The 62,846-nt window shown below is 36.5% G+C and overlaps 2 protein-coding genes across 6 annotated transcripts; both read right to left on the bottom strand.

Annotated features, from left to right (window-relative positions):
* Positions 1 to 8,580: 8,580 nt before the first annotated feature.
* Positions 8,581 to 15,561, bottom strand: LOC149827876 (putative ubiquitin-conjugating enzyme E2 16). 4 transcript variants are annotated; one of them, XR_016434974.1, is made up of 8 exons: positions 15,492 to 15,561; positions 15,252 to 15,355; positions 15,042 to 15,144; positions 14,867 to 14,930; positions 13,288 to 13,376; positions 13,054 to 13,174; positions 11,573 to 11,705; positions 8,581 to 8,746 (listed from the first exon to the last, which is right to left on the bottom strand). XR_016434974.1 is itself a non-coding variant. In XM_090019705.1 (7 exons), the coding sequence occupies exons 1-6, from the start codon at positions 15,513 to 15,515 to the stop codon at positions 13,079 to 13,081; spliced, it is 480 nt and encodes a 159-aa protein (XP_089875831.1). In that variant the 5' UTR covers positions 15,516 to 15,561; the 3' UTR covers positions 8,581 to 8,746; positions 13,054 to 13,078. The 4 variants fall into 4 exon arrangements, 2 of the variants coding, with proteins under 2 accessions (XP_089875831.1, XP_089875830.1); XR_016434973.1 differs by having other exon boundaries at positions 8,581 to 8,742; positions 11,569 to 11,705; XM_090019705.1 differs by lacking the exon at positions 11,573 to 11,705.
* Positions 15,562 to 32,674: 17,113 nt separating this feature from the next.
* Positions 32,675 to 60,280, bottom strand: LOC149827877 (serine/threonine-protein phosphatase PP2A-4 catalytic subunit-like). Of its 2 annotated transcripts, none has more exons than XM_090019706.1 (11): positions 60,097 to 60,280; positions 59,255 to 59,311; positions 58,731 to 58,814; positions 54,899 to 54,970; positions 54,261 to 54,332; positions 53,948 to 53,988; positions 44,291 to 44,357; positions 33,618 to 33,809; positions 33,446 to 33,535; positions 33,260 to 33,367; positions 32,675 to 33,139 (listed from the first exon to the last, which is right to left on the bottom strand). In XM_090019706.1, the coding sequence occupies exons 1-11, from the start codon at positions 60,187 to 60,189 to the stop codon at positions 33,074 to 33,076; spliced, it is 942 nt and encodes a 313-aa protein (XP_089875832.1). In that variant the 5' UTR covers positions 60,190 to 60,280; the 3' UTR covers positions 32,675 to 33,073. The 2 variants fall into 2 exon arrangements, with proteins under 2 accessions (XP_089875832.1, XP_089875833.1); XM_090019707.1 differs by having other exon boundaries at positions 59,255 to 59,322; positions 60,097 to 60,182.
* Between the last annotated feature and the right edge of the window lie 2,566 nt (positions 60,281 to 62,846).

Raw genomic sequence — 62,846 nt, forward strand, 5'->3', positions numbered from 1 at the left:
ACAAGCATGCTTGATCAAGATAATGATCAAAGCATTTTTCTAGAAGCCAACGATAGCTTGGTGCCTCGAGACGGTGCCAATACTGAAACTGCCAAAGCCAATGTTGAAAACGTCAATGTCAACACGGGTAACAATAAGATGCCTCAAGAAGGTGCCAATACTCATGACCAGCACATCTGAAGCAAATGTTGATAATAGGGTTAGCAGCGAAAATTGGGTCCATACCAAGTCAATATCTAGGTCGATCTCTCAAATGCAGCCTGATGTCACGACCAGCAATAATGATCATGTTCTTACTAGATCCATGCATGGAATTATTAAGCCAAATCCCAAATATCTTGGGTTACATGATCTTGTTGGATCCATTCCCAAAGAACTGGGAAGCATTAAAACTGCGGGAACTCATTCCTAAGAAAGCCAATGATAATGTCGTAGGCTCAAAGTAGTTCTATAAGGTCAAACTCAAACCGGATGGGGCTCTTGGCAGACTTAAAGCCCATCTCATTGCTCGAGGTTTTACTCAAATCAAGGGGATATATTTTTATGAAACTTTCTCCCCTATGATAAAACTAGAAAGCATCAAAACGGTGCTCACGGTTGCCGCTGTTAAAGGATGGAACATTCATCAACTTGACGTCAAAAGGGCTTTTCTTCATGGGTTTTTAAAAGTTCTTATAAAACAACCTCCCGGATATGAAGATGTACCTAAACTGGAGTACGTTTGCAAATTAAAAAAGGTTCTATATAGACTCAAACAAACTTCAAAGGCCTGGTTCCACAGACTAAGTGTTTTTCTCAAAAATCTTAGATTACTCTGTAGTACCGCTAACCCATCAATGTTTGTTAGCCATAGTTCCTATGAAACTCTTCTTTTGCTTACATATGTGGATGATATGATTTTGATTGAAAGTAATGAAGATCTCATAAAAGGATTTATTAGGAAAAGCGGGCAGGATTTTCCCATTAAAGACTTAGGACAACTTCATTTTTTCTTAGGAATTGAGGTCGACTATAATGATCATGAAATTTTTCTATGCCAAGAAAAATATGCTAAGGATCTTTTAGAAATGGCACAAATGCTTGACTATAAAGCCATAGCTAATCCCATGGCTCAAAAGCATCAATCCAACTTCACTAAAAAATTTCATGATGCAACAATGTCTTGTAGACGCCCTTCAATAGTTGACTATTACATGACCCGAATGATCCCACGATTGCTCATTTTCAAGCTGTTAAGCGGATTCTGAGATATGTCAAAGGAACAACAAATTTTGGTTTAAGGATATTAAAGCAGAGCACTTTTGATTTATACACCTTCTCCGATGCATACTAGGTTGGATGTCCTAACACTAGACGATCCACTATTGGCTTTTGCACTCATATCATGGAGTGTCAAAAAACAAAGTACAGTAGCATGATCTAGTGCTGAAGTTGAATATAGATCCATGGCTTCTACCACTGCTGAAGTCACATGGGTATCTTTTATTCTTCGAGATATTGTAATTCCTTTATATAGAGTGCCTTTGCTTCATTGTGATAACATTAGCACCCTGCATATGTCAGTCAATCATGTTTTTCATAATCGCACAAAACACATTCAAATTAATTATCATTATGTTTGTGACAAAATAGTTCAAGGAACCCTAGTCACTAAATATGTTCCTTCAAAATGTCAACTTGCAGACATATTTATTAAACCCCTAACCAAAATACAATTCATTAACCTAAGGGACAAACTGGGCCTATGTAAACAATATTGTTTGAGGGGGAGTATTAAGAAAGAATTTGTCATTCAAGGAAAGTCAGATCATCTGAAAAATCAGACTTCCCAACGTAAAGAAGGAAAGATGCAACCTAACTACAAGTTTAAGGAAAGCTACGTTCAATCATTCTGAAGAAGGTAAGCAAGGCAAGGATGATCTTGAGTAAAGATAAAAAAAAATTAATCAAAATGAGATTGATTCTGTTCAACAATAAAGCAAGTCAAAGAAACAAAAAATTATCCTGCAAAGGTAAGTCTTTCAAAGAAATTGCTAACATATGAAACAAATAGAGATTTCTTAATAAAAGATGCCAATATTTTGTCTTATAAAAATCAGCATCACGGAGGATCATCTAAGGCAATTTTGCATCAGGCTCAAAATTTAAAAATGGCGTCAATCAGGGGCTGTCGTCCCCCTCCTCTTGCACCTTGACTTCTCTAATGTCTATGTAAGTCTCTTGTATTCCACTGTATAGACATCTAAAAATAAACTTCAGTCCGTGGACGTAGGTCTCTGACCGAACCACGTTATTCTCTTTCTCTTTAAGAACATCCGCTGCCACCACAAGCAAGGGAAGATCTTCATCACTTAGGGCTACGCCCACTCCACCGGCTGCGTTGGTGTTGTAGGTGACGCTGGTAGGGCCTGTTCGCAGACCTCGCACATTCAGACTGGCTCGTGGCGGGGACACCAACTGATCCACCCGGTGTACCTTTCTGTCACAACCGAGGTAGAGGAAGGTCGAGTCGACCCTGCAAAAGAGGAGCATTGGCGAGGCCTTGCACAAGTCGCTGCCACAGGAGGACAGGGTTCACAAGCTGGAAGGAGGGCAACAATCTATTGTCCTTCCGCTGCAAAGAGTGGGAGGAGTTTGCTGGTGTCAATGGTTTGACAGAGTTAACACAACTGTTGCTCCAATTGGAGCTGAGAGTTCAAATCTCTTCATTTCCTGTTGGGCTTCCACAACTCGAATTCCTCGCATAAACCTGCAACCCAGAAATGTGAAACCCCAATTTAAGACTCGTGGAGTCCCTGTCTTTCTCGAAGAACTTGGTGAAATACTTCCCTGATGCATCTGGGTACCACATTCCCGACCTGATTTTGATGTTGATCACAGATGGGGGAGAGAGATGCCAGACAAGGTCATGGTGGGAGCCAGAGCCATCTGAACCTTCTAGAAGTTGGGTGTTGTAGGACCGGGGAAAGAATAGATGGATATGTTTGGGTATCTCGGAACTCAACCAGAAAGTTTGGTAGAAGCCCACCTGTTGCGACCCTCGATCTTGGTCTTGGAGCGGCTTGAAAAATCAGTTTGCATTGTCGATGCGGGGTTTGAGCTTCCCTTCGGTGACTTGGTGCCCAGCAACTTGATGAGCGGTTGCTTTCAGCTTCATATATATATATATATATTCACCACTCTTCTTTCTTCTCGTGTCTGCTTGGCACGATTTCTTCCTCCGAGTTAAATTAAATATACATTTTGCTATAGAACATGAATGATTATTGCTTTAAAATTGTTGAAAAAATAGTTTAAATGTATTGTAACACCCAAATTTTGTATTTCGAAAATCATGCTTTTTTAAACTTTGCGTGTTATTTTCCCGTCACATTCATTTACCGTACATGCATTAAACTCAAAAATTAAACATCCAAAATTGAATTAATGTTTATTACATCTCAAATTAAAATAATGACATTCTATTTAAAATTTAAATTAATAATCAGAGTGTAAAACCTGTAAATTTTTTAGAATTTAAATAAATAAAGAATTAACTTTAACTTCCAGTTAAAAATATGCTTTTACCTCCAATGTTGGGTGTTTTACATGCTTAATTATGTATTTCTTATAAAGAAAGGTAAAATGGTCATTTCAATAATTTTTGTAAATAAAATATTGTTAAAATATTCAATGATCATTTTAAAAAGTCACAAACTCACTTTGGTGTTTTTAAAGTGTTTCGAACTTAACAAGACACATTTTAATGGTTTTCGGAATAATTTCTTAAAAAAGGTATTTTGGTCATAAAAATTAGTTATGAAATATTTTAAATGAATAAATAATTGTTTGAGAGCCAAATTTTCATCAAAAATAAGGTGAATATTTCCTACATAGACTAAGTTTAGTTTATATGGACTTTTATGTCAACCTTCCGTAGATATACAAAATATTTTTTTCATTTATTCGCTTATATTGGGCTTAATTTTTTTTGGGTCAGCCTGCACCGGGTCCGATCCGGACCCGACCTGTTACAAAGTAAAAAGGGAAAAGGTCGGGCCATTCCTTCCTCACCCGAAAACCCCCTCCCGTCTTCTTCTCCTCCCTCTTCCCTCACTCCAGCTATGTCGCTGACCCACATCACCGAACGAAAACACCTCCTAGTCATCGGGGATCGGCCGCCTTCTCCCCTCCTTTCTCCTTCTTCCCCCTTCTCTCGTCTCCTCTTCTTCTTCTTTTTCAAAACCCTGTGCCGCAACCGTGACCCCCATCGCCGTTGTGTTTCATCGCCACCATCGGACCTCTGATCGCCTATTCATCGCAGGTCACCACCGCTCCACCACTGGTATTTCGTGTGCCCCTCCAGTACGTCGTTCTCCACCCAAATCCCTCTTTTTGCCAAGAGCTCAAGCCACTGACGGAGCCATTGAGTTTTTGTTGACATCGGCCGTCCGTTTCTCTGCCACTCTTTGCGCGTTTCACTGTTGCTGAAAGGGGTATCCCCTCTGTTTCCCCTTTTCTATTTTTTCTTTGTTTTTCGTTTTGCCTGTTGTTTTCTTTTGTTTGGTTGGAGTTTGAGTTTTGGCTCATTTGGATGTGGGGATTCCTTGGTTTTTTATTTTGGCTTTCGAATTTTTGAGATCTATAGTTGTTAGTGGTTGTTTTTCTTAAGATTGTAGTTTACGAGTGATGTTGTGAAGTGTTTACTATTCGGTTGTGCCATTCATTTGTTTCATCCTATTTGGAACATCGTAGTCATATATTGCTTTCCTCTGTTCTGCTTTTATTTTCATTTTGGGATTTCTCGGGTTTCATAGTTTAGGTTCTACTGCGTTAAATCTGAAAGTGTCATTTTGTCTTCTTCTTTTAAGGTATTCATGTTTTCTAAAGGAGCTAAGTACTTGGAGTTTGGTATTCAGCATTTGCTTTAATTGTTGTAGTCTTTATTATGTTTCGGGTTGATTAGGGTTTTATGGGCCATACGGATGGGCTCGGCATGTTAAAGTTTTGTTCATGCCTCAGTTTGTGTGCCTATTTTTTAGCATTGGAAATCATGCAAGGTTGCTATCATATGACAACAGGGGTACCCTTCGCGTTGCCAACATTCCCTGATGTGGTTTTCTTGTTTTGGATTGGATTCCCATAAGAATATTTTATTTTTTTTGGAACTGGGTACCTCGTTTTTCGTGCCATCACTTGGGTGATGCACAAGGCAGCGTTCAGCCGTGGTGTGTTGTCCAACCTTGTTTTGGGACTTGTTAGTGTATTGCTCTGGGGTTTCGCAATTGGGTTACTGAATTACACTTTGATATTTATCACTTGTTTGTAAAAGCCTATTTAGGTTGGAGTTTTGTTGTTTGTGCAGCATGGTAACACTCACTCATTATGAGGGGATGATTAGCTATTTCGAGTAGTTGTTCTTCGCGGGATTTTTGGTTTCTGAGTCCACTACCTCTGATCTCGCGTCATAAAGGTAGGATTCCTAAACTAAATTGGTAAAATGTAAATTGTTGTGGTTTGATAGCAAATCTAAAGTTTTTCAAGAATATATCAAATATGATTTATTACCTGTTTAAATTCATATTAGGATGTGAAATGCATTTAGATTAAATTAAAAGTCTTAGTCGTGGTATTAGAACTACATAGAGATATATATGAAATGCACTGTGATTTGTTTTTGAGCATGTACAAAATAATGCAAAAGAAGATTAAGCGATACTAGTTGTTAAGTATCGCTTGCGGCTAGAAATGCCATGCTCAATACAATGTGATGCATAAAAATGTAAATCGGGTAAATACCCGTGGTGAGTATATGGTGTAGTTGCACTATACACTATATTTATTTCATTATATGCAATATTTTTCTGCTTACACACTCACTTAGTTATGGATATGTAGGACTATTATGTTGTAGTTCATAGATCATGCTAAGCATGATTTGAATGTATGGGAATAGAAGTGATCGTATATATTTATTTCATTATATGCAACATTTTTCTACTTACACACTCACTTAGTTATGGATATGTAGGACTATTATGTTGTAGTTCAGAGATCATGCTAAGCATGATTTGAATGTATGGGAATAGAAGTGATCGTATTTTTGTAGTTCAGAAATCATGTTTGTCATGATTGTAGTTAACGGGATATGAAGTGTGTTTGCTGTAAGTACATATTTAAGCATGCATTATGTGAATTGTATGAATGTATGACTTGATATGATTTAAGATGATGTAAATTGATAACTAAATGAAACATATCATATGTATGAAGTATATAACATGAATGCATAGCATAGAATGTATGTATCATGTGTGGGAGTGTGAATGTGTGTTGATATATATCATGTTGTGTGTGAATGATGTTGTGATACGTAATATGCATGAAAAATAAAATCTTGTATGAAGTGTACATGCATAGTGACTTATGTGATAGAATCATGCATAAAGTATGTTGAATGTGATTCATACATGAAAGCACGTTAAAAATTAATCATGCGTGAGAACTTGTGTAGTTTAAATAATGACATGATAGGATCATGCATGAAAGTAAATATGATTATGTCATAATCATGCATGAGCACATGTAAGATTAAATCATGCATATGGCATAGATTGTTTTAATCATGCAAGAGAGCACAAAATGTTGATAGCATGCATGAGGGCATGAGAAGGATATCCCGTGAGATGATAATGATTGGCTTTGACCTATGACCTAATAATAAGGATAACCCTGGATCATGAGTCCATTTGAGGCATCGGTGAAATCGGGCTCTCTAAGATGGCTAGGTTCATCCTGATCTATTATCCTCTTAGGAGAAGGAAGGGCGGTCCAAGCCTCATGGGACATGTGTTTTCAATAGCTGAAGATGCCTCTTGTTCCCGTTCCACGGAGGTTAATGGACAGGTCTACCAGTGAGTCTTAGGTGGTAGTACCACAGCTCTGCAGAGTTAGGGATGCATGCCCATTTTGTTCGTTGACGATTTTTTTTTGGTGTAGGCCAAAACCGAAAACCATGAGTCCATTCTCCCAACTGTTGCATTACAAGTTTGAATCACTCGAAAAAGAATGGCAATTAAAATACTTAGAATAATAAATACTCCTATGTTTATTTATGGATGTCTATGCATTCTTTTGTACCAGATAGGTTTGAATAAACAAGAAAAACAATTAATTAGATTTTTTAGAATCATTGTTATCATATGCATAAACATAATTTTAGACATGTAGAGACTACTAAGGTTTGCATGATTATTGCATATGATTTCTTACATGTAATTGAAAGACATGTTATATTAGTCATGTGATTTGACTTGTTGATACAAGCCATGGGCTTTGTTGTTGCATGTGAGGTGCTTGTTTGTGTGAGACACGCAAGAAAGGTCGAATTAGGGCATGTTCCATTTATATAATTGAATGCAAAGTGCATAAATATTCTGAGAAATGACATAAATTTATAATTTAGATAATGCATATCTTAGTCATAAATTGAACATGAGCATGCTTCTTTTGAGGATAAAGAAAGTGAATTGTTTACGTTAGCTTGAATTGTTGCATTTTACTTCACTCTAAAGCATGCTAGAATGGTAAACATTCATTCATTTATGAGAACACTTGTCATGATTATTAATGATTGTAATGTTGAATGTCATGCTTGAAAAATAATATGAGTTTGAGTTTCATGCATACTAATTACGCAAATATGAATGCTATAGAATGAATTATGAAAATGAGATTGAATATCAAGTGCATGTTTCGATGTGGATTCTCTTGACTCTTATTTTAAAATGATGGGAATTGCACTTTGATTGCATCATTACAACTTGATTTGTATTCTCTCAGTTTAGTTTTGGTTTTCTACGGGCATGTAGTTGATGCCCTATAATATTTACAGATAACCTCATGGAGGATTGAAGCGAAGCACGAATTGCTGCGTGGCTGAAGGCTCCACTCTTACCTATTATGATCTCTAGAGGACCCAAACATTTTGGAATGGTTATAAACTTGTCAGAATTTAATTTTTATGTCTGAATCATTAAACTTTAAGAATTATAATGTTTTGGAATGAGAAGAATGTTGAATTTTGCCTTTTCATTTCTATAATGATTATGCTTGTGATTTGAAAATTTTGAATTCTTACGTAATTCATCAATTGTCTTAAACTTTAGATAAATTTTATCTTTCGTATTTTTGTATCTTTTTTACATGTGAGCATCCTTAGAGTAATAAACTCAATCAAGATGCATTTATGGATTATTTCGTAATGGATCTCATACTAGGAGGCTAATATACTCTTGCGCTTACGCCTAAGCGCTCAAGGGGGTCATCTAGTATTTGGAATGGTTGGAATGTAGACATAGATGAACTTGTTGGCATATTACTTTCAGAACTTATGTGAATTTCTTAATCGAGATGCGTTTATGGATGATTCTGTACTGAATCTGATACTAGGAGGCTAATATACACTCGCGCTTGGGCTCAGGTGGGCCGTCTAGTATTTGGAATGGTTGGAATGTGTCCATAGACGGACTTGTGGGATATTACTTTCAAGAATCATGTGATTTTTTATAATAAATAAAATGTTTAAAATTTTTCTTAAAATTTTGGGTTTGAAAAAGTTTTAAAAAGATTGGATTTTTTAGGGACGTTACACAGAGTCTTGAGCATGATAAAATGCTTGCAATCCAAAAACACTCGAAGGGATGTAAAAGGCTTGGCTCGGTCCCCGCCGCAACCTCCCATCATCGCATGTGAACTCACTCGCTACCTGAAAACAATTAAAATCAATAGGGTCAGACAATTAAGTCTCAGTATGATAGAGCTATTCAAAACACATAAATTAAAGCAAATAAAAAAGAATTACTCTTATCTTTCTTACATTCAAATAAGACTAAATATATCAAAATTTACATATATGAATATCTAACATATCATTCAAGCATACATTCACGAAATTATTTTCAATCAATCATTCACTTAAAGATGAACAATTAAAAATGCATGCACTTACCATTGCAGGAGTCAACTGCATGCATAAGTTATTTATTATTTTTAATTAGTTTTTTTTTCTTATATGATGCATGGCATGCCTATATAAATGCACAATCAGATTATATTACAATTCTTATCCCTGTGGGTGCAAACACAGGCAATAGTCTGATGTCAGGGCCATGGGTCATGGCTCAGGCGGTATTTTCAAATAAATGGTGGCTTTGGCCTGGTCGGACACCATTCACCAGTGTTGGGTGAGGGACGCCAAGAGCGAGAGAAGCTCTCACACTACCATCCTGATGCATCGCTCAATGATCTAAGAAATTAGAGGTTGTTTGCAAACATTGAGAAAAGAAAAAAAATAGAGAGAGAATCATATGATAATTTGTTGTAGTAGTTTGATTTTATGAATTATTATACAACTTCAACTATGGTCATTTGCTTTGATCTTAGTGTTACTACCTTAATCCATCAAGCAATCTCCTAGTTTGTCATCAAGAATGATAGAATGAGATATCTTGTGGATCTACCGTGGTTACCCATGTGCTCAGCGAGGTCCTATGTCAAGCTAAAGACCCAAGATCAAATCTCGTTGGCGCATGGGGGTTGTTGTTGCTTTATCTTGATTAGGGCGTATAAAGTTGGGTGGTCGTGTCCTCAACCTACATTTTTACCTCGCAGAGAAGCAAACTCATTAAGTGACCTGGTTCTCAGTGAAGGTTCCTTCATTATTAAAAAAAAAGAGATATCTGGTGGACATCCAACACATAAAGTAGCCCCTATATTTAAGTTTCGGGATCATGTCTCAATGTTCTCATCTTCTAATACCAATATGCTTGTGTAAACCTGACATCAATTAGTCAACCCAAACAAAAAAATGACAAATGGTTGTATTGTATGCCAAAAAAATGACATGTTTTTCGAAATGGCTTACAATTTTTTAAATCCGCCCGATGTCCAAATTTGTAAATTGTTGGTTTTAAAATAACCTTTTTACCCTTCACACAAGCAAATTTTCTCTAGATATGCAAACTTCATCCTAAAAATGAAAATATGCGAATTTTCTCTTAAATATATGAATTTTCTCATAAATATGTGAATTTTCTTCTAAATATATAAATTTTCTCTTAAATATGTGATTTCACAATTCATGGTTGCGAAGGTCGTACTATATTTGTGAATGTCCTGTATGTGCCAATTTTGTACGATGGTTCGCATATTTTGAGGACATTCACAATAAAAAAGCATGATCATTTTTCATATATATATATATATATATATATATATAGTGAGTAGTAGTTACCTATCACTCACCTGGTGAGATGTCACTGAACTTATGCATGATAAAATGTATGGCTAAAGGCTTTAGCAACACTTTTGCAAATACTAGACACAAAAGCTTGGTCTGACATGTCCAATACATTACGACATTCGCAACCATGAGATGCAAAGATCTCTATAATATGGAGAACTTTCTTTTACTAAAACCACATAAGAGACACATACAAAAAAAATCGAAGGTTATATATCGTGTTTTATTATGTTTTTAGGATGAATATCATATATTTGAAGAAAAATCACATATTTGAGAGAAAATTGGCATATTTGAGAGAAAATTCATATGTTTGGAAGAAAATTTTGCATATTTAAACGAAGATTTGTATATTCTCAGTTTTAGGAGAAAGTTTGCATATCTAGCAGAAATTTGCTTGTAGAAGAGTAAAAATGCCCTTTTAAAGCAAAAAAATTGTAAACTTCAAAAATTATAGGACATTTCAAGACACACATCATTTTTGGTGTATAGTACGTTGTTTTCTGAAAAAAAAAAAGTGACCATGACAAATTATTCCATACAAACTTTTTTTTTTGATACGTCAAGAGGAAAGAAACCCCTCCATCACTAACTGCACATGGCTGGCCTCTGGTTGGTAAAACCCTTGAAGGTCTCCCCTGTCCACCGGGGAGTAAACTCAGCTTCAACCTTGTGATAAGGGACGCTACTGTGGGTTTCAAACTTGGTGACATTCACAAGTCCCCCTACCAGATGAGTGGAGCCCTTGTGGGCTTCAATCCAAGTTTTTCCTAAAAAGCATGCAATTTTCTGATCATGTGATTTCAGTTTTTGAAATGATTCGCAAATATCTGACTAACTTCGCAAATTTGCTATGCCTTTGAAATGGTTTCCTGATCATATGATTTCAGTTTTCATGAATCTTTACCCATTGTAGTCTAAGTTATGGCATGAAGTGTACATTGAATAAATTATGGGGTTCGATTGTTTGGATAAGCCAAACAAAGCTCCATCTTCGCTACCTAAACTTACAAAATGCAAAACTTCATTTCAGGTCAGTCAAACTCCCAACATATTGCCATATACCAATGTTACAAATCTTGATATCGGGGTTTTCTAGATGAGATAAATCTCATGATAAACTAAAAAAAAAAACAGTTTTCAGGACAACCTCAAGAAAAATATTGGCATACATAGAAATTTTAAAAATATAAAATATGGTAAAATAAAGAATATGTTGACAATAGGAAGTAGTGATAAATAATATCATGACAATGTCACAATAGAGAATATGTGAAATTTTAAACATGCCACAATTTTCAGGATTATATGGGCTTTTGAAAATATTGTGATAAAAGTATTATATTTTATGCTTGAATGTGTGTGCGCATGCTTTGATGCAGAGGGCCCTTCCCATGAATGCTGAAATAACAGAACTCCAGATCTGATATAGAAAGCCAAATTCAAACACATAAAAGTTAGGATACACACACACAGACACTAGGAGAGATTTTTTGATGATTTTTTTTATTTTTTCACAAAATTCGCTTTCTTTAAACAGTGTAAACATTCACCTAAAAGCCCTTAAAATCAAAACTTTAACACACAAAGAACAGCTCATCAGAAAATTTTTAAATGAGGTGATAAGAGAGAAAATCAGTACAAGATAGTTTGAAAACCCATATAAACTAAAAAGACGCTAATGCAGCGAACTTGCCAAAAGATCATAAAAAGGAACATAAGAGACTTTTATAGTCAGAAAAGTCGTTAAAAGAATCACCATGAAATAGGTGAAAAATAAATGGTGAAGTACACCAGAAGAGAACACCAAGAACTATGTCAGTGGTGAATGATTAGCCAAAAATTAGGAACAGTAAAAATACCACCCTAAAATCAACTCAAACAATCAAAAAGGGCCTATAAACTATGATAATTTTCTCAGCGGATGGTGTGCTGAAGCATGCACAGAAATGAAGTATGTGGTTGGGTGGGCATTGTCTAAACCTTTTCAACTTACAGTATTTGATAGCAACAAACTAGAGGCATGACGCTGTTATAGTTCCCATGAATGGAGTCAGAAAGGATGCTTATCTTGTCGATGTTTTGGTATCCTTGACTGAACTAAACCAGACCTCATGGAAAAGGATAATCTTATCCTTCACCCTACAGTGGACCTAAGCATACTAATCCTACCAACCTTGTCCTTTCATTCAAAGCATTTTCCAATGATCCCTTTACTCAAAATGGGTGATGTGTGACCTTGTTCATTTCCAACACTAGACTAGTCAACCACCAAAACTAGGGTAGCTTCCTGACTTAGGGAACATACTAAACCAACCTTCTGGTCTTTCACAAAGGGTTCTGCATGAACAGAAGACTAAAGGCTTAGAGTGTGGTACATGCACAAATTTCTCTAATTCATGCAGGTCTGGTCAAAGAGGCTTCCATGGTCTAAGCAGCATGAAAGGAAGAAGCCTACAGCAAGCACTGGCGTCTGGTAGCCAAATTCAGAGATGGAATTTATCAAAAACTTGAGAAACATGTTCAGACAGAGATATTGCAGGAATACTGCCATGAGATTTACCAAGACAAGTTTTATCATTTACTTGACAAAGACTACTAAATACAGACCACTGTTCTCCATTACATGTACCAGGAATGAAGCACATCTTGGATGAAGAGCTTGCTTGCTCCTAACACACTTGAGACTGGCACTGGAGAAGAACAATGAGCATGCTGTTTGAAGGATAGCCCATCTATTCTTAAGACTGATACAAAGCTTAGTGACTCACAGTTGGGGGTTTGCTTGCAACTTATCTACACTTTGTCATCGTGGAACCACCATCTTGTCTCCTTGGGTGACCGACCATTTCGGCAATTCTTCACATAGCGCTCATCATCTGCAGGGCGTTTCTGTGAGCAAAGAATTACAATTAGGCAGAGCCAAACCAGGAAGCATCACCCACTGACAATAGAACAAAAGATTGCAAACTTGGACTTTTAGAAAGAACGCAATGGAGTAGAACCTTTGCAGGGGAGCTTGAGAGCATAGAAAGAATGCTAATACAGATCGAGCTCACAGTCATGGCTGGAGACCACGAATCATACAGAATATCTGGGACAAAAATATCTAGGTCATTTCAATGATCCACATGAACACATCTATGCCTACTTCACCAAATTATATTATGTTGCATGCAAGCAAAGGTGGTGACAAGACATTGTCATAGCCAATTAGTGAAAGAAAATAGGGAGATAGGTAACAAGCACCTAACTTACAATAGAAGATAAACGATAAGAAAGGCTATAGGTTATCTGTGCTCAAGTCATCAATCTTATGTTATTATATATTAATCCGAGCTATGTTACTCCAACTGACCATGTTTTGAACCTAAAATGTTTCTAAGTTGCAGAAGGACACATGAACATGTTTTTGTACGTGGCAAGACAGACATTCTCCGGAGAAGAAGAAAAATGGGGTACATCTGGTTGTTTATGTGTGTCCGTCTGTGCATGTTCACGTGAGTCTAAGCACAAATTTAAAAATTTATTGAAGTACAAAGACAAGAAAATAAAAATAGAGAATTGGATCCAGTTTGCTACAAAAAAGGATTCTCATCGAAAAAAAATGAGTAAAAAACATGAAATGCTCATAATGTATGTAATGTACACTTTGCCATATATTTATCATATATAGTACATTTATATATGGCGGCACTTAGAAGCACTCAAACATCAGCAGCCAAAAGAACCAAAAACATACTCTGGGAATTTTGAAGCACCATGTTACAGAGACACATCACAATATCCAACACATCAACAATAACAAATAGTCTCTCTCAGTGGGCATCCCATGGTTAATTCCCGAAATCTCTAAAAAGATGCATAAAAGTAACGAATAAAAACAAGTTCTTTTATTCTCAATAATAGAGCAGGCAGATTGCATCAAGCCTTTACAGTCCCTTTGTCATCCCATATGACTCAAATGGGACTAAAGTGATGGTAAGACTACTTTCGAGGATCAGTTATGCAAGCCCAATCAAAGAAACCAAAAATTTTCATTGTTTGATAAGCAACATTAATTTCAAAATGGAAACACAGTAAGAAAATTAAATGGTTGAAAAACTGTAGTTTAATGAAAAAAATCATCATGTACAACTAATCTGTTTTTTAGCATCATAACAAAGTACATGAACTATGAAGTACTAACCAAATTAACGGACCAGCTTCCACGTGTTCCAATAGCAAAAAATGGGGTACATGATGAAGGTAACCACGTCCACTGGACGGCTATGAGTTATGAGCCAGACCCACTTATCAGTAATACAAAACAAGCTCTATAATATTGCTAACATGTCAAACGAGCAACAACAAATGCGGCAACCATCCAAACGAAAATTCACAATTTTCAAGAGAATTAAAAGAAATTCAAAATAGGAAACAAAGTTAAATCTACGCAATGCAAAATCAACTACAAAGACTGCATTCACCAGAAACAGCAAAAGATAATAAAAAGTGATGAGTCAGGCGAATAGAGAGAAACCCAAAAGAGAAGACATGAAAAGGGGAAAAAAATCTAAGACCCAATAAAACCACCGAGATTACCTAAACAAATATGGCCATTGCTGTAAATGTGCGGGTGCATAGGCGCCGGATGGAGGAAAATCACCTACCAAACAAAACCGACGCAACAAAATCACCCCAATTCCACACACAGACCAAACAAAGACTCAAACAAGGGGAAAATAAACAAGCTAAAATCAGCAGAAATCGGCCGAACCTGTGGGGCCTCCATGGGGTAATGCTCGGGGAAGTCGACCTGAAGCTGGTACGTTTCGCTCGTGTACAGCGTCCCAGGCGCGCCGACCACTTCGATAATCCACCTGATCCACCGATTTGTCAAAAAAAAAATCCAAAACCACCTGAGAAACCCCGTCCCCCAAAAAAAAAACGCAGAATTCTCCGCGGCTGAACGCGATCGAGGGCGTACCTCTGGATATTATCGGTGACCTTGTGCTTGAAGCCTGCGGGAGGGTTGACCTGCCATTCGAGAAGCTCTTTCTGCAGGCGATTGCACGCGATCTTGCTGAGAGCCTACACCAAATACCAATATTACACACAAAAATAAAAAAAGGAAAAGAAAAAACGCTGAGCTTCTCTGTTTCAGAGATGAGAGGGAAGGCTTCAACCAGAATTGGGGCAAAATTAGGGTTAGGGTTTGGGGAAGAACCTTGCGAGAGGCAGAGGCACTCATGCTGTGAGAGAGAGAAAGAGAGGCGACGTTGGGATGAAGGCGGAGTACAATGGCGGATTCCCTTCCTGCATATTTATAAGGTTGGCTAATTACCAAATTACCCCTCTCAGGGGGCGATCGACCCGCATCGAAAAGGTGGCTCGCTCTCCTTTCCGTAGAACTTTTTCTATTTTTAACCGTTTTGAGTAAATAATCTCATTGTGGTTAACTTTTGCGGCTCCGGTTTGGGAGATATTACCATCACGCCCAAAAAACTTCACTAATTCTTGATTGGCTGGGAGGATCCTCAAATGACAAATTTTTTTTTAAAATATCTCTTAATCTAAAAAGATTGGATTTTTATTACGATATAATGCAAGAATAATCTAAAAAGATTGGATTTTTTTTTACAGAGAAAGCTGTGGTTAGTCAGACTCCTACCAGTTACACAATCATGCCATTCAAACACACGGTGACTTGGCTTAACTGCTCCTATCAGACAAGAGTAGACCCAGTTGGTGTGTGTTACAAAATTGATGAGATGTCACGAGTTCCAAACTCAAGGATGATACCCCCTTTCTGCAAGGACAAAGTTGGGTGTACTCGGGTTGTAAGAACCTCAATGATTGTACCAATAAAGAGGCCAGTTGGTGATAAGGGTGGACTATCTAAAAGAAATGCAATAAAAATATTTTGTATTTTTTAATATTTTATTTTTTATTTAAAGAAAATCTAATGTGGTTTCAAACCATGATGTCATGTCGATCAATGTTGTTAAAATCAGTTTACTAGGTGAATCGGTTTCTTTAAAAAACCTAAAAAATTGAATCACTTTTAAATTAAAATGTTTTTTATTAAAAATCAGAAAAATAACAAAACAAAATTTGGTCAATTTCTACTTCAGACCAACCAATTTTGGTCTTTTCAAATGATTCAACCCAACATTGGTCAATTTTAGAGGGGTTGAATCGACCCTGTTTTTGACATTTATACAACTAAAGTACCTAATGTTGGCTTTGCCTGCCGTACTTAAGATAATTGTTCTGCCTATGTAAAACTCGGCCAGATTACCCCTTGGCCCCATGGAGTTGCCACACTTGAGCTTGCGCAAGGGGTGACACGCATTGAATTTGAATCTAGACCGCCTGCCTAGCAACCCAAGCTCCATCCTACTATGCCAAACTCATTTGGAGCTCCACCCTGTTTCAAATCAGTTAAGGACCAATTCAATGTGAATCCGCTCATTTTGACAACATTACATATGATGGTACACACTCTTGTTTGAGAAGATCTAGCCACCAAATGTTGTATCAAATCATACAAAATGTGTTTAGTTGTTTTTCATATTAGTGTGTTAATCATCTCTAATGCACCATTAGATTCAATTTTCAAGACGTGAAAACTCAATGACTTAAAATTTATACCAAGAATAATTTATAAATGTCTCAAAACATCATATTAGAGTCAATTTTAATGCATAAAAATAGTAATAGATCATGCTAAGCATGATCCAAGAGTTGGACATATTAGTAGATCCGGTACCGATATGCACAATGAAGATATTGATGATCCTCATGTTGGTTGTGATCAAGATCACGTTAAAGATCCACCTATCCACATTTGCCATCAACAAGATATTGATAACCCTATCTCAAGAGATTATTTAGGAGAAGATTTTTCTGATAATGTGGAGGAAGTTGACAAAATAACAAGCATATCTTATCTCATCAACAAGTTGATCAATGTGTAAAACACGTTGAAACTCTCTAAGAAAGAACATTTTACTGTGCACGTAGGCATCATTGTCGAACCACATATATCGTCTCTCTCTCTCTCTCTCTCTCTCTCTCTCTCTCTCTCTCTCTCTCTCTCTCTCATTGGTTTTCATATTCGTTTATAGTATCAGAGCCAGAACTATGAACTTATACGGTTGGATCATGGCAGCCTCTTCTTCCTCAACCAAGTTCTCATATCCCGCAACCTTGAATGTTGTTAATTTTGTATCATTAAAATTGACACACACTAATTATTTACTCTGCAGGATATAACTATTGAGGTTAACAGAAAGTCAAGACCTTCAAGGATTCATTAGCCATGAATTTCATGCTCCAGAGCAATTTCTAGTTGATGGCGGTGGTGTTCATGCCAAAAATTTAGATTTCGTCGCATGGCGAAAATTGGATCTACTTTTGCGAGGTGGATAACCGGCACTTTATCCGAGGATGTTCTTGGATTCATTGTCGGCTTGACACAACTACACAAGTTTAGTCGACCCTTGAATAAACCTTTTCTCTTGACTCTCAAGAGCGCGAATGCTATTTACTACAGAAACTTCAAATATTCCAGAAAGGTAGCCTTTCTTTATCAGAGTACATTGCCTCTTTTAAAAATACTTCTGAAGAGCTTGCCGCCATCGGCAAACCTATCAATGACAGAAACAAAGTTTTTTGTCTATTGAATGGTCTTGGACATGAGTACGAGGCATTTGTCATATTCATGATGAAGCCGCCGGTTCCTACAAACATAAAGTTAATTTCTTTATTTCAGTCTCATGGGACTTTTAAGACTCTCCAGACATCGGATCAGGATTCCCGTCCTAATCAAAATATGGCTTTTATAGGCCAACGCCAAGATAAAGATCAAAATAATAAGAGAGTAAGTTTTCAAAATCGTTTTTTTGTCTATGGTCGTTGGTTTTCTCAAATGAAAAATCAATCTTCGTGCCCAAATGAATCAACAATTTCAAAACAATCAAAACCGCCAAAACAAGCAAGAAAATCAACCAAAGGATAAGCATATAGTCTGTTAGATTTGTTCAAAATTGAATCACACTGCATTGAAGTGTTATCATAGGTTTAATCAAATGTACCAAGTCGACGATATTCTCCAAGCTTTGGCGGCCATGACAGTTTCAAACAATCAAGATCATGCTTAGTTCCCCGACACGAGTGCAAGTTCTCATGTTACCGTTGATCCAGGTATGCTTCATAAGTTTAATCCTTTGGTTGTGAGAAAATTATGGTGAGAAATGGAGAGAAACTCTTGAATACCCATGTTGGTTCAGTTGATCTTAAGTTTGGATAGGAAAAACTTAGACTCGGTAATGTTCTAATTGTTCCTGACATGAAAAAAAATTTATTTCTGTTAGTCAATTAACACATGATCAGCCTTTGTTTTTTTTAGTTCTATAATGATTGGTTTCTTATAAAGAACAAGGTGACTAAGAGACAAATAACTTTGGGACTTAGAAGTGGTGACCTATACATCCTAGAACTAACCACCAAAGAGGCATTTTTCTTAAATAGACAGTGCAGCATGAGCAGACGAATGGCATCGTCAGTTGGAACACCCAAGTATGGAGATAGTTGATTTTTTGGAAAATAAAAGGTTGATTTCTTTCCCTGTACATAAAAATAAAGCAATTTGTGAGAGTTGCATCATAGCCAAGTCTAGTCGACTTCTGTTTACCAAATCTGATGAATCTTCTAATAAACCTTTTGAGAAGATACATTGTGATATTTGGGAGCCTGCACCTGAGGTTTCTCATCAAGGTTTCAAGTATTATGTCATTATAGTCGATGACTTCTCTAGATATGTTTGGATATACCCATTGAAATTAAAAATTGATTTTATTCATAGATTCTATGAATAAATTGATTACGAACAAAGTTAAAAAAAAAATCAATATGATGGTAGTGGAGAATTTGTGAGACACAAATTTCAACAATACTTAAGAGAAAATAGAATCCACCATAATGTTTCATGTCCTCACACGCCGGAGCAAAATGGATGAGTGAAAAGGAAACATCATAGTATTGTTAAACTATGTCTAGCCATGATGTTTCATGCTTCCTTGCCTACAAAGTTTTGGGTTGAAGCTTTTCTCACAGTCGTTTGGTTACTTAATCGCTTACCTAGCTCCGCATTAAAAATAGCATCCCCATATAAGAGGTTATTTTGCAAACAGCCCGAGTATGGATATCTTTGTGTTTTTGGTACTCAATGTTTTTCACATTTGCATGATTATGCCAAAAATAAATTTTTTTTGCGGTCGATACCGTGTGTGTTTTTGGGCTATAACGATAACTATAAAGGATATTGTTGCCTCCATACTGACACTGGTCAAATTTACATTAGTCAACATGTCATTTTTTATGAAGGTTGTTTCCCTTTCCAAGGCACCTTGTTTCATGATATTTCTCTCTGGAAGCAAGTCAACTAACGCCCAACCATTCCTATGGACAATCAAAACCGAAGCACTATCCTTGATTATCCGGAGCCTACTGCCCCACAACCACCACCCATCAAGTCTTCAAACCCCATTCATATGGGCACCTCAATCCCCACGGCCTCTCCTCTAGCCACCTCTTTCCCTGTTTCCTCTTCTTCTATCGTCCCCCTACTAATGCCCATCCCATGCTGACTCGCGCCGAAACCGATATTATCAATCCCAATCTCAAATACATTTTAGCCACTCTTGACATTTTTCTTGAACTCAAAACAGTCAAAACGACCTTCTCTCATCCCAGTTGGCATCAGACTGCGAAGGATGCAACCTCCAACTCCGAACATGAATATTGTTGGTTGTAAATGGGTTTTTAAGACCAAACTTCATGCTGACGGTTCTCTAGACCATCTCAAAGCTCGATTGGTTGCCAAGGGTTTTACACAACTTCATGGTATTGATTTTCTTGAGACCTTTTCCCCTATTATCAAACCTACCATCATTCGTATTGTTTTCTATGTTGCTTTAACTTCCTCTTGGCCTATTCGCCAGTTTAATATAAAAAATATCTTCCTTCATGACTCTCTTGATGAACCTATCTTCATGGCCCAACCCCCGGGTTTTCATCATCCCTCCAAACCCACCCACGTGTGTAAACTTCATTATGCTTTATACGGGCTTCGGCAATCCTCCTGTACATGGTTTGATCGGTTCAACTCTTTTTTGTTGGGTATGAGTTTCTTTTGCAGTGTGGCTTATTCCTCCCTTTTTATATGTCGCCATGCCTGCAGATATATTTTCTTATTATTATATGTTAATGATATCATCATCACTGGAAGCAATCCTGCCTTTCTGGTTGATGTTATGAAGTGGTTGAGCATAGAATTTGCCATGATCGACCTTGGCGATCTTCGCCATTTTTTGGGAGTTTAGGTTCAACGGTTTGATGCAAGTCTTTTTCTTTATCAAACTCGTTACACTTATGAGATTCTCGACGGAGATCAAATGAAGGACTATCGCCCTATTTCCACTCCTATGGTCGGTCGGTCGGCCCCACCTGCTTTTTCTCCTCCATACATTGATATTCGCTATTATCAGAGTTTAGTTGGGAGCCTTCAGTATCTCACTTTTACTCGACTAGACATATCTTACAGTGTTAATTATGTTTGTCAGTATATGCATGCCCCTACTGAGTTTCATTTTCAGCTCGTCAAGTGTATTCTTTGATATATCAAAGGCACTATCTATTATGGCATCTGCCTGGTTTTCTATGGGTTTTTGGATGTTGATTGGGCCGGATGTCCCACCACTCACCACTCTGCCTCTGGATATTGTGTCTATCTTGGTGGTAATTGCATCTCTTGGAGCCCGAAGAAGCAACCAACGGTCGCTCGCTCGAGCACTGAAGCCGAATATCGTTATTTAGCATATGCCACTGCTTAGCTCACTTGGACCACGTTTATACATCATGATCTTGGCCTCTACATCTCCCAAGCTCCTACGGTTTTCTGTGATAATCTCTCTGCCTTGCATATGACCATGAATCCAGTGTTTCACAATCGTTCCAAGCATATCGAGATCGATTATCATTTTGTGCGAGAGAAAGTCGCTCAACGCCAACTCGTTACCGCCTTCATTCTGTCACTTCTTCCGGTTGTTGATATCTTCATCAAACTATTGACCAAGGCTGCCTTCCATTCTCTCCGACCCAAACTCAACTTGTGGAGCGCACCACCGCTCAATTTGAAGGAGCATATTAGCATATTCGGTACTGATATGCACAATAAATATATCGACGATCCTCATGTTGGTTGTGATCGAGATCACTTTAAAGATTCACCTGTCCACGATGATCCTCATGTTAGTTGTGATTGAGATCACGTTAATGATTCACCTGTCCACAGGTACCATCAACAAGATATCGATAACCCTATCCCAAGAGATTATTTAGGAGAAGATTTTTTTGATAATGTGGAGGAAGTTGGACAAGATAAGAAGCATATCTTATCTCATCAGGAAGTTAATCATTGTATAAAAAAACATGTAAAACATGCTGAAACTCTCTAAAGAAGAACATGTTTACCATGGACGTAGAAAACATTGACGAACCAGGTATACCATGTCTCTCTCTCTCTCTCTCAATTATTCATTGGTTTTCATATTCGTTTAGGACTGCCCCGATATGTTCCAAGATTTTGCCTAAAAAGGCAATATTTTTAAAAAATATTGTAAGATTTTCTTTGGACAAGATATTGTAAAATAACTTGGATCTTGGCCAGATCTAAGTCCAGTTTATGATTAGCTGAATTGGATCCGATTATAAGTTGTGTGGGAAAATGTTAAAACACTTGGAATTTCGACAACAGTAGTAGTCAAATAGATTGGATCTGGAGGGCTCTGTTTGATCCGAGCTTAGCCCAAATTTAGGTAGTAGGTCCAGATCTTAAAAAGGCTTGATGAAGCTTAATAGTATGCAAGTGCGGATTTTATAGGGCACTATCGTATCCACTAAAAATAGGTTTAAAATATTTATTTTACATGTAAAACATATACAAACAGATTGGATCAGATATAGACCCAACTAAAATCCAAAAAATCTTGATGTAATCTGAAAATAGTTTTGTCCATATAATCCCACATCTCATTATAGAATGAATTTACATTATATGCTTTCAGATTTAATGTGAATATAACACATCAAATTCGGATAGAAGGTCTGACCAAATCCAATCCATTAGCACTCCTAGACATCGAGCTGGGTCTGGGTTGCATGTGTAGCATAAAACTTGAATGTGGTCAAGCTCAACCTAACCCTGGTCAGACGAGCCTCATAAGAGCTTGGTCAAGCTTTTGGTGGGTTAGGTCTTTTCAAAGGCCCATCTTACTCTAATGGGCCTGCCTCATCCCGACCCAATGTCCACCCTTATAATGGTGCAAAGTTTCCTCCTTAACTAAATTAAGGACCAAAATTAAATCCATGTTGGTGCCACTGATTTGGACATGGGTTTGGTTAAGGTTGAAAAGTGTTAAAAACTATGTTACAGGATACACCATCTTGGTCTGGTGACACGAGTTCTTATTATTTTAATAATAATTCAAATAAAAAACATTTTTTAGTTATTAAATATATCAAAAATAGTTTTTATTGATTAAAAATAAAAAACCATCACCTCATGTCCCGTTTATTTAAAAAAAACGAACTTGCCCAAATAGACCAAGCTTAAAAAAGGCCCACAGCACACATAATTTTCTTTAATGCACAAACCGAGCTTGACCAGACCCGATAAATGTTTGACCCAATATACCTAAACAGTTCATACCCAACCAGACATATATCGGAACTCAACCACACGGTGTCTAAAATAAACTATCTACAAAGAACTGAACCAGAACCTTGTTCAAGTCTTTTCGAGTTTGGGTTTATTTTTCAGGCCCAAATCAAAACTGGATATGACAAAACCATACCCAAAGCTATTCAATTACACTATTTTTTTTATTTATTTGTAAGTATGAAGAAATTGATGGAGATGTAAATCATAGGATAAAGGTTGGGTGGATGAAATGGAAAAGTGCAACTAGAGTGTTATGCGATCGTAGAATGTCATTGCGGTTGAAGGAAAAGTTTTATAGGACGACTATTAGACCCGCTTTACTATATGGTACGGAATGTTGGGCTGTCAAGAGACATCATATTCAAAAACTGAGTGTAGCTGAGATGCGGATGCTTAGATGGATGTGTGGAAATACAATAAAAGATAAGATTCGGAATGAAGAGATACGTAAGAAGGTAGGTGTTGCACCCATTGAAAATAAGATGCGAGAGAATCGTTTACGGTGGTTTGGACATATTCGGCGAAGGCCTCAGTTAGAAGGTTGGAGAAATGGGAAAATATATTAGTTAAAAGAGGTCGGGGTAGGCCTAGGAAGACTTGGATGGAGATGATAGGAAAGGATATGAATGCTTTGAACCTCACCGAGGACATGACATTGGATAGAAATGATTGGAGGAAAAGGATTCATGTGAAAGACCCAAAATGAATTTCTTTTTTTGGTTCATATCGCTGCCCCCAATTGTTTTGGGATGAAGGCGTAGTTGTTGTTGTTGTTAATGTTGTTGTTGTATTTTGTGTGAAAACCAAGCCAACCACGTTACTGCCTTCCTGGTGTTGATTGAGGGACTTATTCGTCAATTCAGAAAAAGAAATGTCGTTCTGTGACTTTTTCATAAAACCCAGATTTTTTAAAAAAGATAAAATAATATCAATTCTCTTCCACAATTGACAAGTTCACGTCCTTTTCCTTCTTTAAACAATCATGAGAAAAAATTTCCTTCTTTTCTTAAGGCCTTGAAAGCGATTGATCTATTCAAAATTTAGGGCACGCGTCTTGTACACGAACCCTGCTGTTTAAGGCCGTGGGAAAATGATTTCTCATGTGAGGGGATGGGGAAAGGGGTTCTACAACCTGTTTTCATATGAAAATGAGCCTTTTGGGGGTGATGAAAGAAATGATTTCCCATGTAAGGAGGCTGGGCGTTTGTTTTACCCCAAATCGTGGGAAGGAAGCCCACTTTCGGGTGAAAGTGGGTTTTTTTCCCGCTTGGAGTGAGAGGAACACCCAAGGGGAAGAAAAGCCACCTGAGGCTTGCACATTAAATGTGCTGACCCCACAAAAAGGAGGGTGTACACCGAAATAAGATCAGGTGCAATGTGATTGCACATTTTGAGTGTGCCGCTGCACCTGATCACCCTTCATATTTCTTGGGTCTGTCAGTTGTGGGGCCAAGAAATGATGAAGGTGGTGGTCAGGTGCAGCTGCACATTAAAAGTGTGCAATCACATTGTACATGATCTTCCCTTGAGTGCACTTCTTTCCAAAATGATTTTCACTCCAAATGTGGGTTCTCACTGCCACGTTTAAAAGCAAAGAAGCTAAAAAATTTCCTATGAAAGATTTTGATAGGAAAACTTTATCAAACTAAAAAAAAAAATCTTAAAGAAATTTTTTCTCATTTGGAATGGCTGGAAAAAGTTTGGTGGCTTTTTATTTTCTACTTGCAGTTTTGCCTATCGTTTTCTAGCTTTCAAATGTGCACTAGGACTCTCAACAGGTCAGATCAAGACTGACTCAGGGTCAACACTGATTTGCTCATATGTACAACAGTTGGGTTCGGTTTTAAATTCGAGTATTTGTTGAGTTGCATATTAGACAACCCATATCCAACTATATTTTGGATTCACATTCCCAAATCCGGTTTGCAAATAACTAGTACAGTGTGTTTCGGGTCGGGTCGGGTCGGGTCGGATGAAATTATAATACTTGAAATGTTTATCACAACAAGGTTTGGCAAAAGTCAGCCATTGTGACTGTTAATCCTTTGATCAAGGTTTTCCTGCGGTTTCACATTTCATTGACAGAAACACTTATATTGGGTCGGATCAGATACCCAATACGAATCAGTTCGGATATTCGACCCAACATCATTCAGTTTAACCCAAATGCAGACCAATATTTGGTCGAGTCTGTGTATAAATTCCCATACCTCGTTCTATATTTTCAGCAGGTTTTCTTTTTCCTGCCCAAATCCTGAAATATGGATCCGGGTCTGGCACATACCCAAGCCCGATCCGGATCGGACCTGATGACACCTTTAACCACTAGTTTGATCCTTTCTTTGTGTTGGAGAAGTATCTAATTTCCAAACTTCTTTAATATCTTCACATTCAAAGTGACCAAGAAGCCCCTGAACAGTGTCTGTCAGTCTCCATCGGATATCTAACCCCATTATGGATTGGATTTGGGTTGGATGTGAAAATTTCTGCATCACTGGATCCGGATGGAGATAAAAAAGAGCTTCAGATTCAGATTCTGTATGGGCATTGTCAAGTTTGTGATGCTAACCGGATTCAGATGGGACTGACCCGCTTCGCAAATCGGAAACGAAGACCGACTTAAGCGGCAATCAGTAAGATATCGAAACCAATCTCGATCCATCGGCATTGTTCACCATGGTTACCGGTTAACTCATTTACCCTCTTCGGCATGTGATTGTGATTGGTTAAACTTGGACTTAGGTCAGGGTTCTTCAGGTTGAACATGGGTTGGAGTCTCCAAAACCTTACTGACTCTGTTCCTTCACTCCCAATTTTTGCACTGTACAGGTTCCAGTGGTAGCCGAGACACCGTAAAAGGGCAAATGAGTTATTTCAGTGTAAGATCGTGGCTACATCCAGAAGACTTCTCAGTTCCGCAGGGTGGCCGGTCTGGTCAAAGCCGATTCAGAGAAGCTACTTTTCCAAGGCAACGAATCGTTGTCATTAGTAGACCGGATCGTTGCGGATGGCACCATATTAACTGCTCCGTTACAGTTATTACGGATCAGCCCAGAAGACTATGTCGAATCGACCCAGTTCAAAAAGTGCCCCCATTAAGCTATTTATGCAGGCAGGGTAGTGACACATAAAGGATGCCATGGATCTCAGATTTGTTTAGGGCTGCAACCGGATCGGACACAGGTTGTATTAGAATAAAGGTCTTATTCACATCCTGATTCAGAATTTGTGCATTCAATCTGAATCTGAATAAGATCCAATTGTATAAGATTGAATATGGATATATATGGGTTATCCTGGATCCATTAAATGTAACACCTCAATTTGTTGAAACTGACAATTTAGGAAATGTTTTTTTAAATATATTTACATGATTTTCAAGAAAACAACGAAAACTTTTTTTAAGTACGGTTCAAGCCTTGAGAGGGTTACAGTTTCCAACACACACATGTAAGACTAGAATAACTAAATCAAGTCATCTTTTGCATTAAAATAAATCAAATACTAGTCTCACAATTATCAGAGTTTATAAAAGTTAATGAAATAATCATCTAATAAAATATATCAAGTCACAACCTCAGTAGGTTACATCAAAATAAATGAACACAGATATAATCCAATCACAAAAGATAAAAATTGACACATTTTTAAATAAACATCTAAATCATGCAACACAGCATATCAGAACAAGCATAATTTACAATTTTACAATCAATCATGCTTGCATTCATATTTTCGTAACAAATACACTATAATACTTCATGTCAAAGTAATAACAATGCATGCACAAACTGAAATAATGTAATGATTTTATTTTTTATCTTTGTTTCTCTTTTCCTGCCCTGAAGGTACATTCTCAGGTTTCTAACTCTGATTTAACCAATCCAACAAGGTGTATGTTATGCCATGTATTTATTAACCTCATTAATTAACAAAATCTACGAACTTCTACAAAATTTTTACTGGAGCGATTCACGATCGAGAGAATATCCAAGTGATGTATACGGAATCGATTTCAACTCTACAGAGATTCAAGACATATCACCTAAGACACGAGGTAGTTTGACCCCCTATGATCGAAGACTGGGGACCAGAGGAGACACCTCACTCTTCAAAAGAATAACAGTCAATCGATCGTGTGTACCACCACTCTCTCTAAAGTGATCCCAAGTTCGAATTGGCCATGAGTATTATTTAATTATTAAGCTCATCAATTAATTTCATGTGCACTCAGCACACACACCCGGGCTCACTAGCCCAATCTCCACATGAGGAGATTCAATAACACAAAGTTGTTTTAACCCATTCAAATAGCTCGCAATTCATATCCCATCACTCCGTAACCTTTAGCAAGGCCTTCTCGAGGCAATTATGTGATTATGTGCATAGATATTCAATCTTTTCTTTCTTTGGTGCACCACCGGCACCCATACATTTTATCAAACCCAAGCTCACTCCAAAGACACATTCACCATATCATATACCTATAGACATATATAAAGGCTACACATGCAATCATAATTATGCTTCAATAAGCAAAACAACATGTGTACCGAATTATTTTCTATTGATCATGACTTATTATGCATAATGCACATTAACATAGTTGTCATATGAATAGTTATCAATCAAGAATAACATGAAATGCATTCAGTTAATATAGTTATCAGACCAAATTATATTTTAAGCATTAATAATCATATTTCTCAAAGTAGAAAGCAACTAGGCACCAACACATGACAAACTGTGTAGTTCAGTAGATCACTGTTAACACAATTTTGGAAAACTCATCAAAATCATAAGGACCGATTTTCACTCTCAAAATTTAACAAAGACTGCCCCCAACATCTAAAGAATACAATCTAAGAAACAGAACTGCAGAAACAGTTGTAATAAAATTATGAGACTTAATACTATTCAAGAAAAATATATGACAGATCTTGTCATCTGCAGAAATTCATCCTGTATTGGAGAATTTTTTCAAATTTACAGATAAATCTTTTGACAAAAAACTTTTTACAAGATCTTCTTTTACATGTTACCTTTCACTCTGATTTTTTATAATTTATTTTCATCAGTGTTGATTAGGCTTTTATGACTTTTAAAATCTCTAGTTGGAACAATCCTGTTAACAGGGCACAAAACCTATACTCTATAGCAATAGACGTTTTGGCCTCAAAACTGACTCAAACAGAAAAAAACAAGATTTTAAATTAAATACCTACATGTGTAGCACAACAACAATATTTTTCTTTTTATTTATTGACTTCAATTTTATAAAGATATTGATTTGTTTCTAAAACTCGTTAAAATAAAAAATGAAGATAGAATATCCAAGATTTCAAACTCATAAAATATGAATTAAGCGAGATTAAAAATCATGTTCTAATCCATTTAATTATTATTTTCAATGTTCTAAACATATTTACAACACCATACAATACATCCTTAAACATATTTATGCTAAACTTTGTAAAAACATTAGCATCCATCATTCAAGAATCATAATACCTTTATACAATATTTCAAATAAAATTTTAACTATTCAAGAATCACAAGAAACCTTAAAAAATATCAAACCATGATTTATTTATAGAATAACATGTTGATTAATCATACTAAACATAAAAAAAACTACCAGGCATGCGTAGATTAACTTTTCTTTATCATAAAACATCAAAACTCTAAAACACTTTTGTCAAACTGTTCTTTAAAAATGATTTTGCATACAAAAACATGGATTTAAGCATATATCAAATTTATAAAACTTTTAAAACTTGTATTTCATTAATATAATCTAATATTAACATCTAATCATGTTGAAATAAATAAGATCTAACAAATAATAAGAAAACAAAAGTAAAGTGAAAACCCGCATCCTCCCTTGCGGGGACCCTTACGGAACTACAACCAGTATAATCAATTAGAACAGTATAGTAATGTGCCAAACCATCTTATGTGGTTTAAGTGATGCAGTTAAAAACATGTGTGAAAGAAAACCAAACCCACGGCTCTCCAGGCCAATGATGGTCCATTTAGGCCATCGAAGCATCACATCACAAAACAAAAGTAGTGTTTTATTTATAACACTAAGCCAAAGTGCCAAAAGCATGTGCACTTATGCAATCATAAACCCAAATATATGCATGTCATTACTCATTCATATGCATTTTCACTATGTGTGGTACCTACATCACATACGTGTATTAACCAATGCATATCTCCTTTGAGTGTGTGAGTGTGCACATAAATTACATATACTCATCAAGCATACATGCTTACAAAAATATCAATAACTTGGTAGTTAAATGACAACACATTCTCATAGTAATGATAGCATCACCAGGACAAGGAACCACTGCGTAGCAAGATTAATCACATATACATATTGTTGGGCAGAACTTATAACTTTCATACATGAACACATATGTCAACCTAACATGAATGAACAGTATTAGCATTATGAACAACATACAAAATAAATTCAATGAAGACTTAATCTATCTTTAACCCAACCATTGCTGATCAGTAAGTGATATATTGCAGCCCAATCCATGATAACAGTAACAGTAAATGTTGTCGAGCAAATTGTAGTCTAATCAAAGGTACATAATCATGTGTTTATATTTTTGTTTTTACCATGTAACGTAATCACAGTTTCGAACCCTGATTGATGAAATTATATATGTGCTGAATCGTAATTAAAGATTGTCAAGTTGTCCTTACTAAAACTCATTCTACTTCAATTCATCAAATTGCACATTCTCAGACCAAAACTCAATTCAATATTAACTTTCAGAACACAGACTGATGAAACTCAATCATGTCCATAGAACACAGCATACCTAAACCGAGATTAAAAATAAAATCAGCCCTTGTGGATTTAACACACAAAAATATGAATATAAAAATTTAGAACATGTGATACTTTTAAGCATGGGAGTATACTCAGGACATGAAGAAAACTCTAAACATTTAAAAGTTTGCACCTGCTATAATTTTAAGCAAGTAAATTAATCAAACCAGGTAATTACAATTTCAGTTATAGTTAGCATGGACAATGATATCGTGAAATTCTCATTCCCACAACAAGAACCAAATATCTGTAACAATACTTCCTGCATCGTGAAATTCAAACAGGAAATCATAAAAACACCGACAGAAACATCAAAATCCCATAGAGAACTTTTTCCACCACCATATCGTGCATATGGAACATCATATATGCAGAACACCAAAACCCACTACCTATATCCCACGGGTTGGATTTGGGGTTTTCCCCCATTCGTGATCCTTTAGGCAACTGAAAACCCCAATCAGTCGATGTGGGGTTTTTGGAAGCCATAACCCCCACCCCACCTTCAGATTAGGGTTATACACGAAAACCCCCAAATCTGGGTCGCAGCCATCGAAAAACCCGATACCTTACCATCTGAGGTTTTCCGGCAGCCAAGAACCCCACCTCTCAAATCACTACCCGAAATCGAACTCAGGTTCGATCCCTCACCCAAATTCAAGAAGATTTATACCTTTTTGAAGAATTTTCCGGCGATCGGAGGCTGGAGACGTGAGTACGGAGTTTCTGGTGTCGCTCCTCACTGCTGTCGTGACAGGGAGTACTCGTTGTGGCCTGTGGTGGTTGTTGGTTGCCGCAGTTCATCGGTGACTTCCTTTCCTCTGGCGCACGCACGCGCGCGCGCACACACACACACAGACGGGGGAAGAGAGAGACTGAGTGTAGAGGGCAAGAACCCCCTCTCCACTCCCCCTTTATCAGCTAACCTCCTCCCCTCTTGCCGAGAGGCACGGGGTTGGTTACGCCCCGCGTAACCCCCCCCCCCCCCCCCCCCCTTTCTTGTTTCTGTTACAGTTTTATTGGGTTGCCCCTTTCTTTAAAAGGTTGTTTATACAGGGTGCGGCTCGGGTCTGGACTCGAGACCCGTAACCCGACCCCAACGATATGGATCCACAAGTTGGATCCAACTGTGGATCCTCAGATTAATTTTAAAAAAGCAAAATTTCATTCATTTATTATTATTATTGTTATTATTAGTTTTATTTTAGATGTGGATATAAAGACCACTTTATGGATCTTAGATCCGAAATATGAATCTGAGGCCCAAATTTAGAAAAATATCCGTTATTTTCCAATAAACTTTAACAATTAGTTGTCAAAAATTGAGGTTATTACAGAACATGAGAAAGCGCACACAAATTATTTGTTTTTGGTTGAGATAAGACTGGTATAACATAAGAACTTAAAATTGGCGACAAGTTTGTAAATTCAAATATTAGGAGCTTATTTTGAAGAAATATTAAGTTGCACAAGAAAAGACCTAAGAAACGTTCAAGTACTGTTAGTTGTGGCTTTTAATATCTCCAAGAATCTCAAAACCTGTTCAACTTTTCCATTCACCTTTTCATACCCCGAAAACAGACAGTTGCTTAAAATGATGATACCAATTAGAGAGCTGCAAGTCATTTGGTTGTGTTTAAGACCAACTATTTGGCCGTAAATTAGATGAGGTCATAAAAAATTTTGTTATCAGGCATTTTTTTCCGAGAAGCCAACAGTTGTTTTCCTAATGTTTGTTCAATTAAAATTTAAATGTCATAATAAAATCATGTTATAATCATTATTTGCATGAATAACATGAAAATACATTGAATTTTCAAATGAACGGCAAACTATTAACATTCATTAAAACATTTTCAGAAATACCAAAGCATTTGCTACCATAGTTTCAACAAATTATTGTTTTTGGCTTGCAATTTATCAACAGCTTGGTGTAATTATTAGAGATAGGCCAATTTCTGGTTGAGAAAGATGGTTCTAAAAGCTAAAAAAATTGAGACGTCTTAATTATCACAGGTAGGTAGAACTTTTTAAGAGATTTTATGCCTTTCGACTTCGGTATAAGGCATCAAAAGGAAATCAATCATCGCAGTGCATTTGACCATCAGCACCAGGAAGTCAGAAGAAATTGAGGTGGATGCGCTTGAATGTAGCATCATCTAAGCTAATGCTGAGCTCATTGCAGTAACCCTCAACCTCCAATTATGTCTGTCTGAACTTGTCCTACCAAATGCATAACAAATGGCATGATCAATCAGATCAACCAAATCACTTCATTGACTCGTTGGAAACTGCTTTCAAGGTGCAGGATCAGAACTCACTATTGGAAATCATAAATACAAAGCTGTCATGGCATAACGTTACTGCTCATACTTTTCTACAAACTAAACAGACAAGTCCTTTGGATTTCGGAACGAGATCAGTTTCAGTTTCAGTTTCAAACAGCACGCAGCAAAAATCAGGACATCACAAAAATCGGGACACCATAAAAACAGACAAGTTCTTTGGATTCACAGGGATAAGAAAGCAAACTGTTCCTGTCGATTCATTGTGGCGTAATAATTCACATTGGTTAAATGACTACTCTTGAGTAAAGTGACTTATTCACTGTTGCCAACAATCAGCTGCTACTAGCCACAGTCTGGTCAGTTTCATCATCAGTTTTTTTATAAAAACATCTCCAACTCTTGGTGTAGATGTTTCTTAGGATCAAATAAGACTATGCTAATCACCGAGTACCATAGCAGGCTAAAAACCAAAACAATCAGACCACCGAATCAATGATATACTCGAATAGGAAACGATATCTGGTAAGATGAAAAAAAACCGTGGCAAAGAAAAATAAGACAAAAGATAACTTTCTCTGGAAACCTCAAAGAAACATCTTTTCCAGAAATGATACATGCTACAGTTACCCTCCCTTCACCCTATAAACCATCCTGCCTAGAAGAAGAGGGTCTGCATGGTTCCAAACCTCAAACAAGAAGGGGCCTTCTTCCTCGCCAACTCAATTTTACACACATTCTCTGTGATCCCACAAGGCAATAAGACTGACAAAATAATTATAACCCAATATAAAATCCTCGATTTACCATATCCCCTTCCTCAACCAGCCACTGGTATCACCTTGCTGCCACAGAAGATCAACGATAAGCAGGTAGCTTCCTTATAAAAAGTAATCTGGTGTTCTTCGAGTCACATCTGGCTCACCCCGCCGTGGAGCTGGTTCAAACTGTAGCAACAGGTACCATTTCAAAATGGTATAGTGCAAGCACACAACATGTGTCACATAACACGCAAGCATGCAGACACACCCAGACACATGCACAACATGTCCACGCAAGCAATATACCTGAATAAATGTGTGACCTTGACAATCATCAACTTCCAAGATTGATGCCATATTTCCACATCGGTAACAATAATTGGGTGCACTAAAAATTGTAACCACTTTTTGCTCCTGAAGAAAGAAAAAGGGTCTATAAATTACCCACAAAATATAGAGAATATATAAAAGTCAGCAGAGAGAGAGAATTACATGGCCCCAATTGTAACCTTCCATGACAAGTTGGTGAGCTCTCGCTATGAGCTTCAAATTGTTGGTATGGTTGAACTGCTCGGATATATCCTGTGCTCAAAACATAAATTAGGTTAGAAAACCAAACAACTAAAAGATGGAACATGAACAAGAAACTGCACATAGGTAATACCTGGCCAAAAGTGTATCCAGCTCCACGTGGTGATATACCCCACCCACATCGATCATCAGGATCAGACCACAAGAGATCACACATGGGCCCTTCATGAGGGACTTCTTGGACACGATCAAAATTCCGTATGTTATCCAGAGTCTCAATAGATGGTGAGAGGCCACCATGCAGGCAAAATATTTCAGACTCTACCTACAAAAGACAAAATTAAGGAGAAACTAATGTTAAAGAGAACATGCATACATCGAAATAATTAGAACATTTTCTAGCATTGCCAAATGTCAATTAATAATACTCATGAAATCAAATTAAACAGCAAATCATAATGTAAATAACCTAAGCATGCATGCAAAATTTCCATTAAATGGCAATCCAGTCAAACCATAGTTACCAGAAGCATCTAGGTGCCCAGGGAAGTGTGCTTTGAAAGCGTGAAGTGCAGTGATTCCCAGAAAGTAAGGGAAGCACAGCATAAAACATGCTTCCCTCGTTGCTTTCCAAATCAATTTCCCCTTGCTTCCCTGCTTCCACACCCTGCATCACTTCTCATATCTAATTTGTATCCTGGTAACTATGAGCCACCCACTATTAGTTGGAAACTAGTAAACTCCGAGTATCTGATTCTGAATTTAAAGAGCTTCTCAAAACAATTGTTGATCCAGCGGGCAATTTTGAAAAAGGAACCAATGAACATTAGGCACCTAAGATTTCCTTGTCATTGCTAAGATATATTACCTGACATTATATATGAACACGTAGAGGATTCTTCAAAGAAACACAAGACATTCACACTAGAAATCAATGCAAAGTCTAACAAGATTGCAACAATGACTGCTTGAAAAGGATATGAGGAGAATATGCTTGGACAAGAACTATGAATTTATGCTTTTCAACTGTCTATATGGCATCGTCATGTTAGTAACCACAAGCAAAAAGATCTTAGAAGTTAGAACAAAGATCTTAGAAAAAAATTCCAATTTTGTGCTATCATTGGTTCATTAGGAAATGAAGAACAGAATAATGGAGCCTGGACACATGAAAAAGCATATTTAAAAAAGATTAGACAAAGAACTGAAGTATCATCTGCATTTTCTGCTTTAATAGCTTCTTTCTTCTCTTTATTCTCTTTCCCCCCACCCTTTTCATTTTATTCTTTGCAAGTAGAGCTGTCAATCATATGAGCCAGAAATTGGGCTTTTTCCTTCATCATTTTCTTGAACATATGTAACTATTGTACTAAGGTTCATGCCCTGATGTCCATAGCAAGCTTTATTTAAAAATAATAGGAAGATATCCAACAAAGCAGTTCTATGATAACATCACAGCAAAATCTATAAACCTCGTAAGACAATTGGCAGTACATGCCCATGTTTTGTTCTTTTCGAGAATTATGTTGCTTATTCACCAATGAACCATGCAAAGCATAACTCTTCAGCATTTTAACTCACTTTTGCATCCGACCATGTAGATATTTGCAAATATTTATTTTTCTCTACTAATTTAAGTATAGTATATGCTACCACTTGGCCATCATCAGCTTCCTTACCATTTACCACTGAAGGATTTGATGGAGGATATACATTATTGTTCTGATCTGTGCATTTCATAAATTTGTTACATTCTAACATTATCCCATCTTAGCTTGAAACCTACTCTTTCTAATTTACCATTTGATTGTTCATAAAACCAGATTCCATAAAATCACTGCATGATGCCAATCACCAACAACCAAGGTGCATTGGCAGCATCACAACTTGGTTTGAGAACTTCAATAATCTTCAAAGAGCATGTAAGCTAAGAAGCACAATACTGCTGCTTCAAAATCAGTTCTTGGAAGGCAAACAAGAGAGATTTAATCAGAGGAAACATGGAGCTCATCAAGAAATACTAATATGACTGCATCAAATATCATCTTTAAAAGGTCTTTACCTCTATAAAGGTAAATGAAAAATGAAGAATTAGAAAAGCATCCAAATGGATCAAACTAGCTAAGCAAATGGCTCGACAAAACAGATTAAACAATAGCAGATGAGTGCAAGATCACATGCACATAAAGCAAAAAAATAAATATACAAAGGCACCACAAAGAAGGAGATGCAAACGGATGGGATCAGGATCATCTAAATACATAGGAAAGTCGGATCCAGGTCGGGAAAGAACAGCCACAAATCATAAAATGTCCATACTGGATTCAGTCTGTTTGCATTTCTGAGGTATGAGAAACTCAAAATGGGTGCACTGCAATGTCACATAAGTTATATATATATATATATATATATATATATATAATGTAACTAGGAATAGTCTCTTTAGGTTTTTTATTGTTTTTGGTTGCTTTTGAACTAGTCAACATAGGGAACCATTGGGGTCCCAACCACTCCCTATGGCCTCCTTCACTTGTGTATAAATATGGGGCAAAGCCCCACTACAAAAAAATGCTTCTTGCATGTGTTGAGATCAATAAAAATATTTAATTTTTTTTATCTTTATTTCTTGTCCCCCTTTGTGGGTGTTTGTGAGTGAAACTATTTGTGGTTCTTGGTATGTTCATTTTGGTATTTTGGTGGAACTCTTGAGTGTCCACTTTTGGTAATTTAGTGAACATCTTCGGAGGAACTCATTTCCTTACATGGTATTAGAGAAATTGTTTTTGGTACATTGGGAAGTGTGTCACTCCAAGTTTGAAAGTGTAAAAGCTCTCTTTCAATTTTCATTCGAAATGCTCATGATTGATAGCATTTTCTTGGTGGTAGAGTGCTTGTGACTTCCACCTTTACTCTCTTTCTTTTCTCTCCTCTTTCTCTATTTTTTTCTTTTGGCTTACCTTTGTAAAAATGGATGACAATAAAAATGTCACCATAAAACCCATTAAGCTCAATGATTCAAACTATTTAACATGAGCTTCAATTACGAAGCACCTTATATGGGGAAAAAGGTTGTGGGGATTAGTAGATAGGACTGATCCAGAACCCAAACTAATCCTTACCAAAGTAGAAGATGAGAAAGAGGTACCTCTTACGAAGGTTAAGAAAAACAAAGCAATGACCACTTGTGAGAAAAAGTAGGAGGAATGGAGAATGAAACATGACAAGATTATGTCTTGCCTCATTAGTAGAGTCGACATTAAGAAGTGTTCAAGTCTTGCTAAATTAAAACATGCAAACAATGCATAGGATTATCTAAAGACAATGTATTCTCTTAAATATATTGCACATGTGTGCAACTTGCAAGATAAGAAACGAAATATGGTTCAAGGAGACAAAAGCATTAGAGAATAAAATAATGGTTTGTCCGAACTATGGGAAGACTTGCCAAAGTGGCATTGTCCGGAAGACATACAACTTCATCAAAATCAAATAGATGTGAAGCACTTTTACCAATTTATTAATGGATTGAGATCGGAGTTCGAATCCACCAAATCTGCTCTTCTTCATCGAGAGAAAGTCCCTTCGATAAAAGACACGATAGAATAATTAAGTATGAAATAAAACAGGCTTAAAAAGTGAATCTCTAAGAGTGATGATGACTAGGTTCTAGTGTATCTAGACCGAAAAACTATATTTGTACCTAGAAACCCCCATACTATGGAAAGTCAAATGATGAAAAGCAGGGCAAATGAGTATGAAAGAAAGAAAGTTATTTGCTACTATTATCACATATTGTCCTAAATTGAAGAAATTTTATGAGAAGAAAGTTGTTTATGTTACCTCTACAAAAGTCAAGTAAACCATCTATTGAAAGCATGTCCTTAACACAATTAGTGGAGGCTCTTCAACCTCTACTCAAATGAGCATCCTCATTCACTGGAGTCGCGATCTCTTCCTTCGGCCTCTCTGATCCCGGTAAATCTCTTTGGCTTCTTTAATCAGGTGTCTCTTTTCATATTAGGCCAAATGGTGATATGTTATATGAATGTCATAACTCAAATGGATCAAATGTATTTTCTGCTAATGGAACATCTCTCAAGATAAAAGAAATAGAAAATTTCGAAAACATTTATCAAAACTCAAAAAGATTTTATATTCCAAAAATTAGATATATTCCTAAATTAAAGTTAAATATTTTATCTATTTCTTTATTGTTTCTTTCTCCTCTCTTGGTTGTCGAGTGCAGGATCACCAGTCAGGGAAGTTGATTGGGGAAGACCATAGAGGAGGCTTGTACTACATGAATTTTTTTTAAAATACCCAAGAATACATTTTGTTGCAATGTTCTAAAATTGGATTTAGATCTATGACATAAGAGACTTGGTCATCCCAGTATATCCAAGATTCGGTTTTTTCCAAAGACGGAATTTTTTTGTAATTTTAAAAATTTTACATGTGAAAATTATATTCTTGATAAAATGAAGAGATTATCATTTCAAGAAAGAACCTTTGTTTCTTCTCGACCACTTGAGTTAATACATTCGGATGTGTAGGAACCTGCACCTGTTATATCAAAAGGTGATTTTATGTATTATGTAATTTTTGTGAATGATTTTACGAGAGACACTTGGATTTATTTTCTTAAACAAGTCTAAAGTTTTCTCACATTTTCAAATATTTCACAATTTAGTCAAAAATCAATTCAAGAATGATATATTCATCTTTCACAGTTTTTATCTAAAGAATTTAAAGATTACCTAGACCTATACAATATTACACATCAAAAAACTTGTCCTTATACCCCTCAACAAAATGGTTTAGTTGAAAAAAAACATAGGCATATTATAAAAACAACAAAGACTTAAATTATTACAAACCAAGTACCTAAAGGTTTTGGGGGCCAAAGTCACATTAACTGCAGTTTATCTTATTAACAGAATGTCATCTTCTTCTTTAAAAAATGTATCTCCTATTGAAAAACTTTTCAAACAAATCTCAGATTACTCTGAATTGAGAGTTTTTTAATGTAAGTGTTTTGTTTTTACTGACAAAAATGACAAGCTCTCTCCTTGTGCTATTCCTTTTATTTTTTTAGGATATGCAAATAATAAAAAAGGCTACAGATGTTTTGACTTTAATACTAAAAGGCTATATGTTTCAAGGAATGTATCATTTTTAAAAAAATAAAGTTTTTTTAAATTAAAAAAAACAAATAAATGTGTATTCTTTTTTGTTGGATTTAATTCCAAATATTGGTGATTGTGATATTGATGAAGATCGTGAAGTTAAAAGTGATGTGATAAGTGAAGAACAATCTCATAAAGATCAAGATTGTATTCAATATTTCAGACGTAGTAATTTAGAACATCCATGTGCTCTTGAAAAGTATACCAATAATGAAAAACAGGTAGATATACAAATCAAAAGGTCATTTAGAGTATCAAAAATTCCTGAAAAAATTGTGTCCTATGAGTCATTTTCACCTAAGTATCAAGCCTACATCGCATTAATACTTTCCTATATGGAACCTTCCAACTATGTTGAAGCAAAGGAAGATTAGTTGGCAAGCTATGTCACACGGACTTGGCTAGGGAGGCGACGCACCCGCAATGACATGCCCCGACACGGGTGCGGCTTCGAACACGGGGTGGACTCGGTCAACAAGTGTCGGACTCGGTCAACAAGTGTCGGCTTCAGTCAACGTACCTGGGCTGAGTCTGCTCACTTTATAGACTCTATCAACTTTGACAAAGTCTATAAAGGTCCATTTTCAAACTCATTTTGGATTTGGGTCAGGTTCGGATATGGACCCAACCCAGATCCAAAATGTTACATGCGTCGGGGTTGAACCCTAAAGAGGGGTTTACGACAGGGGGAGGAGCTTACCCTGTTGATCTTTACCTCCTCCCAAGTCGTCTGTCTTCATCCCCTGCAGTGACGTCGACAACCCAGACCCCGACGACCGTAGCCACAGGCGACGCCAGCCACCCTCTTCCCCAGCCATCGGTCTCAGGTATGCCTCCTCCCTCTTCCATTCTTCTTCCTCTTCGTCCGGCAGGGGGCTCCCCCTTCCTCCTTGTTTTCCGACAGGGGGCTGCCCCCTGCATCGTTTTTCCGGGAAGGGGTGGAGGCCCCTACCATACTTTATTTTCCGGCAGGGGGCTCCCCTGCCTCAGATGTATTTTCCGACAGGGGGCTTCCCCCTGGCTCATTCTTATTTTCCGGCTAGGGGCGGAGGCCCGTGCCATACTTTATTTTCCGGCAGGGGGCCCCTGCCTCATATGTATTTTTTGGTAGACAATCTTATTATGAATTTATTGTTATATATATATATATATTAAAAAAATTTATATATATAGTCGAGTCCCCGTGTCCAAAATTTTTGAAATTGCGCTGCACGCACCCGCACCCATGCGACATAGTTGGCAAGAGTATAGAATAGATTATGAGAAAACCTTTGCTCTAGTTGCTAGAAGGACCACAGTTAAAACTTTAATAGCTATTTCCTATGTGAAGATATGGCCTATATATCAAATGAATGTTAAAAATGTTTTTCTCAATGAAAGCTTGGTTTAAGAAGTCTACATGGAAATACACCGCCTGGCATAGTTATCACTAAAGAAAAAGTTCTTCGCTTAGACAAGGTAGTGTATAGTCTTAAACAAGCACCAAAGGCTTGGTATGACAGGTTTAGTCAAGTTATGATAGATATTGGATTTCAATCTTGTCTAACTGACGCAACTTTATTTGTTCAATCTTATCTAACTGACACGGCGTTGTTTGTTAAGATTTTTGATGCAGCTGTTATTATCCTTGTCCTCTACGTAGACGATATGATTATCACTGTCAGTGATAAACAAGGAGTTGAACACATTAAAAGGTTTCTCAAAACACATTTTGAAATGACCGATTCGGGGTTTTTTTTTAATTCTTGGTATAGAAGCTGATTATTCTTCTAGAGGTTATCTGTTGACTCAATCTAAGTTGGCTTTAGATACTGTTGATAGGTCTGGTATCAAAGTTGTCACTCTCGAAGTTGGCAATGTCAAAATGAAGATTGATGATAGGAAACCACTTGAAAATCCAACATCATACAGAGAACTTGTTGAGGCATTGTCATATCTCTCAATTACGAGACCTAAAATTGTGCATGCAGTTCACACAACAATCCAGTTTCAACATGCTCCTTCCACTGTTCATATGGGAGCAATTTTGTTTATTATTAGATATATTAAAACTTCTGTTTTTCAAGGACTTTTCTTGTCTGGTTCTTCTTCCTTATATTTGATTGCTTATATTGTTGTTGACTAACCGACACTCAACCACTGATTTTTGTGTATTTTTAGGTAAATCGTTGATTTCTTGAAGGTGAAAGAAGTAACAGAAAGTTTATCTCTCATCAACCGAAGCATAATACAGAGTCATTGCTACGACCTTTATGGAAGTGGTCTAGCTAAGCAGATTGCTGGCTGACATGGTGTTCATAGTAAAAGAGCATCACGACTATGTTGTGACAACAGAAGTTACATCTACATTATTAGCAACTGAACCTTCCACGAACGAACCAAACACGTTGAGATGGATTGTCACAATGTCCGAAAAGAATTCCTACACGACACTATGGATCTTCCTTATGTTACTTCAGTATATCAATTGGTAGATTTTTTTCACCAAACCTCTCATTGCTCCAAGATTTCACTTTATCTTAGACAAACTTTCGGTTATCGAACCGTAAGTTTGAGGGGGGGGGTTAAAAAATATAAACGTGCTTTTTTTGGTTGCTTCTGAACTAGCCAACATAGGGAACCATTAGGATCCCAACGACTCCCTATGGCCTCCTTCACTTATCTATAGATATGAGGCAAACCCCCACATTGAAAACATGCTTCTTGCATGTGCTGAGATAAAAAAAATATATTTATTTTTAATCTTTTGTTCTTGTCCCCCTTTGTGGGTGTTTGTGAGTGAACCTATTTGTGGTTCTTTGTGTATTTATTTTGGTAGAACACTCTTGAGTGTCCACTTTTGGTGATTTAGTGAACATCTTCGAAGGAACTCATTTCCTTACAACATGGGCACGGGTACGTAGGGTAAGACACGGCGATTTCAAAAATTGCAGGTCCGGGGCCACAACTAGCTATATATATATATATATTGGGGAGATTGGGGGTGTGGATGAAATTTTTTTTAGAGGGGCAATTTGATATTTTTATAAAATAAAATGTGTTTGTCCCCTTTTGTCTCTCTCTTCAGCACCGACAGAAGAAGAGGAAGGAGAAGATGCCCACATACGCCTCTCTCTCTCTATGAGAGAAATAGGGAAACAAAGAGGGGGAGAGGGGGGATTTATCGTGGTGAGGGCAATACCAAAATGGCCTCTCCCTTTTGAACTTCCTTTGACCAAGGGCAAAAACCTTAAAAATAAGAGGTTTGGGTAAAGCATGGGTTGGACTTGACCCGGCTCGGTGTGGGACCCGACCCAGGGCATACCAGTACAAGTACCTGTGTCTTGCCGTGTCGACACGGATACAGGGACACATATGACGTGTCTGAATGATAGGTGTATTGTATTTGAAAAGCTATGACCTAAAACAGGGAGCCCTCTCCAATCAAGGGACTTAGGCTTAACAGAGGGATCAATGTTTTCACTTAAGATCTGTAGAATGAGGTGATGTATAAATTGTCCACAAGGTCTCCACACATCTGACTAGCTATGTCACAGGGACTCTCCAACTAGGTGTCGCACCCGCACCCGATGTGGTCAACCTGACCCTAGGTGCAGTCAACGCACCCAGGATCATTTATGTCCAACTTTTGGACTTATATATATATATATATATATATATATATATATATATATATATATATATATATATATATATATATATATTGCCGCACCCCCGCACCCAAGTTTTTTGAAAGTGCCGCACCCTCGCACCTGCACCCATGTGACATAGCTGACTAGGTAAGTCAGCTTAAGGCATTCAAGTTGAATGATGTCACAGGTTTGATACCTGAGATGTGCATACCCTATGGCCAAAAAGGGCGGCCAAGGAGTTTTAATTGCATGAGGGTGCGCCGTACGGCAGAGTGTCAAACTCTCCCAGCCCCCACCACCTGAACCAGGGTTTCCCCATGATAAATATAAAAAAAGAGGTGATATATAAGTTGGCCTTACATGTGATGCAATGAGTGCATGCCATTGCTCATTGCTGATTATGCAAGCCCTGTCCTAAAAGCAGGCAGTAAATGTATGTAACCTCATGCCCTCATTGTTTGTTACCATTTTGATTAAGAGTATAAACAAGATCAACACCCAATGACAAAAGTTCTCCCAGAAAAATAGCGGCCCAACTTGCAACTTCATTGTATTTTTCCACTTGCTGTTCTATTATTCAGAATCTCATTGTTTGTTACTATCTCAATGTTTATAAATTGGATTAGCTTTTGTGGACTTTCAAGTTAAAGCAAACAAATTCCAATTAACTAGACTAAGTCAAAGATTGGCAACATATGAATAATATATAACATAAGAAACTCTTGTATAGGAATGACAAAGGACTTAGGATTGCCTTGAAGGATCAACATTTTCTCTTAAAGAACCACAGAATGAGGTGATTCTCAAGTTAGCCTTACATGTGATGCAATGAGTCCATGTCACACATATTTTTTTTTTCGACAGAGAAAGCTGGGGTTAGGCAGACCCCTACCAGTTATAAAACCATACCATTGGGATTCGAACTTGCAACGTCCCAACACAAGGTGACGTGCACTAACTGCTCCTGCCATACAAGTGGAGCCCCTGTTGGTATGTCACACATATTTTTATTATGCAAAACACTTTCCTAAAAGCAGGAAATGCAACCTACACAGTCTTGCTCTAAAATGCTGAAATTTTTCAAAAGTAATTTAACCTATAAATTTCCTTGTCAGTGTAGCAATCATCACATATAACATAATCAGGAAGGTTGTCTGTATCCTACCACATCGTACGATACGCATCGATACAATGGGTGTTCCGATATGGTACACATCCATATCTCGATACGGGTGTGTATCTTACAATACGCCCCTGTATCTTAAGATACACTACGATATGGGGTGTATCTTAAGATACGCTATAAATGCAGTTTAAATGCATTTATTTCATTTTTTCGAAAACATATAAGGCCCCTTGTGGCTAGTTCATATTCATCCCTAAAGAGCTTAAGAGTGATTTAGAGAGATTTTTTCAAAAAAAAAAAGATGATGTTGACGATACTCAACGATTGACGTTATCTAATTCATTTTTGTTTGAAATTTAAAAAAAAATAGTTATGTAAAATTTTAAGCATTAAAAAAACAATGTGTTTTTTTTTATAAACACACATTATTATGAATCTTGTAACTTATTAGCTTAGATTCGATATTTAATATGCATATTATTTCATAGTTTGCATTTTTCTTGTGAGATTGCCATTTATAGCATATTATCTTGATTACTTAAGGTACTATGTCTTATGCATGCCATTCATACCAAGAGTCATAAATGCTTCATATGTGATTTTATGGTTGTATTTTGTGAAATTCATCATTGTTGCATGTGTTATGATTTTTTTAGAATTTTTGATATTTTTCTGATTTTTCTTGATTTTTTGGAAAAAAATTATTAAATTTACGATACGTTTACGATACGATACGGTGTAACTATGGGCCCAACCGATACATGTAACGATGTGATACATACAACCTTGATGTAAACAATGCAATGAGGTGAACAGAAGTTTCATTAAGGATGAGACCACTAGCAGTAACTTCCAATCTCACCAAAGCTGTCAGTGGAAAATAGTCAAAGAGGTCCGTGAAGATCTTCCAGACAGTTGCATTTCCATACCTGTTAATATAAAGTTAACCAGAAAGTAAACATAAGTATTACACAAGCTTCCAATAAATATAGTAACAGTAAACTGAATTCAAACACATGGTAACAATCAGTGTGATAAATATCATTGATATTTTAGAAATTATTGCAAAAAAAATTGCATTGTTTTAGTCACCTTCTTGAACGGTCAAAATGTTCTGATAGTTTAGAAATTCTACATAATATTATCATATGGAAAAAATATCATGATATTTATATGGCATAATATCATCAAAATAACTGATTTTGTGCATATTATTCAATGTTTTGTTTGTTTTACTTATTTTTTTGTATTCTTAATATGTCATTATATTTGCACAGCTGGTACGTTGCCAACTTGCCACCTGAAAACGTTTATCACTATGTGATAATAGAATATCACATATAGCATCACCTGATCACAGTAATATTATTCAAAATACAATGCTGAACGAAAACAAGAAGCAAAACCTCTCATGAAGTTTATGTCAATCGCTTGACAGAAACATAAGGAAATGTAAAAAGGTGTAATCGCATAGACCATATAAAGGAGAAAACAGCTTGATGATTGAACTAATAAATCACGACAGGCAACCAATACGGAGCCAATAACTTCACCACTAAGCAGGATTCCTTTATGAAAAGCAATTTCATTTTCTTGAAGAAAATATTTCAAATTGGAAATATCTACAAGCACAGGCAACAAGCAATCGCCTTATGATTAGGATGTAAAAGGCACATTTAGCACGATGGAAAAGTTCCAGCAACCGTTGAGAATGATGACTCGCGAAGATTAGTTCATCCACTCACATGTTCATTGTTATGTCACTTTATTATTCTTGCATATATTTCCATATTAAATGTTAAATTACCATAAACAATGTTGCAAGAGATACTTATCTCCCCTTTGTTTCATGTTGACACAATTGCAATAAGGACAAGGATACAGAAGAATACCAGATAGAGAATACACAGTCAAAGCCATCTTGGACATGGTTAGCATTTGACCTAATCATCCTAACCAAGGTTGCCAAAGAGGGAAGCTGAATTGAGAAATGATATAGGAAAAGGAATTGGAAAAAGAGCATTTTCAGATCCATATAGAGTAAGAAGCAAGAACTGAACCAGAAATGTTTAAGACATAAATTAGGAAGTAGGCTTGAAGGCAAGGTACAGATTAGTTATGATAAAAAGACAAGTCAGTTCTCATCAGTCATCACTCACATTATAGCGAAGCACCAGCTCCTAAATCAAATATTGAAGGAGTTTAGAATTGAAAAAAAGTTCATTCTCATATCATATAATAGTACTATTAAATCCATGATCAACTAATTAAACTTTGCCTTTAAAAACATGATTATATTTTCTAAAATAAATTCTTTAATTACATAACTATAGAATTGATTTATTACGTGTAGTAGATATAAACAGGAAATCAATATGACTAAAAAAATCATTACCCACTAATGTACAATAACAAATGAACACAAACTAATAAATAAACCTTAGCATAACCTCTCAATTTTTTTAACTTACTCAAAAAAAATTAACTTCTAATAAAAAATACTTGAGTTTGTTGTCCTTAGAACGACAAGCAAATCTTTGCCTTGACCTAATGTTTTAAACAAAGTACCCAAATGCCTTTGTTTTTATAAAAAAAGAAACATTTTTGGTGTAAAAAATTAATAAATAAGTTATCAAGTTTATTACTCAAATCAATTAAAATCGAACATCTTTCCAACAAAGTGAGAAAATAGTTTCAAAAGTGTGCATTTCTAGCTTCTGCATTGATTTCATGGCCACCTAGCTTCTGCATTAATTTGTGTTTTTATTTATAATAAAGAAATAGCAAACAGGTTAGCTCCTGCTATTAGTGGGGTTATTACTTATTATCCTATCCTATTAATGCCAATCCCAAGCTTGGATCAAAGAGGAGGTTGGTCTTAATGCCAATCAGTCATGAAACTTTAACCACATCTTATAAAAAAGAGTCCTAAAAAAATTCTACATATATTTCTCCCAAGCAAACACACTACACAAAACTTGGTCACAATAAGAAGCAAGGAAGGGTGTGAGGTATTCACGACAAGTGATGAACTTAAAATGGAACCCGTTCATAGGGAAAATTAGACAGGTGCAAGGTGTTCACAACACTTTAAGAGAGGAAGTGATCCTAGTGGCATAGGTGCAAGGCAATCCCGTTAAGCAAAAAACATTACAATGGACCAGTTTATTGTCCCTAGTAAGCAAGGTTCTCATATCCACATATGTGTATGCAAAATAAGCTTGATTGCAGTCAAGCTATGTCACAAGGATTCAGCCAGCAGGGTGCCGCACCCGCATCGACGCGACTCGGGTGCGGCACCCGATGCAATCAAACCGACACTGGGTGTGGTGAAGGCAGCCAGGGTCTTAATTCCCCCCCCCCTCCGACCCCGACGCCTCCTCTTCTCCGTCTCCAACCCAGCGGCGACTCCGGCGTGGCAACTCTGGCAGGGCGAGGTATGTCTCATTCATTCTCTTTCTCTCAATCTCTCCCTCTCTCTCAATCTCTCTCCCCTCGTCTCTCTCGCTCTTCTCGGCTAAACCTCCGCCTCTCTCTCTCTCTCTCTCTCTCTCTCTCTCTCTCTCTCTCTCTCTCTCTCTCTCTCTCTCTCCTTCAATTTCTCTCACTCAATGGATGAGTAGCTTTTACCAAGTTTTTTTTACTTGATGACGAGGAACCCTTGTCAAAGCTAGGAAAACCCCGGGTGGAGCCCAACGACCACCCTACCTTACATTTGTGACCGTGAGCCATGGTGCCTCATTTCAGTAGCCTCACAAGCACCCTTTTGGCTAAAGTATTTGCATGTATTGGTTTCACTTACTAAATTCAATACCCAAATCGATTTGAATAGAAAAAAGATTTCAGCTTAGCTAGTGGTACATTAAGTATGAAGTTCGGTAAGGAGTCAACTTCCCATCTCCTTTGGTCTTGTGTTTTTTCTTTTCCTGCAATAATTTTGATTTGCATGGCTGATTGTTGTTGGAAACAGAACAGTAAATATACACAAACATTTTCGAACAAAAGCAAATTTGTCTTTTGACCTCTTATTTGTATATTTTCTGTTGTATTTTATAATGGTATTTTCTGTTGTATTTTTGTCCTTGCTATTTTCACAATTCTCACCCTAATGCCTTAAAAAAGTAGCAACATGTTAATAACAAACATTATAAGATGGTAACCGAGCTCTAATTTGGCTCTCGGACACATGTTGTTCAATGCTCAAAATATTATATCGTTGGTGATGTCTTCCGGAGGCCTTGCAAGTAAAAGTTTGGAAGCCCCTTTCCAAATGAGTCATTCTGCTTTAGTTTAAGGATGGTTCTAGATGATTTTTAAATCAAGAAGATAGTGATGATGAGTAATGACATATTCTACCACAAGTGATGTCATTAGAAGGCCTTGCAAGTTAAAAATCTATGTAACCAAAAGCGCTAGATGGTGCCTAGTTGGTGGATCCTTAAAAAGACTAAGCAGGAGTAGCCTGACTAATCTATAGACCAATTATATATATATATATATATATATATATATATATATATATATTGCAAATGAATTGTAAAGGATCTAAGCCAGACTAATCTTGACTCATCTTTCTCTCTTGAATATTTCGTATGTCATTTTTCTGATTTTGTTATTTATGAGTTTTGCATTTTCATCGATGAGTATTGTTTCTATTTTCTTCTATGAATTTTATTTTAATATAATAATTTTTTTATTTTAAGGACAAAAATGACAGATAAAGGGAAAGGACTTGCGTCATTCTCATCCCCACATGTAAGTTTTGTTGTTAGTGTTGTTGATAGTGGTAGTGGGAGTGTTGATTCAAGATCGTTAGCTGCAACATGTGATAATGGGAGGCCACTATGGGCAGATGTGAATAAGCTTGAAAAAGCTGGAAGCAGTGGTGGAAACAAGAGATTTTGATGCAAACTTTGTGAGAGGGATTGTGTTGAGTCTTAAACAATAGTTAAGGCTCATTTGTTGAAGATATCAGGACAAAGCATTTCAGATGCAAAAGAGTTGATGAGGCAATGCGAAGACAATACAAGAAAATAAAATATGAATATGAAAAGAGGAAGACAATGTGACTCTTGTGCAATTAGTGTACCATTTTTAAGCCACCAAGAAGATACTCAAAAAATGGATGTAAGAGGTAGAGGAAGATGAACGATACAAGCATCATTCAATACATATGGAAGGGAAAAGATGGATAGAAAAGTAAAGAAGTATTTTTATTCTAGTTCACTTTCATTTAATGCAGCTAGAAATCCTTATTAGAAGAATTTAGTTACTTCACTGGCAAATTGTAACTTGAGTGGTTATGTACCTCAAAGCTCAAAAAACTACGAACGACAATTCTTGCAGAATAGAGAGCAAATATTGAGAAATTGCTAGAGATTAAAAAAAATCATGGGAACAAAATAGAGTTTTCATTGTTTCTTATAGGTTGACAGATATTCAAAGGCATCCACTGATTAGTTTCATTGCTTCTTCGCTTAGTGACTCAGTATTTTTTAAAACAGTTGATGCATCTGAGCAATATAAAAATGCTGAGTATTTGAAGGGGTTGTTTATAGAAGTAATAAAAGAAGTAGATGATCAGAAAGTAATGTAAATCATCACAAACAACGCTCCAGTTTGTAAAAGTGTAGTATTGAGTTTAGAGAGTGAGTATCCTCATATTTTTTGGACTCCCTTTGTGGCACACAGCTTGAATCTGACCCTCAAGAGCTTCTGCAACCCCAAAGAAAAAAAAAATTACCAACATATGCTCTATGTTAATGGATTAAGGAATTAGAAAAAAAATACCAAAAGCATTAGAAATTTTGTTGTGTTATATTTAATAGGCATTTTAATCTGAAATTGTCAAAGGTTGCAGAAACATGTTTTGCATCCATCATTGTAATGGTGAAAATGATTAAGGAAGTGGAGAATACTTTGGTTAACATGGTGACTGATGAGAATTGGATATTCTATCGTGCTAATGATGTTGTCAAGGCTCAAGAAATTAAGAAATTCATTATTAATGATGAGTTTTTGGATAAAGTCATATACTTTCTTCAGTTTACGCGACCTATTTAGAAAATGTTGAGAAAAGTTGATAAGGATGAACCTATGCTTCACAAAATTTATGAAACGTGGGATAATATGATTGAAAAAATACAAGTTGTAGTTTTCAAGCATAAGAAAAAAAATCATGCATTGGATGAATCAGAATTTTTTAATCATATTCATTTAATTTTGGTCAGAAGATGGAATAAAAACAACACTCATTTGCATTGCATGGCACATTCTTTGAATCTCAAATATTATGCAAAGAAGTGGCAGGAAGGTGATGTTGGTCGTGTCCCTCTAAATTTAGACTCAGATCTATCAAGGCATAGAAATATGTGTATGGCAAGACTTTATCGAGAATCAATTATTTTAAATTAAGACACACAAGAATTTGAAAAATTTTGATCTTCGAGATTATATGAATAGGCATTAATAACGAGAGAGGAGGAGAATATAGATCATATCACATGGTGGTCAACATTTAAATCAAAAACACCTATTCTCCAACGTCTTGCATTGAAATTGTTATCTCAGTCTGCTAATTCATCCTGTTGTGAAAGAAATTGGAGCACATATTCTCAAATCTACAACATAAAGAGAAACAAACTCACCAGCAAGCGTGCAGAAGATTCAGTATATATTCATTGTAATCTTCGACTACTTTCGTAAACCAATGAATGCAAGTACTAATTGCTCTCTTATTTATTTGACTATTTCTTAATTTATTCATTTAAATATACATGTATTTAACATTTTCAAAATAGGTTTGTAATGAAGACAAAGATCATCCAAATTTTGGGATGTAAACCCAGAAGAGTGTGACTTAGAGGGAGAGCATGATTTCAGCATTACAAACATGAACTTATATGTATAATTTACTTTTTTCTGCTTTACTTGTTTGATTGTCTCTATAATATATTTAGGTTGATTTAATTGTGGTGTTAATTTTTATGATGGAGAATAGAATTATGGATTGTTAATTTGATTTATTGGATGCAAGATGAATTAATTTGATAATATTATGATAATTGTTTTCTATTTCATTAGTGTTCTTGTTAACTGTTAAAAAATTTATATATATATATATATATATATATATCCTCCCGCACCCAAATTTTTTTAAAGTGCCGCATCACCGCTCCCGCACCCGCACTCGCACCTATGTGACATAGCAGTCAAGCATATTTTGTGGTGCTGGCTTGAGGAGTTATCAATGAGTTACCTGGGTATGTCCCAGAATAAAGGGAGGGGGTAAGGAGCCATTGTGGAAGAGGATTGAAGATAAGGTGCAGTCAAAGATTCAAGCATGGACTGAGCAATATCTATCCCTTGCAGACAAAAATTACTTTAACTAAACATGTGATTGCCTTAAGTGTTCACATTATATGCAGTGTCGCTGCATGGTGGGCATGCAGCAATGAGTGACCGGTTGACAGCCACCCATCGTGGCATTTCTCGAGATGGGTGTGGTGTCCAACTCGAGAAATGTTGAGATGGATGGTCATCAGCTACAGAGCTGCATGCTAAGCATGTGAGGATAAACCTTGTACCAGAATTATCAACACCAAATATAAAATACGTCGGACCTGGAGCATTACTAGCGGATGGAGGCTTGGGACGGTTTTTTAGTGTGATACTTGGCTTATGGTATTTAAAGAATTTATAAATTGATAATGGATATCATGCTGGGAAGGAGCGATAGGATACAATTTTAGAGCAACAGATGGATCAGCAACCAGTCTTAAGCTGACCTGTTTTCCAGACTTTTTCTTATAGCAGGTAACAAGCTATGTGCAGTATGCTGGACACAGATCAAAGGTAGGACAATCAACTTCAAGAGTCATTTCAAGGATGTCGACTATGAAGACTACTTGGAGATGATGACTTTGTTGGCAGACCGAACCTGGAATAGTAGAAGATTTAATAAGCAGGAAATGCGGCAAATCAGGCAAGTTTCTATAGCTTTTTACGTTTCTCTGCTGGAACCAGGGGTTGAGTCATTCCCCAAGCATACCATTTGGAGTTTTGGACCTTCCCCAAGGGCAAAAACTTTCGTTTGGCTAGTCTCTATTAATAAATCAGCACAAAATAAGTTGAGAAGGGAAGGTTTTCAGCTGGTCAGTTTCTGCTACTTGTGTCAAGTGAAGGAAGAGTCAAATGAACACATTTTATGGAGCTGCTCCTTCCAGCGGCTCTGATTTGCCAGACTTGGTCTTCGTCCCAAAACGACCAGGTGTATAAGAAGCCTCTTATTGGGTCCATCAGCCATACATAATGATAAGAAATGGAGGTGCAAATGAACGTGGTGGTTACTATCACCTAATTGTTTGTCTGGTTCAAGAGAAATGGCAAATAGCAAACTATCAAGGATAAGTCCTCTGCTCCTATTTTGATTTATCATAATTCATTATACTATTTCAACAGGATGCTGGCATGTGGCACTATGACATGGCCATATGTTGATTTATCATGAATTGGCCTTAGTAAATTGATGTGCCTATGTATTTCAACCTGAAATGTACTATGGACTGGCACTTGTTGTATTTGGGTGACACCTCATCATCTTACACAATAAAATCTTCACTTACCCTCAAAAAAAAAACATGAAGAGCGCACAGTGAGTAGATAAATATGATGTGTCTACAAGAACAATGTTTTGGAATTTGGAGTATGATGAGACATAACAAAAATCAAACTAGACTCATCCTTGTGTTATGGGAGCTTATACAGATGGATTTCACGAATAATTCATTGGATACAGACTTGTAAGACTGTATATGACACAACCCTTACAATTTGAGGGAGACTGGAAGTTGAATGCTCCACAGATCAAATTATGTGACAAACAGTTTAATACAAACCCCAAGAAAATGATTCAACAGCTTTTTACCAATGTGATGAAATGCTGTATATTTAAGATGAATGTCTGACCATTCATACATTTTAGACGGAAAACCAAGTAATAATAAACTAATTACTGGGACCCGAGGTGGAGAGAAAATTGGTTGATGGATTTGGGCAGCATAACTATGTGGTCAGCCTCAAAAGGACTAACATATTAGACAGGAAGGAAATGGTAAAATTAAATTAGCAACTCAAGGGCACAAAAGCGTCATTAAGGCATTACAGAACCTGTAATTCAGAAGATTTATTATAAATTATGTAAGCTAGTTCATTAATAGTTCCAGGACCAGGAATATGGAAGGAGGCCTAAAGAACTCTCAAATACACAAGGGAAGTGTCCCCAAAAAGAATGAAGTGATTTACCAGAAGAATGACAAAAACAGTTATTTGAATGATTACCTTATCTTTTCCAGCACCAACTAGACTGAAGATCTAAACAATAAATACAACAGCAGGATTCTCTGAGTTTTGTGAATATAAATCTTGCATAATGGTGAAACAAAAAGCAAGAAACGGTGCAAGATCCATGTCCAAGGCTGAAAGCAGGTTGACATCTATAGTTGTCGCAGAAATTCCATGGATAGTGATTTTACCACTTCTCTAGTGTAAAAACTGCCAGAACATATGATACTGTGGTCATCAAAGCAATCTTCCTAATTTGACCAATGCTTTGCAAGAGAAGAACAGAAAAAGAGAGACTGCAACAAAAATATTGTGTACATGACAAGAAGATATGCACCAGATCAGTTGTCATGGTTGTCAAGGATGTATAACAAATGAAAATGATAAGGATATGGGATGTAGTGAAGAGCAATTTAGTAATCATGCATCACATTATTCTTGTTCTTCCCTGTTCGCATTTTCATTATGTTCTTCGAGGGCCAAGTTAAAATATTCCCTCTTTTTCTTTGTAGCATAAATAGATCTTCCAGTTTTGAGGGATAAAAATAAAAACATATTCATCCTTAGTTACAAGCTATACTGAAAAGTTGATCTGCCCTCCTTCTCTCTTCTGTGCAGAACAGCACCTTTATGTCCTTGAGTTCAGCTCATGTTGTAGGAGCAGCCATGATTTTACCTATCCAAAGTTGCTTCCTGAAAATATCTAGTAACTAAGACTGCATTTATGACCCACATCCATTTATATCCTAGCCTTTGCAGTTTGCACTATCTATATCTTAGGCATCAAAAATTTTCTGCAGCACATGTATACAAAGTGGGACTCTTAGACTGTAAAATGTGCCAATAATCTGAACGGAACGGAGCTTACAAATAAAATATACTCCAATATCACAGTTTTGCTCAAAAATTTAGATGTGTCTTCCTAGTACCTGATGCCTGTGCAAAAATTATTCAACTCTTTAGTTGATTGAAATAGCCAATATAGATATGAACCAAAAAATGGATATGGAAACTTGATTGTTTAGGTAATTCACAAAAAAAAAAACACATATTGTTGATGACATTGTATATTCAACATGATAAAATAGTTTTGGGATAGTATATGAATCCAACAAAGAGCCCACAACCACAAGGCACAAATAGTTGACAGGATAGTTCTTAAAAGACCAGAGCTTACTTCCTCAAACATTCATCGTAAAACCCATACACTTGAGTTATCTGCAAAAACAAAGAAAAAAAAATGAATGCAGAATCCCACCTAGAATTGCACAAAGCAGCTATATACCTACTAAACATGAAAGGCTATACAGTACAAGCTAGTACCCAGAAACACAGGAAACCATAACCAAGCTCTCTTCTATTTCGCTAACCAAACCAGGTTGGAGATATAGAAGTTGTTCATACAAATCCCGTTCTCCACCAACAGCCACATTAACTCAAGATGATATAGAAGTTGCTGAAATTCATGGAACACTTTTTAAAATGCATACCTGGCGACTCTCATGATTTCCTCTAAGTATGGTAATTCGTTGTGGATAACGAACCTTAAGGGCAACCAAGAACTGCAAAAAAGTTAGAAGCTAACCATTACTAAGGCACCACCAAGACATTCCAAAGACAGAAATAACCAGATTTTAGAGTGCTATCTAAACTCACTCATTTTCTGCCTAGTCATACGGAGTTCTAGCACAAAGCACAGAAAAGGCCTACAACCTGTTGCTATGATGCCTATAACTAACTTCTAAGAAGTGGGAGAGTGGCGTAGGATACAACAAAGAGTACCTCAAACAGTGACATGCTACCATGAAACATAAACTGACAGATCGTAATTTACAAGCATCTCATAATCAGAGCGGCAGAAAAAAAGTAATCATTGCTCAACAAAGGGATGAGATAGTCTTGTAGAGGAAACAAAGCATGTGCATCTTATGCAACCTCGGTAATGTGAGAATCTTTGAAACCTATGCATCCACACAAAAGTGCAGCCACTTGCATATGTCCGGCATATACTTTTACATTTTAGTGCACCCAGTAGGTAAGATGAACAAAGAAGATATCTTCCACCCAAGACAGTAAGCATGCAGTAACATATTAAAACATGCAACCAACTTATCGAAGTATTACTTACAGTTACAGTTTCAACAGAGTAGTATCCACGATCCACATAGTCACCCATGAACAAGTAATTGGTATCTGGACACTAAAACAAAAAATAACAATAATAATTCAGATAATTCTGTATGAACAACATGCCTAAACTAATTTTTCAGAAGGAACAGTACATTTGCAACATACTCCAAGAGACAGAAATATTGTGATGCTATAAATAGCAGGAATTAAATAAACAACAAAAACAGAAGTACAAACTAAATTGAAGTGAAGGTGAAAAGTGCATGACACACTGCAAAACAGCAAAATGAATGACCAATTTCCCAAAGGTGAACCAGGAAACCACATAGATGTGGAAGGACAGCAGACTGCCTGCAGACACCTCTAACATATCCTTATGTAAAACTCATAATAAAACAAATACAAAGCACGCACCACATGTGGTGCCCAAGAATCTCTCTCATACAGCCAGTGTCTCATGCCCACAAGGACTCCGCTCATCTAGCTAGAGGTGGCTCGTGATGTCCCAAGTTGAAGGGAAGTCATGAGTTCAAAACTTATCCAAGATTGAACTTTCTGGTGAACACAAAATTGGCGATTTTCTCCCACTTATCCAAGAAAAACTAAAGCTTGTAATCAAACTAAAACAGATAACTGGGACACAATTCAACCACAGCAGAATCAACACTTTGGCTGTGCTACAATTCACCCAAAAAGGGATCAATCTTTTTAGTACATCTTGGGAAAAAGAAGGCTTCATTTTTATACCACGGTACAGGAAGTAACCAGTGATGCATATGGAAAACTGCTTCTTAATTTGTTGATCCTATTGATTTTATGTAGACATGCAGCTGGTGAAGAGACTGTTTCTAACAAGATAACAATTTTTTTCATAATATCCAGTGCACATCAGTTCAGACTTCAGATAGATAGGCTGAGGCCAACTCAAAGATCAGTGTCATATGGACCTGGATCTGGAACAATCCAAGATCCGTCCTGGGCCCACATTTTACAGGTACACATCTGAAGGTCCCAATTGATCAAAATAAGATCTACAACCATCTACATCTCATCCAAGTAAAGATCCCCAAAGATCAGATAACATACAACTATGGTACAGACTGGGACCAGAAACGCAGAATGAAACTTTCACCATTTTAGGTAATGTATCACTTTTTAGGAGAGACACAGAAGACAGTCAACAATCTATGCAATTAGAAGAGTGATGCAAAGCAAGGCGCCACACCTGACCATACACACACACATGGATATGCACACATATGCTTCTCAGAATATGTGAGTTACAAAATGTAATCAATATGTATTATACACCACACATGTATCATACACAATGTAGAAGTGTGTCAAGTACACATTAACTATAGCCCTTACAAACATAGCCCATGGCTATCTTCTCATTACTAAGTACAAAATATAACATATTAACTCATAGTGATAAATATTAAACACATTAAGCTTGAAAGTTCAATACTTTCCACCAATTCAACCATTCAGGTGCAACAAGCAGATAAATAATTGCCCCAAGAACCAAATTTGGATATCTAGGTACTGGAACAGTTAACTCTTTCTTGTTCAGTGTTCACAAATGTCTTCAACAAATCTAACAGCAAGATTAAGTCAAGGCGATGAGCCACAAGAAGACCAAAGTGACATCGTTGATTGACTTATCAGCATCTCACAACTATATAATGTAGTACTACCGACATCCTTCGAGATTAAGTCGAAGCAATGACCTGTGAGGAGTCCAAAATGACATTGTTTATAGAGTTATTAGATTACCACAACCACATAACTAAACTCATTGTTATTGATGATACAAGCTCATTGCCAACTTTTGAACAGGATGCCAAAGCCAGCAATGGGCCATTGGTGATTGTTTACCCAAAAGTGGTCACTTTTTCTAGACAGAAAAGAAAACGTTACTAACAGGAAGAAAAATGTAATGGTAACAAGACGTCACCATACAAACAAGCAGGACAAAGGAAAAGGACACACAACTAAATGATGATATTAGAATATCAACCCAAAGCAAATTAGTTCATGAAATATACACTCCCGGTGAGAGACTGCTAGTGCATATAAGCATAGTTTGCATATTTCTGAGATAGATAACAGAAAAGACATATCTCTTGTTGAAAAATCAAGAATTCCATGTTGGGCATGAACATTAATTCTCCTAAGTAAAACTTTCAAAATAAATATCTCAACCGACATGATGCAATGTTAACGGGAAAAAAAAGAAACTCCTGACTGATTATATACTTTATGGCATGAATCACTACAGAAATGTGCACAATTGTGCAGAGTTTATCTGACAGAAGCCAGCAGCAGGGTTCAGATCGACCTAAAACTAGTAGGGTCAAAAAGTTTGGCCCCAACCTAGCCAGTACCTAAACCAAACAAAGAAAGTTAAACCATGACCTGCCAGTCCATTTGAGTGCTAGGCATGATTGGAATTGATGAAATTGTAATGAAATAAAGACCTTCAACAAAAGCACAAATGCTCACAACAAGTGTCTATTAAAGACACATTAACCATAACCCTCAAAAGGGCACAAATGAGAAGGCTCAAGAGTAAAAACAATAATATTTATTTCAATCACATAAAATGCTTAAAAAGCATTGATACAATGAGAGGAGAGTTACCCCTATTTATACACACTAGAGAGAGGAAGAGATGGGCCTTGAAGGGACTCAAAGAGAGTTGTTGGAGCTAGTCCAACGGCTCTACTTGTAGCCATTGGACTAGCTCCAACGGCTCTCAAACTAGTCAACAACAAAGTGTTGACTAGTTTGAGTCTACTTCAAAATGAACTAGACGAACTAAAAAAGAAAAAGAAAAGAAAAGAAATATATAAATAAATATACATATATTATATATAATTATATATATCACTTATAATTACACTTTTTAACAGAAATATGGCACAAAGTGATCTAGAGAAAAAATAGGAAAATGTGCTCTAAAAAATAAAAAACACAATTATTTTCCTCTATGTTCGATTAAATGCATGTGATGGAAGTAAACCTCATTATTTATATGTATATGGGTTGCTAGGAAGACTGAAGAATAAAAACCCCTTCGTTTTGTCTCCCACTCCTTAAATGGGAGTAAGGTGATAGAAATGGCAAGTCAAATCCACAAAGCAGGTCAGCAATTAAAAAGGAAACATGGTATGAATAGATCTGGGATATAGGTGTCATTGATGTAACTTCAACCGGTCTACCCTTCAAAGTAACCTTTTCCTTGTCCTTCGTTTTTTGTTGCTAAAACTATGCTATAATTCCTTCACCCAAAAAATAAAAACAAACAATGAAGCATCTCAAATCAAGTTAATAATTTCCAAAACTCGGAATATATCAGGAAGACAAACAGGGCGCCACAAAAGGAACAAGCGGTTAACAACCATGCCACAGCTGTAACCAGTAAGGACAAGTTGCTCAAGCAAAATTACATGAGGAAGGAGAATTGGTTAAGGATTAATGTTAGGAATTGCATTTTATAAGTACATATGTTCAATTCAGAGAATGTTGGAGTACCTTATACCTGTCGATCAGTTTATGTCTAAACTCTAAAAGGAACAGACTTTTTAAGTGATAAAAATTGGAAGAAATAGGGTGCATAGACGAATTCAGGGGACAAATAATAATGATAACCACAGGGAAAAGAAAGCTCAGAGGCTCAATTAAATGATGCACAACTAAGGTCACAAACTTGTCAACTACAAACAAACATTACCACTAATCCATTCATTTGGCGTTCTTCATTTAAATATTTTTTTATCAATTTCTAAAGCACAAAAAAGACAATTCTATGATGATATGAGTACCTTTCCTCCAATACGGAAAAGCTCTGCAAGATCATGAAATTGTCCATGAATATCACCACAAATTGTCACAGGGCTTTTCACAGGCTGCATATAGGAAGGAAAACTTTTAAAATAATGAAAAGAAAGAGCATTGCGGAAAGAATTACTGTAACTTGTAAATTGTAAGGCATGGGCAACAAGAGTAGCATTCATATAAACAGAAAAATCATGTCTTCAACGACAGACAACTGAAACCAAATGCTAGCAATTACAGGAAAGTGATGCATATGTAGATATGTACGCATAGAAACTATGAAAATTCACATTTTGTGAAACTAGATCCGCAATAAAAGATGACCCAGTAGATGAGAAAAAAGAAGAAAACCAAGAAAAACACATAAAATCTAAGGTAATTGTTTTATCAATCATTATATGAAAGTTCAGCTGCTCTCGATATATATTGAGTCATTGTAGATAGAAACCTTTGGCAAACAACAGGCATAGCATGAAAAAGTTAACTTCAACAAAGAAAATCACATTCTCACCTGGACATTGCTTTCCTCCATCAAGATCTCCTTAGCTTTGTCACATAACGCTCTTACCTGCATTCCAACTATAAAGGTAAATAGCCAATTAACCGCAATTACAAGTACGAATATAAAAAACATCAAGAACAATCACGCGTTTTCTTAGAATTCAAAACCATCAAAATTTACCCAAAAAAGCATGCGGAAGAAAAGCAAACGATCTTGTTCATAACAAAGAAATGTCTATACGGCATGAGTAAAGTAGGAAATAGCTCAAGAAAGCCTTCACAAGTAGGAGAACAACCCACAACCCCTTTAAACCAGATACGTTTTTTTTTTCCTTTCCCGAAAAACGCAGATCGTCGATCGTCTTCGTCTTCGTCGTCATCATCATCAACAACGAGGGGATGAAAACCCGCGAAAAGCTCTACACGCGATTCAAAACCAGAACGACTAACATCCGAATCGATCAACAACCCCGCAAACACAAATGTGCCAAAACACAAACACCGATCGCGACGACGCGGAACCCCAGATCAATGTTAAAACAAGCATGTAGAGAGAAAGATAGAGACGAAGAGGTGAATCCGGGCGAGGCGAAATAGAAAAAAAAAAACGAAACAAAACAAGAAAATTTAGCTCAAAAAGAACACGCAGAACCAGATCGCGAAAGAGATAGTGCCGGCGGATCTACGAGAGGCCCAAACCCAATCGATCGAGCACACAACTTGCGGAAAAAGCAAGAGATCTCTGTCCCTTATCATTTTTTTTTACATGAGTTAGGGTTCCGTGAGCCGCAAAGAGAAAATGAAAGAAGAGGAAGAGGGAAAAAGAGAGAGAGAGGGTAGAGGAGGGCAAACCTCTTGCTCAGAGAGGGGCTTGCACTGCATAAGCTGCGCGATCTGAGAGTCGAGATTCCCATGAGAGTTGGAGGAGACGATATCGACGGTCATCCTTCCTCTCTCTCTCTCTCTCTCTCTCTCTCTCTGGAAGAACGGGGGAAGCAGCAGAGTCACTTCACGCGCGCCCACGGGATGCGTATTTGTGATGGAGAAGAAAACGGCGATAGGAGAGAGAAAGAAGAGAGAGGAGAAATCTGATTGGGGCAACAAATAAAACCAAGGGTTTGCTCTGTCCGTTTCTCTCCTCCCTCTCTCCTTTTGTTTTTTCGTTTGAAAATAATTATGCGTTTCAATTATTTCCTTCATTTATTATTTATTTTAAATTATTATATTTTTTATATAAAAATAATTGTGCTCTCTCTCTCTCTCTGCCTTTGACTGAAAAAAGGCTGTTTGTTAAGACACACCCTTGCTCTCTTTTATTTTGTAGCTAGTTAATTGTCTTTATACTTGGTAGGCAGACTTTTTTGATAATTCAACTGTTTTATCAAAATATTGAAAGGGAAAAATTACAAAAAGTTTCCATTTTCATTTTACTGTCTATTTTTTATTAATGTCTTAATAATACGTTTTACCTTGAAATCATGTAGTTGGTCCTTTGTCAAGTTTTTTAAAGTGATCAAAACGTACTTCTCTAGTGCAAATATATAAGTTGTGTCTAGAGGACAAGTTGAATTTATACCTTAAGTATTTGAAATGCATTGAGAAAAGAAAATAGTGTATAATATAATAATGAAAATGTTGTGCATTTCATTGTAAAAAAAGTGTTTTTTCTAAGAGACGATAAGTTGAGTGGCTTTTTTAATTGATCTCCTACTAATTTATTTGTGTTCACAATTTGAAATTTTTTTCTTTATTTAAGGGGTACAAACATGTCCCTGACATCCACCAAGAGATACTAAAAAATGCAATGTCTACATATACAAAAATTGATATAGCCCCCGCAAGACCAAAATATACACGTATATTGGTTCTATTAAAACGTATCTTCTTGTTGGGGTTACTCTCTCTCTCTCTCCCCCCTTATTAGTCTAGATGTTATACAAATGAAAAAAAAAAACTCCATCCAAGTCTGTCTAATTTTCATGTTCAATCTTTCCTCAAATAGCTACACACTTCTATTATTAATTATCATTATAATTCTTTATTTTTTCCCTTAAATAAAATTACTTCAATCAAATGGAAGCTAATGTAATTTGTTCTTCGAACTTGTCAAGGTCAACAAGATTTAATTTTTGTAAGTATTATTTTTGTTTGACTTTATATTTATTTTCATCTGTATATTCATCTTAAAGATTGTGCTTACAAAGTAATCACTGATATTTTATGTGTTTCTAACTCTATATCCACTTAGTAGTCTATCTAAAATCTCATTGAATCTAACGTGCCATATATGTAATATATTCAATGGTAATTATAGGAAAAAGAAATGTTATACAAGCTTGGGTATAACCTCCATAGGATTTAAACTCAACTCTTCTATTACGATAGATAGCACGACTTAATCATCCAGCTATCTCATTTAACTCGATTCTCATCAATATGCTCGATGAAAGGAATGAGGGAAGCTCCAATATAAAATGTTGGACCGGATAAATGTTTAGAAGATGAATATGTTCCTATGCAATAGTCAAGAATTCTTGATGGTATCTAGCGCTGGACCAACTTGTTTTTCCTGAATACCCCGATTCAATGCGAAAGAATTTCTCTCTGCCACCATTTAGTATTCATCTCTACTTGGTGATAAATAAACCATTTGTTTCTCTTTTGATCTCGCAGGCATTTTCATAAAACGGGGTCTCTATAGACCCTCACTCACCAAATAACTCTATGGGTTTGAACCCCAAATCTTTCAATTGTAATACTGTAACCTAACCATCCATCTGTCTCACTTGGCCTGGCCTGGTCCTTATTTGATATAACTTTCTAAGTATATTGAGCTATTGATTATTGTTATTATTATTATCAATATTAAAGTGTGTATATATATAATCACTTACTTTTGTATTGAAGAACTAGAAAATGAGGTAGTTGTCAATGTTTAAATCCTTTTTTAAAGAGAACTTTGCATAGGAATAGGAGTCATAGTTAACAATATATGGTATGACAGATGTTAGTTAGATAGTGAAAACATAATTAGAAATGCTTTGCATTCAAAAAGATATATCAAATTTTGACATAAACATGAGTTGCAACATACATATTGTTTATTAGTTGCAGAACTAGCAAATGGAGTGGAACCCCCTTTGTTTGGGTTTTTTTCTCACATCTAACACCATAGATGTGATCTACAGGTTATGTTTAGTGAAAACAAACTTTTGAATCACCAAAATTAGTATAGAGTTTTTTCTAGCAATCAAAACATCAATGGCTATGAATGCATTGATTTTTCCTACTCATAAAACATGTTTTTCATAAAAAAAACATGATCCAATAGCCTATTCATGCTAAATCGAGCATGCTGACACGTTTATGAGGTTAAATTGTGTAAAAGCAGCTCTCATCATGAGATTCAAACTATATTTTGGGTACAATCGTGTGTACCAAACATAAACCCTATATATGTATATATATATATATATATGGGTTAGTATTTGGCGCTATTGAATGTAAGAAGTATTGAGTATAAATCACACATTGTAGTTTTTTTGTATGATACCTTATGGATGTGATATACAATGTTTGTTTAGTGAAAATGTTTTTTAAAC

The sequence above is a fragment of the Nuphar pumila genome, chromosome 10 (genome assembly GCF_984573655.1).
Source record: "Nuphar pumila chromosome 10, dmNupPumi1.hap1.1, whole genome shotgun sequence".
NCBI lineage: Eukaryota > Viridiplantae > Streptophyta > Magnoliopsida > Nymphaeales > Nymphaeaceae > Nuphar > Nuphar pumila.

Excerpts from the sequence above, each read along its gene's own strand:
- LOC149827876 (XM_090019705.1), bottom strand. The coding sequence starts at position 15,515 with ATGAGTGCCTCTGCCTCTCGCAAG. Across the intron at positions 15,145-15,251 it reads GTCACCGATAATATCCAGAG|GTGGATTATCGAAGTGGTCG; the intron begins GTACGCCCTCGA and ends TCGGTGGATCAG. Across the intron at positions 13,377-14,866 it reads CAATGGCCATATTTGTTTAG|ATATTCTGTATGATTCGTGG; the intron begins GTAATCTCGGTG and ends TTTTTGTCCCAG.
- LOC149827877 (XM_090019706.1), bottom strand. The coding sequence starts at position 60,189 with ATGACCGTCGATATCGTCTCCTCCAACTCTCATGGGAATCTCGACTCT. Across the intron at positions 58,815-59,254 it reads TGGAGGAAAGCAATGTCCAG|CCTGTGAAAAGCCCTGTGAC; the intron begins GTGAGAATGTGA and ends TCCTATATGCAG. Across the intron at positions 33,140-33,259 it reads AAGGTCACACATTTATTCAG|TTTGAACCAGCTCCACGGCG; the intron begins GTATATTGCTTG and ends CTGTTGCTACAG.